Source organism: Delphinapterus leucas, chromosome 13 (assembly GCF_059928025.1).
Source record: "Delphinapterus leucas isolate spDelLeu-1000000601 "Yukka" chromosome 13, BTC_Dleu_Yukka2, whole genome shotgun sequence".
NCBI classification, from domain to species: Eukaryota; Metazoa; Chordata; class Mammalia; order Artiodactyla; family Monodontidae; genus Delphinapterus; species Delphinapterus leucas.
Genome location: NC_143141.1, coordinates 34446185 through 34518273, shown reverse-complemented (window position 1 = coordinate 34518273; position 72089 = coordinate 34446185). Strand labels below are relative to the sequence as shown.

The window sequence follows — 72089 nt, the reverse complement described above, 5'->3', positions numbered from 1 at the left end:
TCCCCACAGAGGACCAGTGCCGACCAACACTCACCAGCCCGAGAGGCTTGTCTGCTCACCCGCTGGGGCAGGTGGGGGCTGGGAGCTGAGGCTCGGGCTTCAGAGGTCAGACCCCAGGGAGAGGACTGAGGTTGGCTGCGTGAACACAGCCTGAAGGGGGCTAGTGCACCACAGCTAGCCGGGAGGGAGTCCGGGAAAAAGTCTGGAACTGCCTAAGAGGCAAGAGACCATTGTTTCGGGGTGCACGAGGAGAGAGGATTCAGAGCACTGCCTAAATGAGCTCTAGAGATGGGCACAAGCTGCAGCTATCAGTGCGGACACCAGAGATGGGCATGAAATGTTAAGACTGCTGCTGCAGCCACCAAGAAGCCTGTGTGCAAGCACAGGTCACTATCCACACCTCCCCTCCCGGGAGCCCGTGCAGTCTGCCACTGCCAGGGTCCCGTGATCCGGGGACAATTTCCTGGGGAGAACTCATGGCGCACCTCAGGCTGTTGCAATGTCACACCAGCCTCTGCCACCACAGGCTCGCCCTGCATTCCGTACCCATCCCTTCCCCCAGACTGAGTGAGCCAGAGCCCCCGAATCAGCTATTACTTTAACCCTGTCCTGTCTGAGCGAAGAACAGACACCTTCAGGCGACCTACACACAGAGGCGGGGCCAAATCCAAAGCTGAACCCTGGGAGCTGTGCGAACAAAGAAGAGAAATGGAAACACCTCCCAGCAGCCTCGGGAGCAGCAGACTAAATCTCCACAATCAGCTTGATGTACCCTGCATCTGTGGAATACCTGAATACACAACGAATCATCCCAAATTGAGGCGGTGGACTTTGGGAGGAACTGTAGACTTGGGGTTTGCCTTCTGCATCTAATTTGTTTCTGGTTTTATGTTTACCTTAGTTTAGTATTTAGAGTTTATTATCATGGGTAAATTTGTTTATTGACTTGGTTGCTCTCTTCCTTTTTTTATATATACATTTTTTTCCGTTTTTCTCTTTTTGTGTGTATGTGTATGCTTCTTTGTATGATTTTGTCTGTATAACTTTGCTTTTACCATTTGACCTAGGGTTCTGTCTGTGCTTTTTTTTTAGTATAGTTTTTAGTGCTTGTTATCATTGGTGGATTTGTTTTTTGGTTTGGTTCCCCTCTTCTTTCTTTTTTTTTAATTACTTTTTAATTTTTTTATTTTTAATAATTTTTTTATTTTAATAACTTTTATTTTATTATTTATTTATTTATTTCTGCCTTTTATTCTGAGCTGTGTGGATGACAGGGTCTTGGTGTTCCGGCCAGGTGTCAGGCCTGTGTCTCTGAGGTGGGAGAGCCGAGTTCAGGACATTGGTCAACCAGAGACCTCCCAGCTCCATGTAATATCAAACTGTGAAGGCTCTCCCAGAGATCTCCATCTCAGCGCTAAGAGCCAGGTCCACTCAACCACCAGCAAGCTACAGTGCTGGACACCCTCTGCCAAACAACAAGCAAGACAGGAACACAACCCCACCCATTAGCAGAGAGGCTGCCTAAAATCATAATAATTTCACAGACACCCCAAAACACACCAGTGAATATGGTCATGTCCACCAGAAAGGCAAGATCCAGCCTCACCCACCAGAACACAGACACCAGTCCCCTCTACCAGCAAGCCTACACAACACACTGAACCAACTTTAGCCACTGGGGACAAACACCAAAAACAATGGGAACTACGAACCTGCAGCCTGTGAAAAGGAGACCCCAAACACAGTAAGTCAAGCAAAATGAGAAGACAGAGAAACACAGCAGGTGAAGGAGTAAGGCAAAAACCCACCAGACCAAACAAATGAAGAGGAAATAGGCAGTCTACCTGAAAAAGAATTCAGAGTAATGATAGTAAAGATGATCCAAAATCTTGGAAATAGAATGGAGAAAATATGAGAATCTTTGACAAGGACCTAGCAGAACTAAAGAGCAAACAAAAATTGATGAACAACACAATAAATGAAATTAAAAATTCTCTAGAAGGAATCAATAGCAGAATAACTGATGCAGAAGAATGGATAAGTGACCTGGAAGATAAAATAGTGGAAATAACTACCACAGAGCAGAATAAAGAAAAAATAATGAAAAGAATCGAGGACAGTCTCAGAGACCTCTGGGACACATTAAACACACCAACATTCGAATTATAGGGGTCCCAGAAGAAAAGAGAAAAAGAAAGGGACTGAGAAAATATTTGAAGAGATTATAGTTGAAAACTTCCCTAATCAGGGAAAGGAAGTATTCAATCAAGTCCAGGAAGCACAGAGAGTCCCATACAGGATAAACCCAAGGAGAAACATGCCAAGACACATAATAATCAAACTATCCAAAATTAAATACAAAGAAAAAATATAAAAGCAGCAAGGGAAAAACAACAAATAACATACAAGGAAACCCCCATAAGGTTAACAGCAGATCTTTCAGCAGAAACTCTGCGAGCCAGAAGGGAGTGGCAGGACATATTTAAAGTGATGAAAGGGAAAAACCTACAACCAAGATGACTCTACCAAGCAAGGATCTCATTCAGATTTGACAGATAAATTAAAACATTTACAGACAAGCAAAAGCTAAGAGAATTCAGCACCAACAAACCAGCTTTACAGCAAATGCTAAAGGAACTTCTCTAGGCAAGAGAAGGAAAAGATCTACAATAACAAACCCAAAACAATTAAGAAAATGGTAATAGGAACATACGTATCAATAAATAAATGTAAATGGATTAAATGCTCCAACCAAAAGACATAGACTGGCTGAATGGATACAAAAACAAGACCCATACATATGCTGCCTACAAGAGACCCACTTCAGACCTAGGGACACATACAGACTGAAAGTGAAGGGATGGAAAAAGATATTCCATGCAAATGGAAATCAAAAGAAAGCTGGAGTAGCAATTCTCATATCAGACAAAATAGACTTTAAAATAAAGACTATTACAAGAGACAAAGAAGGACACTACATAATGATCAAGGAATCAATCCAAGAGAAGCTATAACAATTGTAAATATTTATGCACCCAACATAGGAGCACCTCAATATATAAGACAAATGCTAACAACCATAAAAGGGGAAATCGACAGTAACACAATCATAGTAAGGGACTTTAACCCCCCACTTTCACCAATGGACAGATCATCTAAAATGAAAATAAATAAGGAAACACAAGCTTTAAATTATACATTAACAAGATGGACTTAATTGATATTTATAGGACATTCCATCCAAAAATGACAGAATAAATTTTCTTCTCAAGTGCTCATGGAACATTCTCCAGGATAGATCATATCTTGGGTCACAAATCAAGCCTTGGTAAATTTAAGAAAATTGAGGGCTTCCTTGGTGGCACAGTGGTTGGGAGTCCACCTGCCGATGCAGGGGACACGGGTTCGTGCCCCGGTCTGGGAAGATCCCACGTGCCACGGAGCGGCTGGGCCCGTGAGCCATGGCCGCTAAGCCTGCATGTCCGAAGGCTGTGCTCCACAACGGGAGAGGCCACGGCAGTGAGGGGCCCACATACCACAAAAAGAAAGAAAAAAGAAAAAAGGAAAATTGAAATCGTATCAAGTATCTTTTCCAATCACAACACTATGAGACTAGATATCAATTACAGGAAAAAGACTGTAAAAAATACAAACACGTGGAAGCTAAACAATACACTACTAAATAACCAAGAGATCACTGAAGAAATCAAAGAGGAAATCAAAAAATACGTAGAAACAAATGACAATGAAAACACAATAACTCAAAACCTATGGGATGCAACAAAAGCAGTTCTAAGAGGGAAGTTTCTAGCAATACAATTCTACCTCAAGAAACAAGAAACATCTCAAATAAACAATCTAAACTTACACCTAGAGCAATTAGAGAAAGAAGAACAAAAAAAAAAAGAAGGAAAGAAATCATAAAGATCAGATCAGAAATAAATGAAAAAGAAATGAAGGAAACAATAGCAAAGATCAATAAAACTAAAAGTTCTTTACTTTTTGGTTCTTTGAGAAGATATACAAAATTGATAAACCATTAGCCAGACACATCAAGAAAAAAAGGGAGAAGACTCAAATCAACAGAATTAGAAATGCCAAATGAGAAGTAACAACTGACACTGCAGAAATACAAAGGATCATGAGAGATTACTACAAGGAACTATATGCCAATAAATTGGACAACCTGGAAAAAATGGACAAATTCTTAGAAAAGCACAACATTCTGAGACTGAACCAGAAAGAAATATAAAATATAAACAGACCAATCACAAGCACTGAAATTGAGACTGTGATTAAAAATCTTCCAACAAACAAAAGCCGAGGACCAGATGGCTTCACAGGCGAATTCTATCAAACACTTAGAGAAGAGCTAACACCTATCCTTCTCAAACTCTTCCAAAATATAGCAGAGGAAGGAACACTCCCAAACTCATTCTATGAGGCCACCATCTCCCTCATACCAAAACCAGACAAAGATGTGACAAAGAAAGAAAACTACAGACCAATATCACTGATGAATATAGATGCAAAAATCCTCAACAAAATACTAGCAAACAGAATCCTACAGCACATTAAAAGGACCATACACCATGATCCAGTGGGATTTATCCCAGGAATGCAAGGGTTCTTCAATATACGCAAATCAATCAATGTGATACACCATATTAACAAATTGAAGGAGAAAAACCATATGATCATCACAATAGATGCAGAAAAATCTTTTGAAAAAATTCAACACCCACTTATGATAAAAACCCTCCACAAAGTAGGCATAGAGGGAACTTACTTGAACATAATAAAGGACATATATGACAGACCCACAGCCAACATCAGTCCCAATAGTGAAACACTGAAACCGTTTCCTCTAAGATCAGGAACAAGACAAGGTTGTCCACTCTCACCATTATTATTCAACATGGTTTTGGAAGTTTTAGCCACAGCAATCAGAGAAGAAAAAGAAATAAAAGGAATCCAAATCAGAAAAGAAGTAAAGCTGTCACTGTCTGCAGATGACATGATACTGTACATAGAGAATCCTAAAGATGTTACCAGAGAACTAATAGAGCTAATCAATGAATTTGGTAAAGTAGCAGGATACAAAATTAATGCACACAAATCTTGCCTTCCTATACACTAATGATGAAAATTCTGAAAGAGAAATTAAGGAAACACTCCCGTTTACCATTGCAACAAAAAGAATAAAATACCTAGGAATAAAGCTACCTAAGGGGACAAAAGACCAGCAAAAAACTTATAAGACATTGATGAAAGAAATTAAAGATGATACAAACAGATGGACAGATATACCATGTTCTTGGATTGGAAGAATCAACATTGTGAAAATGACTATACTACCCAAAGCAATCTACAGATTCAGTGCAATCCCTATCAAACTACCAATGGCATTTTTCACAGAACTAGAACAAAAAATTTCATAGTTTGTATGGAAACACAAAACACCCCGAATAGCCAAAGCAATCTTGAGAAAGAAAAATGGAGCTGGAGGAATCAGGCTCCCAGACTTCAGACTATAGTACAAAGCTACAGTAATCAAGACAGTATGGTACTGGCACAAAAACAGAAGTATAGATCAATGGAACAGGATAGAAAGCCCAGAGATAAACCCACACACATATGGTCACCTTATTTTTGATAAAGGAGGCAAGAATATATAATGGAGAAAAGACAGTCTCTTCAATAAGTCGTGCTGGGAAAACTGAACAACTACATTTAAAAGAATGAAATTAGAACACTCCCTAACACCATACACAAAAATAAACTCAAAATGGATTAGAGACCTAAATGTAAGACTGGACACTATAAAACTCCTAGAGGAAAACATAGGAAGAACACTCTTTGACATAAATCACAGCAAGATCTTTTTTGATCCACCTCCTAGAGTAATGGAAATAAAACCAAAAATAATGGGTCCTAATGAAACTTCAAAGCTTTTGCACAGCAAGGGAAACCATAAACAAGACGAAAAGACAACCCTCAGAATGGGAGAAAATATTTGCAAATGAAGCAACTGATAAAGGATTAATCTCCAAAATTTACAAGCAGCTCATGCAGCTCAATATCAAAAAAACAAACAACCCAATCCAAAAATGGGCAGAAGACTTAAATAGACATTTCTCCGAAGAAGATATACAGATTGCCAACAAACATATGAAAGAATGCTCAACATCATTATTCATTAGAGAAATGCAAATCAAAACTACAATGAGGCAACACAGCATACCAGTCAGAATGGCCACCATCAAAAGATCTACAAACAATAAATGCTGGAGAGGGTGTGGAGAAAAGGGAACCCTCTTGCACTGTTGGTGGGAATGTAAACTGATATAGCCACTATGGAGAACAGTATGGAGGTTCCTTTAAAAACTAAAAATAGAACTACCATACGACCCAGCAATCCCACTACTGGGCATATACCCTGAGAAAAACATAATTCAAAAAGAGTCATGTACCACAATGTTCATTGCAGCTCTATTTACAATAGCCAGGACATGGAAGCAACCTAAGTGTCCATCAACAGATGAATGGATAAGGAAGATGTGACACATATGTAAAATGGAATATTATTCAGCCATAAAAAGAAACGAAATTCTTTGTAGTGAGGTGGATGGACCTAGAGTCTGTCTTACAGAGTGAAGTAAGTCAGAAAGAGAAAAACAAATACTGTATGCTAACACATATGTATGGAATCTAAAAACAAGTCTCTTAAGAACCTAGGCACAGGCTAGGAGTAAAGATGCAGACATAGAGAATGGACTTGAGGACACAGGGAAGGGGAATGTTAAGCTGGGATGAAGTGAGAGAGTGGCATGGACATATATACACTACCAAATGTAAAATAGATAGCTAGTGGGAAGCAGCTGCATAGCACAGGGAGATCAGCTCGGTGCTTTGTGACCACCTAGAGGAGTGGGTTAGGGAGGGTGGGCGGGAGATGCAAGAGGGTGGAGATATGGGGATATACATATATGTATAGCTGATTCACTTTGTTACAAAGCAGAAACTAACACCCCACTGTAAAGCAATTATACTCCAATAAAGATAGTTTTAAAAATAAATTAATTAATTAAATTATTCATCAGGATAAAAAAATAATATTGTATCATTATTGTTACATAATCTTGTAAAATATATTAATCATAATTCTTATATATGTTATGTGTTACATATTATGTAGACGTGTATTATATTTTATGTATATAAACACATACATATGTATTATATACTATCTACTAATAAAATAGGACATAGTATATATACTATTATTATGTATTATTTAATAAATAATAACATACTATGTTATTTTATATATGATATTTAACCTTTAATATAAAATATATTATTATATATGATGATAATTAATAAAATTAAGTAGAAACACCGACACCCCTTAGCCCTCACACCACTCCAGCTGTCACTGTTCTTTTTTCTTCCCTTTCTGTTGAAGGTCTTCCCAGTGTTGTCCATCCTCCCATCTTCATTTCCTTATCTTGAACCTTCCTCCTCCTCCCATCCCATCCTGACTTCTGCCCCATCTTCCCTCCAGAGGTCACCAGCAGCCTCTGGGTTACTGAGTTTAGTGGGAGGTCTCGGTCTTCAGCTCACCTGCCTGTCCGCGGCCTCTGCTGCTGCTGAGATGCCCTCTTTCTTGGCCCCCTCCTCGACTGGTCTCCATGGGCCACACTCTTTCTTTCCCCCTACTTCTCTGGCTGCTCCTTCTCAGCCTCCTTTAGCAGACTATCTCCTCTGCTATGGCTTGGAGGTTCCTCAAAATCCCATCCAAGGCTCTTTTCTTGTTCTCTTCCTTCGTCCATTTCCTTGGCCTCATCTGTACCCTAAGCTGGGCATCAGTTATTGGTGGCCTCTCCAGCCAGACATCTCCCTGGAACTCTAGATTCATCCCTCTGATTGCTGTGCTGGGATGTCAGCACCTCCAAACTAAACTCCTGACCTTCTCTAGGCCAACCCTTCTCCAGGGCTCCCTGTCTCAGGATGGGCTAAAGACCCTACTGGGTTTGTCCCGGCTGCCCCCCCGCTCTGGTAAGTGGCCCCGGAATGAGCATGGGCCTCAGCCAGGACAACTGGAGGCTTCCCCTGGGATTTTTCTAAGTGGCTCTAATGGAGAAAACTCCCTGGCCTCTTGCATATGAAAGCCGCAGGCGTGTGAGATGGGGGTCTTAGAGAAAACCTGTCTGCCACCAAGAAAATGGCGAGTCCAGGCAAAATCGAGGGTCCTGGGGCTGCAAGCTCATTCCAGTCCCCCAGGCCCCTGCCTGCCTTCCTGCATTGCTGCCCTTGGTTTGTTGAGCACTTATACATCTACCCAGTAACCCCTCTTTTTTGCTTAAGCTAGTTTCAGTTAGGTTCTGGTCACTGGCCGCTAGAGGGTACTGACCACCACGGCCCCTCCCCCAAAGTATCACAGCCACTGCCCATCAGGCTCCTGCCCAGTCCTCGATCCACCCACTCCTCTCCACCCTGGTGCGCTGTCACCTCTCACCAAGACTCCTGCACCAGTCGCCTTTCTGTCATCCCAGTCGCTCTCTCCCATTCCAATTTGGCCACCACACAGCAGCCCAGCCCAGATAAAGAGAAGCATGGCACCTTCTTCTATGTCTAGAAGTGCAGAAGGCAAGTCACAGCAAGACCGATTTTTGTTATTTGGAGGAAACTCACTTTCCAGTGGTCCCCCCAGCCATATACATGGGGGGCAGAGTGCACCTCTTGCCCTGGGAAGAGAACACAACACAGACCCAGGGACTAGCAGTGTGGCCCATGATATGCAGAACATGTCAGGGGTGCAGAGAACCAGGGGCTGTTGGCATCAAGACCCAGGGCACCTAGAGAGTGAAGAAGCCAAGACACACCAGTTCTCCCTGCCTCTTGAAGTGAGGAAAGCACCTGTAGGGGGATTAAAGTGTGACCTAGGTCTGTTGGCTGGAAAGGACAACCAGACCCCTAATGAGAGTGTGGCTGGTGTTCCAGGCCCCATGAGAGCCCAATGGGCTGGTGGGGGCCGAGGCTGGATGCTCCATGGATCCAGCTCCCCAGCCTGGGGTAGAGCCTTTAGGGACAAGCAGAAAGCCCTTGACCTCTGTGGGGACTGGGCCAGTGTGGGAGCATCACTGCAACTGTAGTAAAGTGACATCAGAGCCAAGTCGAGCCTCTGTGAAAGTCACAACGGCAGAAGTAGATTCATGTCTCTCCAGTTGTCTTCCTCGTGTTTGAGTGCCAGGCTTCAAACCCAGTCTGCCCTGGGCGCTAGGACAATTCTAGATAGAGGTGGCTGGTGGGGGGTTGGGTCCTGAAGAGGGCAATGCTGGCCTTTCTGCCAACACGATTATGTGTAGACTAAATAATCAAGGGAAAGAAAATAAAAGACATGGTCACATCTGTGCCCCAAGCTTAGTTATGGCTCATGGGTGACATTTATAGACAATCCAGTGAGGCTTTAGGCCCAGAGCTAGAGGCCAGGGCAGCAAATGCCGCTGCCAGGAGTGGCACTAACGAGCCTCATCATACGGAAGCTGGGATTAGAGGCCTCCAGTCTCCTCCCAGAAGGAGCCTCGGTGTTAGGAGATGGCTAAAAGATAAGATGAAGGTGCCTCCCTACGCGTCACCGAGGAAGTAGCCACCCAAAAACGCCACCTGTGGAAAATAGGCTGTAATCCTGGGCTGGATTGCCTCTGGCTGATCTGACAAAAGCAGTGTTCTGGCCCTACAAGGGGGAGCACCAGATGGGCAGTGAACCAACCACCAGGCCAGCGCAGTTTCCTGCCTGTATTTATCATGCTTCAGTAACCAAGAACGAGAGGGAGAGAATTGAAATGCTCACCATTAAGATTTTAACGCCATGAGAGGCTTCCAAGTCTCACTGCACTTCAGCATCACCGAAAGAAACGCAGGTGGTATTTAGACCCCAGGGAAAGCAAAGGTCCCCTGGTTCCTCAACAACCCGGCAAATCCACCAGTCCTCTTAGACCAGACCTTGACAAGTGTCTGTCTTCTCTGTTACAACAAAACACTTCCCACCAAGGCCATTGTGGGCTTTTGTTTTGTTAATTAATGGAACTGAGGATACCTTACAGCCTTCTCAGGAACTTTGCAGAGGGCAGTGCTACTTCCCAGCCCCTCCTTAGGGCTTCTGCCCTTAGACCCCAACAAGGGGTCCGCTGCCCTGGGTCCCCCCCCCTACGGAGGAGGGTCCTGCACTGACACTTTCTCTGGCTGCGCCCTCCATGGGGGTGGAGTCAGCAGGGTCAAAGGAACATGCCCCTTGGTGTTACCCCATGCTCTGGAAATCCAGCACGCCAGAATTCCATGCCCCAGCAGCCCCTGACCCACTTCTGGTGTCTGCACAGTTTCTTCCCAGAGCTCATGCTCATATTCCCAAGGACTTACAGCGTGGCCAAAGGGCAGCTGTTTGTACGGAGGGTATGGACAGAGCCTGGACGTGAGGTCTAGGTGTCCACACGTATGCACACAAGGCCACCTGTGGCATGGGATGGACCCCACATTGGGAAGAAAAGGCTCAGGCTAGTAGTTAGAGACAGGGGATCAGCTCTCCCCACACTGTTATTTTTTTTGTGTGGGACTCCAGTGAGTCTGAGAAGCCTAAATCTGACCCTGGCCTTCCATCCTATTATGAACATATATTTACAAAGGCAGGAATTTAGAACCTATTTAACTTAAAATGTTTAGCTATATAGGATGTGAGCTTCTGGAGTATTCTAGCCCTGCACTCCCAAAGGTCCAGAGCTGTTATGTTGGCCAGGTGCGCCCCTTGTTGGCCCTGCCGAGATTGTTGAAGGCAAAGACCACCTCTAGAGAGGAGGGGCTCCTGTTGCATGCTCTGCAGTCAGGATCTTCTGAATGGATAAAACGATGGAAACTGAGATCATCAAGCTTATATTTATTTATACACTACCAAATGTAAAATAGATAGCTAGTGGGAAGCAGCCGCATAGCACAGGGAGATCAGCTCGGTGCTTTGTCCGACTAGAGGGGTGGGATAGGGAAGATGGGAGGGAGACGCAAGAGGGAGGGGATATGGGGATATATGTACAAATATAGCTGATTCACTTTGTTACACAGCAGAAACTAACACATCATTGTAAAGCAATTATACTCCAATAAAGATGTTAAAAAAAAGTTTAAATTTATTTAAAATGATGTTAACGATGCGTATGTGTGTGTGTGTCTGTGGATGTGTGTGGTTGTGCTCATGTTTATGTGTGGGGGGTGCATGGTGGGGGGGTGTCTGCATGTGTGTGTGTATGTCCATGCATTAGTTTTAAGAATAGTAGAAGCTGTCCTTTAGAAGTCTGAAGTAGTGAAAGTTTTATGGTGTCCCTCACTGTATAATTCAAAATTAATCTTCAATTACCAAAAATTAGTCCCCCCAAATTCTGTTCCACCCCCCCCGATATTGATTATTTCTTCATTTTACAGATGAGGAAACTGTAACTTAGGGATGTTGAGTGACTTGCCCAAGGGCACAGAGCTCATGAGCACAGGACCAGGATTCAGTCCAAGCAGGGTGGCTCCAGAGCTCTGGAACACTGCTCACTATTGTGCGTGGCCTCTTGGCTGGGAGAACAGGTTCCAATGAGCTGGGCCATCGTGCAGGCTGCTCAAAAGGTGGGGACTCTGGAAGCCAGGCAGTGAATACTGGATATTAGATAAGTGTTAAGGGCTACTCAGAAATCAGATAGGTTCTTAGGTCTTGGATGAGTAAGAAGGCTCTCTGATCATCCTTGATCCCTTTGCTGGTGACTAAAAGGGACTAAGGGCCATGATAGCACTGCTGGGGGTTGCCTGCCAAAACATGGAACAGTACCGTACTGCTTAGGGCTGTTTCTGCATTGGAAGTGGAGAAAGGAAATGTTGCCACCTGGTGGACATCTTTGGTAGTGTCAGTAGGAGGCCCACCAGCCTTAGCAGGTATGGGGCAAGGAAGCTTTCTTGTGTCCTAGTGGATGATCATTTTCAAGTGTCTTAAAAACCATTGTTTCATATATTTTATCCATTTCTTTTTGTTTTTTTAGGCAGGATAAATGTCTCTGGTACTCCATCTTAGCTGGATTCCTAATGACTCACTTTCTATTGTTTTTCTCTTCAATGATTTGGAAGCTATATTGCCTTTAATGAAGATTTTCTCTAAACTTTTATAAATCATCTCTAAGTTCATAACTTTATATGTAATTGAACCAGTATTCCCTTAATGGTCTTAAAAATGAAAAATCTGGGGAGGAACCAAGATGGCGGAGTAGAAGGACGTGCTCTCACTCCCTCTTGCGAGAACACCAGAATCACAACCAGCTGCTGGACAATCATCGACAGGAAGACACTGGAACTCACCAAAAAAGATACCCCACATCCAAAGACAAAGGAAAAGCCACAACGAGACAGTAGGAGGGGTGTAATCACAGTAAAATCAAATCCCATAACTGGTGGGTGGGTGACTCACAGAATGGAGAACACTCATACCACAGAAGTCCACCCACTGGAGTGAAGGTTCTGAGCCCCACATCAGGCTTCCCAACCTGGGGGTCTGGCAACGGGAGGAGGAATTCCTAGAGAATCAGACTTTGAAGCCTAGCGGGATTTGCTTGCAGGACTTCGACAGGACTGGGGGAAACAGAGACTCCACTCTTGGAGGGCACACACAGAGTGGCGTGTGCATCGGGACCCAGGGGAAGGAAGAGTGACCCCAGGGGAGACTGAACCAGACCTACCTGCTAGTGTTGGAGGGTCTCCTGCAGAGGCGGAGGGTGGCTGTGTGTCACTGTGGGGACAAGGACACTGACAGCAGAAGTTCTGGGAAGTACTCCTTGGCATGAGCCCTCCCAGAGTCTGTCATTAGCCCCACCAAAGAGCCCAGGTAGGCTCCAGTTTGGGTTGCCTCAGGCCAAACAACCAACAGGGAGGGAACTGAGCCCTACCCATCAGCAGTCAAGTGGATTAAAGTTTTACTGAGCTCTGCCCACCAGAGCAACAGCTAGCTCTACCCACCACCAGCCCCTCCCATCAAGCCTCTTAGATAGCCTCATCCACCAGAGGGCAGACAGCAGAAGCAAGAAGAACTACGATCCTGCAGCCTGTGGAACAAAAACCACATTCACAGAAAGATAGACAAGATGAAAAGAGAGAGGGCTATGTACCAGATGAAGGAACAAGATAAAACCCCAGAAAAACAACCAAATGAAGTGGAGATAAGCAACCTTCCAGAAAAAGAATTCAGAATAATGATAGTGAAGATCATCCAGGACCTCAGAAAAAGAATGGAGGCAAAGATCAAAAAGATGCAAGAAATGTTTAACAAAGACCTAGAAGAATTAAAGAACAAACAAGCAGAGATGAACAATACAATAACTGGAATGAAAACTACACCAGAAGGAATCAATAGCAGAATAACTGAGGCAGAAGAACGGATAAGTGAACTGGAAGACAGAATGGTGGAATTCACTGCTGTGGAACAGACTAAAGAAAAAAGAATGAAAAGAAATGAAGACAGCCTAAGAGACTTCTGGGACAACATTAAATGCAACAACATTCGCATTATAGGGGTCCCAGAAGGAGAAGAGAGAGAGAGAAAAGACCAGAGAAAATATTCAAAGAGATTATAGTTGAAAACTTCCCTAACATGGGAAAGGAAATAGCCACCCAAGTCCAGGAAGCGCAGCAAGTGCCATACAGGATAAACCTAAGGAGAAACACACTGAGACACATAGTAATCAAATTGGCAAAAATTAAAGACAAAGAAAAATTATTGCAAGCAGCCAGGGAAAAACGACAAATAACATACAAGGGAACTCCCCTAAGGTTAACAGCTGATCTCTCAGCAGAAACTCTACAAGCCAGAAGGGAGTGGCATGATATACTAAAAGTGATGAAAGGGAAGAACCTACAACCAAGATTACTCTACCTGACAAGGATCTCATTCAGATTCGATGGAGAAATCAAAAGCTTTACAGACAAGCGAAAGCTAAGAGAATTCAGCACCACCAAGCCAACTCTACAAAAAATGCTAAAGGAACTTCTCTAAGTGGGAAACAAAAAAGAAGAAAATGACCTACAAAAACAAACCCAAAACAATTAAGAATATGGTCACAGGACATATCGATAATTACCTTAAACATGAATGGATTAAATGCTCCAACCAAAAGACACAGGCTGAATGGATACAAAAACAAGACCTGTATATATGCTGTCTACAAGAGACCCACTTCAGACATAGGGACACATACAGATTGAAAGTGAGGGGATGGAAAAAGATATTCCATGCAAATGGAAATCAAAAGAAAGCTGGAGTAGCTATACTCATATCAGATAAAATAGACTTTAAAATAAAGAATGTTACAAGAGACAAGGAAGGACACTACATAATGATCAAGGGATCAATCCAAGAAGAAGATTTAACAATTATAAATATATATGCACCCAACAGAGGAGCACCTCTATACAAAAGGCAACTGCTAACAGCTCTAAAAGAGGAAATCGACAGTAACACAGTAATAGTGGGGGACTTTAACAGCTCACTTACACCAATGGACAGATCATCCAAAATGAAAATAAATAAGGAAACAGAAGCTTTAAATGACACAATAGACCAGATACATTTAATTGATATTTATAGGACATTCCATCCCAAAACAGCAGATTACACTTTCTTCTCGAGTGCGCACGGAACATTCTCCAGGATAGATCACATCTTGGGTCACAAATCAAGCCTCAGTAAATTTAAGAAAATTGAAATCATATCAAGCATCTTTTCTGACCACAACACTATGAGATTAGAAATGAATTACAGGGAAAACAACGTAAAAAACACAAACATGAGCTTCCGTGGTGGCGCAGTGGTTGAGAGTCCGCCTGCTGATGCAGGGGACACGGGTTCGTGCCCCGGTCCGGGAAGATCCCACATGCCGCGGAGCGGCTGGGCCCGTGAGCCATGGCCGCTGAGCCTGCGCGTCTGGAGCCTGTGGTCCCCAACGGGAGAGGCCACAACAGTGAGAGGCCCGTGTACTGCAAAAAAAACAAAAAACAAAAAAACCACAAACACATGGAGGCTAAACAATACATTACTAAATAACCAAGAGATCACTGAAGAAATCAAAGAGGAATTCAAAAAATACCTAGAGACAAATGACAATGAATACATGACGATCCAAAACCTATGGGAGGCAGCAAAAGCAGTTCTAAGAGGGAAGTTTATAGCTATACAAGCCTACCTCAAGAAACAAGAAAAATCTCAAGTAAACAATCTAACCTTACACCTGAAGGAACTAGAGAGTGAAGAACAAACAAAACCCAAAGTTAGCAGAAGGAAAGAAATTATAAAGATCAGAGCAGAAATAAAATGAATTAGAAACAAAGAAAACAAGAGCAAAGATCAATGAAACTAAAAGCTGGTTCTTTGAGAAGATAAACAAAATTGATAAGCCATTAGCCAGACTCATCAAGAAAAGGGAGAGGACTCAAATCCATAAAATTAGAAATGAAAAAGGAGAAGTTACAACAGACACGGCAGAAATACAAAGCATCCTAAGAGACTACTACAAGCAACTCTATGCCAATAAAATGGACAACCTGGAAGAAATGGAAAAATTCTTAGAAAGGTATAACCTTCCAAGACTGAACCAGGAAGAAATAGAAAATATGAACAGACCAATCAAAAGTAATGAAATTGAAACTGTGATTAAAAATCTTCCAACAAACAAAACTCCAGGACCAGATGGCTTCCCAGGTGAATTTTATCAAACATTTAGAGAAGAGCTAACACCCATCCTTCTCAAACTCTTCCAAAAAATTGCAGAGGAAGGAATACTCCCAAACTCATTCTATGAGACCACCATCACCGTGATACCAAAACCAGAAAAAGATACTACAAAAAAGAAAATGACAGACCAATATCACTGGTGAATATAGATGCAAAAATCCTCAACAAAATACTAGCAAACAGAATCCAACAACACATTAAAAGGATCGTACACCATGATCAAGTGGGATTTATCCCAGGGATGCAGGGATTCTTCAATATATGCAAATCAATCAATGTGATACACCACATTAACAAACCGAACAATAAAAACCATATGATCATCTCAGTAGATGCAGAAAAAGCTTTTGACAAAATTCAACACCCATTTATGATAAAAACTCTCCAGAAAGTGGGCATAGAAGGAACCTACCTCAACATAATAAAGGCCATATACAACAAACCCACAGCAAACATCATTCTCAATGGTGAAAAACTGAAAGCATTTCCTCTAAGATCAGGAACAAGACAAGGATGTCCACTCTCACCACTATTATTCAACATAGTTTTGGAAGTCCTAGTCATGGCAATCAGAGAAGAAAAAGAAATAAAAGGAATACAAATTGGAAAAGAAGAAGTAAAACTGTCACTGTTTGCAGATGACATGACACTATACATAGAGAATCTTAAAAATGTCACCAGAAAACTACTAGAGCTAATCAATGAATTTGGTAAAGTTGCAGGATACAAAATTAATGCACAGAAATCTCTTGCATTCCTATACACTAATGATGAAAAATCTGAAACAGAAATTAAGGAAACACTCCCATTTACCATTGCAACAAAAAGAATAAAATACCTAGGAATAAACCTACCTAAGGAGAAAAAAGACCTGTATGCAGAAAACTATAAGACACTGATGAAAGAAATTAAAGATGATACCAACAGATGGAGAGATATACCATGTTCTTGGATTGGAAGAATCAATATTGTGAAAATAACTATACTACCCAAAGCAATCTACAGATTCAATGCAATCCCTATTAAATTACCAGTGACATTTTTTATGGAATTAGAACAAATCATCTTAAAATTTGTATGGAGACACAAAAGACCCTGAATAGCCAAAGCAGTCTTGAGGGAAGAAAACAGAGCTGGCGGAATCAGGCTCCCTGACTTCAGACTATACTACAAAGCTACAGTAATCAAGACAATATGATACTGGCACAAAAACAGAAACATAGATCAATGGAACAAGATAGAAAGCCCAGAGATAAACCCACGCACATATGGTCAACTAATCTATGACAAAGGAGGCAAAGATATGCAATGGAGAAAAGACAGTCTCTTCAATAAGCGGTGCTGGGAAAACTGGACAGCTACCTGTAAAAGAATGAAATTAGAACACTCCCTAACACCATACACAAAAATAAACTCAAAATGGATTTGAGACCTAAATGTAAGACCAGACACTATAAAACTCTTAGAAGAAAACATAGGAAGAACACTCTTTGACATAAATCACAGCAAGATCTTTTTTGATCCACCCCCTAGAGTAATGGAAATAAAACCAAAAATAAACAAATGGGACCTAATGAAACTTCAAAGCTTTTGCACAGCAAAGGAAACCATAAACAAGACGAAAAGACAACCCTCAGAATGGGAGAAAATATTTGCAAACGAATCAACGGACAAAGGATGAATCTCCAAAATATATAAACAGCTCATGCAGCTCAATATTAAAGAAACAAACAACCCAATGCAAAAATGGGCAGAAGACCTAAATAGACATTTTTCCAAAGAAGACATACAGATGGCCAAGAAGCACATGAAAAGCTGCTCAACATCACTAATTATCAGAGAAATGCAAATCAAAGCTACAATGAGGTATCACCTCACACCAGTCAGAATAGGCATCATCAGAAAATCTACAAACAACAAATGCTGGAGAGGGTGTGGAGAAAAGGGAACCCTCTTGCACTGTTGGTGGGGATGTAAATTGATAGAGACACTATGGAGAACAGTATGGAGGTTCCTTAAAAAACTAAAAATAGAATTACCATATGACCCAGCAATCCCTCTACTGGGCATATACCCAGAGAAAACCATAATTCAAAAAGACACATACACCCCAATGTTCACTGCAGCACTATTTACAATAGCCAGGACATGGAAGCAACCTAAATGCCCATCGACAGACAAATGGATAAAGAAGCTGTGGCACATATATACAGTGGAATATTAGCCATAAAAAGAAACAAAATTGAGTCATTTGTTGAGATGTGGATGGATCTAGAGACTGTCATACAGAGTGAAGTAAGTCAGAAAGAGAAAAACATATATCGTATATTAACGCATGTATGTGGAACCTAGAAAAATGGCACAGATGAACCGGTTTGCAGGGCAGAAGTTGAGACACAGATGTAGAGAACAAGTGTATGGACACCAAGGGGGGAAAACCGCGGTGGGATGGGGATGATGGTGTGCTGAATTGGGCGATTGGGAATGACATGTATACACTGATGTGTATAAAATTGATGACTAATAAGAACCTGCAGTATAAAACAAACAAAACAACTAATACTAAACTTTCTTTGGGTTATTTGTATGGAAATATGTTCATATAAATGTTTCAGACATGACATGAAATTTCTAAAAATCTTATATGTTCTGGTATAATGTTATAAGTCATAATTCTAGTTATTACTTTAAAATGTGTATCTCAGAAATAACTATATTTCCTTGTCAATTGCATTATGATGAACTGTCATCAAATCTTTAACCGTGGTCATTTTTAAGTCTTTTGTCATTTACAGACAGTTCTGGGTGGACTCTGATGCTTTTGCAAAGATGTTCCTATAAAAGGGTTTCATCTTCAAGGAATTCATGGACAAGACTCTGACAAGTACAGGTTTCTGGTAACTGACTCTACTGCTGAACTGAATGAATAAGCATTTTCAGAACTCTAATGGAAAACGGATGAATTCATAACAGTGCTAACAAAAGATCAAGATAAAAAAATTAATTACATGGGACTGAGTGAACTCATGAGGATGATTATAATTTTTGTGACTTTCTGTTTGAATTAAAAAAAAATCCCACAAGGACTCAGAGGCAAAAAATATACAAATCAATTTTCACTGCAAAGTAAAGGAGCTGTTACAGTGGAGGATCCCTGGACTGACTGTCAATATTATGACAATAGTATGAGTGTGTTTAGTGTTTGGTAATTGCAATCATTGTTGCTTTTGTTGTGGTCATCCATTTACAATGCTTGGTGTCAGTTTATTTATCCTTTGTAAAAATAAAATACAGTGTGTGTGTGTGTGTGTGTGAAAAAAAATGAAAAATCTATTAGATCCCTCTCATCAATAATGATAAATTCAGCATATTTTGCTCCTCTGCTGTTCCAAGTGTGTGTGTGTGTATTCCAATAACTACTTTTTGAACAATTGCTTTAAGTTTGTTAAATTAACAATGAAAAACTAGACTTAGGTATAAACTTGTTTGATTTAATTGCTCACGACCATTTTTTAATCCCATGTCCTTCCCATTCTCACTTACTTAGATTGATTTCCCAATCAACTGAACACATGATTGGCTAATATTTTCCGGTGCTGGGCTTGAGATCTTTACCTGTCTAAACATATCTTTATGCTCTCCTCATTCATCAACAATCTTCAACCTGCTGTTGACTGCCCATGCCTCGTTTTAAAATACAGCATTGTGGGCTCCCCTGGCGGCGCAGTGGTTGAGAGTCCGCTTGCCAATGCAGGGGACACGGGTTCGTGCCCAGGTCTGGGAAAATCCCACATGCCGCAGAGCGGCTGGGCTCATGAGCCATGGCCGCTGAGCCTGCGCGTCCGGAGCCTGTGCTCCGCAACGGGAGAGGCCACAACAGTGAGAGGCCTGCACCGCAAAAAAAAATAAAACAAAATACGGTATTGTTTCTCATCATCAAAAAAAAAAATTTTTTTTCTTAAAGTGCTCCCTTTTCATGACTGGCTGGTCTTTTCTGATAAGTGGATATTAATAAAGATTTTCTTAACCTTCTTCTTGTTTTTTGCAGTAACTCAGCTACATTGAGGAGCATGTCTCCCCATTTCTCAGACTGGCTCCTGCTTTTGAACTACTAAATCATTACCGCACTATTTTTCTCCATGCTTATTCCTGAAAGAGTTCGATCTCTATCAGATTAAAGATGGTTCCCGTCAGAGATGTGTGGCTCCCTGTCCAAAGGTCCAAAGGAAGAGAGAAGGAAAGATTTCCGTTTCTAATGGTTACCTTTTGTCAGATTAGAGGTTATCTGTGTGGCAGCAGTGGAATCTGCAAAACTTGGCTGAAAATTTCCTTTTTCATATTTATGAGAGTGGCCGGCATTCGTGGTGTGTCCTGGCACTCTGACCCTTGTCAGGATCCTGGTGCTGAGGCATCCCCTCTCTCCCCTTGTTACCTAGACCTTGCAAACAGGGTTCCAGCTGTGTGAATCCTGCACCTGGCTCTCTGCCTTGAGGCCAGGCTTGCGCTCCCCCAGCATTTCCCCAGTGTCCCAGGTGTCCCTCACTGCTATCAGCTAGCTGGCTTCCACTGCGGGTCCTTTCACCCTCCTCTCCAGGCAACCTCCCCTTTCTCACGCGATTGGTTGACCCTAAATCTTCCCTCCAGCACTATACACTGTGAAGACATTCCTCAGCTTTTCTGGCCGGTAGAGGGCACTCTGCTCCCATGTTTGGATCCCTTTCGTCCTTGCAGTAGAAATTTAGGAAGAGGGGGAAGTGGCGGATGCGGGGGTGGGGAGTTGTTCAACTTTAGCTGCAGCCAGCCTTATACAGCGATGTCAGCACACTGACTATGGTCCCTTGCCTGATCCGTGCACACAGCTGTGCGAAGACAGAGCTGAGACGTTGTGCTGCTTACAGGCAGTTTCCTTGGTGACTTCAGGGGAGGAGAAACTGATGGCTTTGGGGCAGGGGAGAGCCTCGGCTCCTGTGGGGGAGCCTGTGGGGGCTTTGGGGCACCTGGATGCAGCAGGAGACTGCAATTTTTGGAACAGGTGGGCCTGGGAGTGATGATCAGATCTGCTTCTGTAGAGGTCTCTTTGCTCAGGACACTGGGCAATGGGCAGAACTTGGTTACCTAGAAGACCTCGGTTTGAATTTGGTCTTCACCACATGTTAACCTGTGGCTCATGACAGTTTTCTTTTCTTTTTTTTTTTTTTTTTTGCGGTACGCGGGCCTCTCACTGTCGTGGCCTCTCCCGTTGCGGAGCACAGGCTCCGGACGCGCAGGCTCAGCGGCCATGGCTCACGGGCCCAGCCGCTCTGCAGCATGTGGGATTTTCCCGGACCGGGGCACGAACCCGTGTCCCCTGCATCGGCAGGCGGACTCTCAACCACTGCGCCACCAGGGAAGCCCCAGTTTTCTTATTTCTGAGCCTGTTTCCTCATCTGTAAACTGGGTAATGATAATAGGATCACCCTTCTGGTTGTTTGGGGATTAAATGAGGTGCTATGTATAAGACACTTAAACAGCACCTGCCTGATGTGTGTGGACCCTCCACAAACACTGAGCTCCTTATTTGAGTAAAGAAGAGTTGGAAGGGGGCAAAATGGCTCTTTCCTCCTCTTCTTCCTCTCCTCTAGTGTCTCTGTTCCCCTTTTGCCCTTTGGGGTGACATCTTAGCTCTCCCCAGCCCTCTGATCCTGGCCTGACACCTCTTTCCATTCCAGCCTGTGAACCTCTCCTGTTTGTTTCTGCAAGACCTCCCCATCCCAACCCATCAAAATTGACCTTCCTCCACAGAGCTGTTTGCAAATCCACCTGGCCTTTCCCTTCTCAGAGGACCGTAGCATTTTATTACCTCCCTCCCCAGTCAGAACTCAATGATTCATATGTCCAGGTTTCCATGTGTGAGGTTTCCAGGATAAAAGTTTCCATACATGGAGCCCCTCTCTGGCTTCTGCTCCCCAGGGAGCTGGAAGAACTGGGTGGCTGAGAGAGATGGGTCACACACCGGGAAGCCAAGCACAGTAGATTTACTAGGGTAATATCTGCGGGTGAGAAGACAGCACGTACATACAGAAATCCATGGCCAGAGATACCGCCCAGCACCACAAACACCAAAGCAGAGGGGGGCTCAGGAAGTGGCTCTGGAAAGTTCTCTTGACAATCCGAGGGCAGCTTTGGTGCTCAGAGATTCAAACAGAAAACCGTACAAAACCAACCCATAAATATATATATATTATATATATAATGTGTGTATATATATATATAAAATTGCAAAATAAAAGCCCAAGAAACGAATCAATCTGCACATCAGCGGCTCAAAAAGTGTTAGCGTAAAGGCAAAACCACTTGTGGGAAAGATGCACAATCCGGGGGGCTGGCATTTCAGTGGCAGAAAGAGTATTTGCATGGAACCCCTATTTGAAACTTCACAATACTAGGAAAAGCTAAACACAGACCATGTATGTACAAGGGAAGACGATTGTCAGACACAGACGTTTCACTGAAACCGTCCACAGCTCTAGAGAACACAGCACTCTACCTAGACCCCCGTGTGCTCCACCACCAGGTGAGCCAGGCTCAGGACCATTTCTGCTCCCCCCCCCACCCCCGCCTCTTCCTGAGAAAGGGCGTGGGACTCAGCAGTGTAGCGTAAATTACAGGAATTTAAAGGTGGAGCAGTCGGTGGAGATCAAACAATCACCCACAAAGCAGGACCGATAGGCATGGGGTGCAGTTGAAAGGTGGGGGTGAGGTCCCCAAAATATATTCCCATTTTAGGAAGCCTTTGATGTATTTAAATGTAGCCCCTCTGTCCTTGGTCCAACTGTCTTCCTCCTTCTGGTTCACTTTAACAGAGAAGATCTGGCCTTTGCGCTTCTCAAAATTATGCAAGATAATTTGTTGGAGGGGAGAAGAGTTTAGGGTTTTTCTTGCTAGTCTCCTCCCACCCCCTAAGCCCTCAAAACATTTTCTTCACACGAAAGATAGGGGATTTGCCACATCACAGCGGGCCTCACCCTGCTGCTTGGAAACAGTGGGTGAGAAAAATCAAGCGCCGACTACACAGGGAAAGCTACTGGCTGGTACCTCCCCACAGCGAGACTCTGCTTCCAGGTCCACCTGAGTCCCTCCCTGTGCCCGTAACGGTGACCACTTCTTCTCCATCTTCAGGCCCCAATGTCTCATAGTGACAGCCCAACTTTGGGGGCAAGCTTGAAGGCAGAGGGCACCAAACGTCAATTTGGCAAACCTTCATACCACGTAAGTACAAACCAACGCAAACCATAGCTTCTGTATTTTTAAGAAAACCCCCAACCAGAGGTTTTTCCTAATCTTTCCTAAAAAGAGAAGCCTCTCTACATAAAAATGACGAAAGGCGCTTTCTCCACTCAAGAGAGACACCCTGCCTGAAACCCCACACTGAGGCCTGGGTGAGAGGTGGCTTCTCACCGTGGGAGGCTAACAGGGTTGGGTGTGCACTGGCGACAGAGCTCTACATGGGCACTCTTAGTTCTGGCAAAAAGGAATGCACGTCCAAGTGGACAGGTTGCTTAGATGGGGCGTCTGGAGCTCAACACTCTACTGTGTACTGTGTGTGCTTTTTCATATTGTGGTACCAGTGGAACTGCCCACAGATAAACATCCAATGAGCATATTTCATTAGTCATTTCAGGTCTCTGACTTTTTAAAGTATCCCTCTCAGAATAGATGTGGAAAAGTGAGGATATAATGGCCCATCACGTCTTGAATCGTGGGGAGCCCTGTCCTTTCTGCGGGGGTGGAGAGCATAGATTTGCATAGATTTGTCCCCTCCTTCATTTCTTCTCAGACTCTTTGAATGTTATTGTCTTAGAGAGTTCGCTTGGGCTCATATGGTAGAGAAGATTTTAAAAGACCCGCTTCCTCTGTGCTCGGAGAGGCAAATGCAATGTGGCAGCTACCTCGAGTACCGCTGCCGACCTGCACCAGTACCCAGGGGCAGGGCTGTAGTTTTTCTCATTTGTTCAACAGTCAAAAACTGTGTATTCCTGCCTGGAGCTAGAGCATAAAATTCACACCGGTACAAAAGACGGCACAGAGGCCGAGGGTAGGCTGTGTGTCTATCTGCCCCTCTGACTACCTCCATGGAGAAATCCACACTTCCTTTTCATTTTTTAGGCTTTCAGAAATGAATCGTAAAAAAAAAAAAAAAAAAGAAATGAATCGTGATGTTGGGTGAATGGTTCTTTCAAATCCACGGCAACCAGAGAAGTGACCACATAGCTCTTCTTCCCGTGTTGACAAGGGTAGTAGCCCTCTGTGATGTCAGTGCCAAATGACATCTGCATGACTGTCTTGCCACATTCAGGAGTGCGTGACACTACTGGACGGGGAGCAGAATGTAAGGCTCAGAGTACACAATCAGTGGTATAAGGGTGATGCTTTCCAGTGGGGTTCTTACTGGACCAGACTTCTCATCCAAATCCACTCAAGTTCTTTCAAAAGAATTTATCTGTCTGCAGAGGAAGAGCCCCATTTTCCTTACAGGAGGGTTGAGGGAGGTTCTTTTTGTCTGTATAACCTGGCTGAAGTCGGACAGTGACTTGGGTCGCCTGCAGGCCAGGAGGCTCTTGTGGAGCCCAGATCTGGGCTGGTCTCTTGGCAGTGCTTTTTGCAAAGTTTGAGGAAAGGTCACGTGGTATGGATGGTCCTCACACATGACTGCTGGGCACCGGCCACCAGTACAGGGGGAGTCACTGGCGCCAAGCTTGCATGTCTGTAACACCTCTGCCTCCTTACTCCCACCCCTGCCCATCTTCCCAAGGAGACAGGCTCAGAAACCTCTCCACTCCCCAGCTCAGCATCTATAACGTAGCATCTCAGTCCACACTTTCTCATCCTTTTCCACAGCATATCCAAGCTTTACTAGAAGCCATCCTATCACCTAACACTGCTGAGCTCCTCACATGCTGAGTATTTTTCTCCAGACAGATACTGGCCAAAGTATTCAGCCAACTTTTTTCAGAGCCAAAGAATAAGTCCCTTCCTCTCACCCTGCGAGCCTGTGGTCTTGTCTGAATGGCACATCTGCTTCAGGAGCACTCAGCACCTGGTCTCGAGCCTGGAGCCATGCCAGCTGCATCCTATACGTTCAAGAGGAGGCGAAATGGGCAGGGTGACTCGACAGCTCTCCCAGCAACTCTACACCAAGACAAAACAGAGCTGGAAGCTGCGCTGAGCATTAGCTCTCTGAATAGTTCCCTCTCCTTGTTGAAAAGCTCTCTTAAGATGCCTCATTCAAAGAATGTCATGGGAATGAATTCTGTGCTCCCAGCTCACTATTTGCTATAAGGGAAAAGGCAGTGTAAGGCAGGCCACCACATCCGTTCCAGTTTCCGAAAGGCCTCCTTGTGGAGACCTCCCATGCCTCCAGCGCTGCCCCCTCCAGTCATTTCTCCGCTCAGTCACCAAAGGAATTTTTCTAAGATGCAACCTGCTCACGATCTACCCTGACCACAAGCCCTCAGCAGCTCCAAACCCCGTTCGTGATAAAGTCCCACTCCCCGACACCTTCTACGAGTTTCTTTATGACCCACCCCTGCCCACCTGTGAAGTGAACCCCATCACCTGACTCACACTTTCTGTCCCAGCCGCACTGAATTACGCCACGGACGCGTCATGGCGTTTCATGCTTCCGTGCCTTTGCACGGGCTCTTCCCTCATCACCAGTGCCCTACTAATCCTCTTGTCCTCCTGGAAAATTCCTCTTTGTTTTGAAACCCTAACTCAACCGTCACTCCTTTCAGGAAGGTTTCTCTGGCCTGGAAGACAGCCAATCAAAGCTTCCTTACACCTCCTCTGCACCCTTGCCCGTTCTGTAACTTGTTTACATGCCTACTAGACTTAGGAACCTCCTTCAGGCGGGGACCATGTCCTGCCCTCAAGCTTGGTCCATGACCTAAGCTCATGCGTGGTTTTTGAATGCATAGGGAAAGGACAGATGGTTGGATATGAGGTGGCCCCATGGCATAAACTCCTGCAAGGCCCTGGCATGTTCACCTAAATGAGGCCTCCCTGTTTTAACGGGAATAAAGAGAATGTGATGAAAGCAAAGAGTCTGTTGACATCATCTCTGAGCGACAACCACTCAAACATAAAAACCTGCATCAGTGGTTGTGTCCCCTCTACCTTTCTCTTAACACTGCCTGCCGCTGACTGTTCTAGTCACAGCGATTGTTTTCTTTTAATGTCAGCATAATGCCTGCTGCTTTGTGGATGCTTAACAAATATTGGGATGAATGAATGAATGTGAAATCTTTTTTTTGAAAGAAGGCATCAAAGGAGTGGCTTTGAAAGGCATTTGCCATATCACAGGCTTTTCTGCTTTGGGTCGTCCATCACAAGACTTGACTCAGTCAGAAGCAGAACAGAGAGATGGGTCTGGGTAGCAGTTAGGAATCTGCTCTAGGGACACGCAGTATTTGTGTTTTCCTTAGTCCTGTGTCAGTTTCCTTCCTTCCCAAGAAATAGCCCAACGGTGATGGTATTTCCTGCCCCAACCAGAAGGCTCTGGCCTCTCCTTTGTCAGAGGTCCACAGTGGCCCTGTCACAGCCCACATTCACCAGGAACTTACTGTGCACTGATCGGGGGGAACACAGGTGGTTTCCTACCTTCGCTTCAAGTGCTAACATTATGCAGTGGAGGCCAGTCACAGAAACGAAACGGTCCAGGACTAAAACAACCACCCTCGGAGATTAAAGTTTTCTGATCATCATAGCTGTTAAGTGCAAAGGCTCTGGACTCAGACGGACCTGGGTTCAAATCCAGCCTCTGAATCTTTCTAGCCAAGTCACTGGAACAAGTCAATTATCCTTTGGGGGGCTCAGTTCTCTTACCCATAAAATGGGAATAATCTGACCCACATCACAGGGAGGGTTAAAGGATATAGTGTATGTGAAGCCTGCACAGTGTGTGTGTGTGTGTGTGTGTATGTGTGTGTGTGTGTGTAGTAAGTGCTCAAAAATGGAAAACTATGATTAAGAACTTTCAAAAATACTTTGACAATATTCAGGACAGAAAGGGAAAATATTCTTTGAAGACACTGTGCTTTAAAGAGAATGGATTGTCTGTTTTTTAGGAGTCAATGTTGCTTATAAATCAAAGCCCCAGGGAAGAGTATGAAACGATAGTGACGGCATCTAAAAAAATAGCTGTGGCTCTTACAGGCCCCAGGATTGATGGGCAGACAGTGACGGGGCCAGGGACACGCAAGCCTTTCTCTGAGAGCTGGTCCGAGAGGATTAATCCTGAAGGGCTCACCTCATTCTCCTCTGCTGGACCTAGAGTGACTGAGTCAGAAACCAGAGGAGCCACGGTCAGGGGGCCAAGGATGCCAGTTCCAGGCTGTGAGCCAGGGCTTCTAGGTTTAAGGGAAGGTCAGGGGATCCCAGATGCCGGACCGGCGGGGGACAGGGTGAGCCGCGCTGCCCTGAGAGTCAGGCAAATGCTTGAAAGGCATCACGTATCCGCGCTGTCCTGATCCTCCTTGTACAACCCAAAGCCAACAGAGGATCGAAATTTCCCCAAATTTCGGCCCTGCTTATGACAGAAGTTTTTCCTAAGCTAAATTTGGTTTTAGTTTTGAAGTGCCTGAGATGCACTGTTCAAATGGGTCAAGTTCCTGGCTTCTTATATTGATCGAACCATCCTCCACGCTGTGGCTGAGCTGGCTGCCCTCACGTCTGCCCACTCTTACAACAATTCCGGCCGTCATTCCAGAGGTTCCATGAAGAAAGCTTGGGGTTAGTGGTTGGGGGAGCACAAGCTAAGCCATCAGCCCTTGGGAACAAGGATTAACTTCTGGTGGAGGGGGCGGGTCCACTTGTGTGGTTCCTGTGAGCAGCAGGGCAGTTACCCTACGGGAAAGAGAAGAGAGATTTCTAAACATAGTGACAGCTCCATCAGCAGGAGGTTGGGTTCACGCAAGGACAAGGACCCTGCTCAGGGGAGCCTCGACCTGTCTGATTTGGGTCTGATTTGTGAGAGCTTGCGGCTGACTTTGGCCCCTTGCCCTGGGCTCAGATCAGGGGCAGCATCCTCACAAGGGCAGCCCACAGCTAGGCAGTGTCGTGTAGTGGAAAGAGCATTGGACTGGGAGCCAGAAGACCTGACTTCCAGTGCAGGCTCCGCCACGAACCAGCTGTATGACCTTGGGAAAGTCACCTGATTTCTGTGGGGCAACTGTAAAATGAGGGGTTGGTGGGGTAATCTCTAAGTTTCCCATCAGAGTGTGATCCAGGGCCTATTCGACCCCTCCCTGGCCCCGTGCTTCCAGGGACAGAGATGGGAGACGGCGAGGGAGGGGAGGGAGGACGCAGATGGGAGCCCCACGGGGCTGCGAATCAGGACTCCACTTTCTCCTTCTTTTTGCTTTTCTTCAGGAAGGACGGGGTGCGGAATTTCTTCTTCTTCTTTGAGGGAGACTTGGAAGGCGAGCCCTCTGGGGACATGGGACCGCTGGTGACTGACTCTGTTTTGTCCTTCGAGGTATCGACATCCGTGTCGGCGCTGGTGGTCATCTGGCTGAGGCCTTTGCTGAGGATGTCCTCTGCCGTCTGCTCATCCTCCCTGCCGTTGACTACCACTCCTTCTGGCTGCGTCTTTTCCGGCTCTGTGGTGGCTTTGCTTGTTTCCGTCTTCTTAGCATCTTCTAGAAAAAGATCCAAAGACGTGACCCATAAGATTTCATTCAGGCGAGAGCTTCAACCTGGGGCTAATAGAACCATTTCTAGGCAATTATATAAAGGAAGTCTAGAGCAAAGAGAGGGGCGGGCTGACACGGTAAGGGGAAAGGGGTAGGCCGGGTTCTCTCCCAAACAGGAGAGAACAGGCCCTTGGCAGGCCAGGGACCCTGGGCTCTTGCTTAAAAATGTAAACAGGTAATGATCTCTAGACATGGCAGCAGCCCAGCAGGGGCCCGGTTGGGAGCTTTCCTAGGAACAGACAGAACAAGGGAACAGACGCAGACTACAGAGAGGCTGTAGGAAGGGGAGGGCACTGCCGTGGACAACTCAGGGGATGCATCTAAGAATTGTTGTAACTGGTTCAGTTTCACTAGTAAAAATACGGAAATGACATGTTTTCATACCCATTTCATTTCCTACACCTCTGAGGAACTTTTCAAAAATGGAGAGTATCTTCCCAGTAGGCAGAGAGGGGCAGGCAGAGGGAGGGTGGGATTCCCTGAGTGGCATGGACCCTACAGACTGCCACCCTATTCAAGGCCAGGAGTGAAAGCCTCCTGCTGCCCTTTCTCCTCCTTCCCACTCTCTTCCCACCCTGCTTCCACTCAAGCTTTGAAATGCCTGTATGGGGAAGGAGGAAGGAAAATTCTGAAACTGTAGACTTTGAAAAGTAGAAAGGAAGGTAAAGTTAATCTAGCTCCTCCCCATTTTACAGATAGGAAAACTGAGTAAAGCAGGAAAAGCGGGCAGATCTCAGTTTCCTGCCATCCCAGCTTAGTGTTCTTTTCACTACGTGAAACTGAGAGGGGTGTGTGTGAGTGTGCATGTGTGTGAGTGTGCATGTGTGTGAGTGTGCATGTGTGTGAGTGTGAGGATATCACACCACAAGAAGGTGGGAGTGTGGGAGCTGGGGAAGGTGGGAGACTGGTGTCCCTTACAGACAGAGTGGGGCAAGATAGATGTCTTGGGAAATGGCTAGCGTTCTTGATGGGGTAAAGACTGGAGAAATGTCTGGTTACCTGGAAGATGGGACAGAGGGGGTTAAATTTGGGGACAGTTAACATGGGCTAGTTTAACTATCTCGGTAAGCAAACGTCTTCTCCAATAACTCCTGAGGACTGTCCCCTCTTAGTACTGAAGACCTTGGCCCTGGCTCCCATTCTTCCTACTGTCTGGCCCGCATCCTGCCATCATCCAGCTACCAAGTCCTCTAATGCGCTTGACTCCTATGGCCCTTACTGCCCTCCCGCCCACCATGCATTCCCACGGTCATCACTGGCCATTCTCTTGAACGCAGAAAATCAGTCCAGACACAGCCTTCCCCCTGAACGCTCCCCTCTCCTCTCTTCATCTGCTTTTGGCCTCATCAACCCTCTGATCCCTGGACCCCTCCCTGCCATTGCAGTCTGTTTCCCTCTGTCTGGACCACCCTTCTCTCTCTTCTCTGTGTCCCCAACCTTCACCCACACAATCAATCAGCTTGAGTGTTACCCTCCCCTTAAAGTCTTTCCTGGTCCCATCCCTGCTTCCAGGTAGAATCTGTCACTCCTTCCTTTCGGCCCCTACTAGATAAATTTCCATCACAGTGACTGTAAAACAATCACTTCTTTTTTATGCCTATCTCTCCCCTCAAAACTGAAATAAATCAGACAAGACTGTGTTTAATTATCTACGTGACTAGCTTATAGGAGGTACTCAAAAAATGGTTGTGGAATCCATGAACGGTTGAATGCGTAAGCAAACAAATGAACGTGTGAATGGTTTTATTCTAACCAAGCCAACACCATACCTCATCTTCTTTCTTGTCTGTCCCAGCCTGAGCCTTCTACGCTGAACTGGACCCAACCTTGTAAACAAACAGCAGCCCAATACTTATTGGGCCCCAGTAAGGAAAGTATCAAGGACCAGCTCTGAGAGTCCAGATCCCTCCTTTGTTAACAGCCCACGACAGTTAAGGTCAGAACTACCTGGGTCTTCAGCTATTTGAAGGGCTCCAGGAGCTACGGCAGATGCGAACTCACCTTCTAGCATCTCCTAAGACGAACCACTGGCTTTCTCTCCTAGATGGGGCAATTTGAGCTCTGGGAGTAGGAGACAGGTGTAGGGTGGGTGGAATGGGGTAGAGGCTGGGAAATCGGGGGATCTATCCAAGGATGGTGGCCAGGAAGCAGAGGGGAATAGGGAGAGTGGATTTGGAACAAGACTGGACTTGGCAGCCTAGGTCCATAGCCACACCATTGTGGCTTGGGAAGAGCCGAAAGGCTTGAAGAGGCTGGAGGAGGAAGGGAGGTGCTTTGGTAGGGAGATGCCGAGCTTGTTTGGGTACCTACCTCTCAGACTGGATTTCTCACTATCCCTCAGCATCCAAACACTTGTCTCTCAGTCCTCCGATGTCCCCTTCCAGAAATGCCCACTCCCTGGACAGCCCACTCTACTCCTATCTGCCAGTCCAAGCATATATCTCCCCAAGGTCTGGTTCCAGCCTCCCTTGACATTTGACAACGATCTTGCCCTTCTCTAAACCTACCACCAATATATGAATTTTACACTTGAGTGTGGTCCCTTCCCACACTGAATCTGGGCTGGCCCTGTGGCTTGGAGAAACCAACAGAATGCAGAAGAAGTGCCACTGAGCCAGCCTCAGGCCGAAGAATTAAGAAGACCCAGCAGCTTCTGCTTCTATAGTTTGGGGAGCCTTGAGGCACCATGTGTAAAGTCCAACTACCTTGATGGAAACACAGATGGAGAGGCCACATGGAGAGGACCTACAGTTATATGGAGAGACAGACAGACAGACAGAGAGACAGAGAAAGAGGCCCAGCCATTCCACTGTCCCAGCTGAGCCCAGCCTTCCAGCTGCCCCTGACAAGGCACCTGACATGTGAGTGCACCATGTTGGAAGTTCTAGCTTAGTCAGGCGACCAGGTGACTGCAGCCCCAGCTGACATCAGTGGAGCGGAAGAACCACCCGCTGAGCCTTGTCAACCCACAAGAGAGCTAATTTCCATAAGCCAGTCCTCATTAGGCATAACAAACCACACCAGAACTTAGTGGCTTAAAGCAGCGAGCAGCGTAGTATCTCTCACAATCCTGAGAACACAGTACCTAGGGAGAACTCATTTATGAAAGCGCATTACAAGGTCCGTTTATATTTATGAGCTCGTCTTATCCTGATAACAATGCTGTAAGTTGGGAAAGGCAAGGATTCATGTTAGTCCCCCATCCTGCAGTGTTTTTATGCAACTTATTTGAGATGGCTAAATTAGTAAGTGACACAGCTGACCTTCTGATGTTGAATGCAGGGCTATTTCTTTGCAGGCATAGCCAATGCTCCTGAGGGGCCCATGGGGGAATTGACTCAGCAGGGGCAGGGACAGTCAGGAGCCAGTCAACAGAGAAGGTGATGACAGAGATGGCCAGATGCGAAGGAACAGGACTGGAAGGACTCCTTCGGAGAGGCTGAGGGGGTAGGAGTCAGGGAGACAGATGAGGAGTGACATTGAGGTGAATTAGCACAAGAGGATTTGAGAGCATGGGGACCAATGGTGTAAAAGTCATTCCGGATCTGATGGGTGAGCTATATGTCAAAGTGCAGATGCTACTCGGGGGGGTCAGCCCTGTTGTTCTGAGGAGCTGGGCAAGCCAATGGGCAGCCTGGCCAAGGCCACCCAGCCCCACTTCACACCGTCACCCCAGACAGATCCAACTGGTGCCTCTTCATGCGGGGAAGGCACCAAGGAGGTCCACGCTCCCCAGCTCTGCCTGTGTTACAGTAAGATTCTTTTCTAACAACTCAACTAGAGTGTGCCTCTCCATGGAGCATAGATTTGGGCCAGAGAGAAGCAGGAATCCTGCTGCAGTGGGAACGACGTCAGGCAGTGGGAAAGCAGTGATCCCACCCCTCACACCCCTCTCCTCCCCCCCCCGTCCCACTGAGTAGCAGAGGTCACTCCAAGGGGCTCCCAAGAGCCGAAATGGAATTGCCACCCCTTGTCCCACTCCTGCCACCAGCCTCCTCTCCAGTGGGCTCGCCTTCCTGCAGTTGGTGCAGGGATGCTGCAGACTGCAGTCAGGCCGGGTGCTCTCTGCATGCAGATAAGGCAGTTGGTCCCCAAGGCCATTCAGGCTCTGCCTAAAAGAGGTCATGGGCTCCTTAGAGGGGCCCATGCACTAGGAAGGGGGGGTGCAGATGTGCTCCCGAGGGCCGCAAGCCCTCCGCCTAAGGGGGCGTCCAGCAGCTGGCCCAAGGCCCATTCACTGTGGGTGGCATGTCCCATGCAAGTACAGGAGTGTGTTAGTGCATGGGTATGACCTATGTGTGTCTATCCTAGAGGGATGCCTAAACCATGCACAGCACATGTGGAATTGGTGATGACTTTTATGGTCAGGAAACCTCCCGAAGGCAGGGTTGTGAGCAGCAAAAGAAAAAACTGAGGAGCAACATATTTCCTTTGTAAACGTCCTCCCTCCCCCATTGCACGTATTGGAGTGAGTTAGTAAACAGCCTCTCTACACTTACTACAGAGACAAGTATTCAGAATCGGAGGAAACTCCTTTGATGAAGGCACCAACGGGAAGAGAAAGGAAGACGTTGTGGAGGCAGGTTGACAACACCACGATGAGACACGATGAACACAGTCATGGGACATCCACTTGGGGCTCCGGCCTCAAGCAGATGGGTTTCCCCTGCCAATGCTGGGCCTGCGCTCAAGGCAGCAGTTCACTTACGGAGGGAGCTCAGGGTTGGGGATTCGAGCTGCATTCACACGTGTGGCCATTCTACCCAGGAGGGGGAAGGTTCTATCAGGACACCCAGCTGCTACTGTCTGCCTGGGGTTCAGCCCTCCCTGGTGAGGGCTCACAGTTGGGGTGGCGTGCCCCAGGGCAGGAGCGTTCATGCCCCGGAGCGATTCTAGGAGCTCACTAAAGACACTTGCATGATCTAGGAGGTTTGGACTCTCATATTATTATCCATCCTATGTATGTTATTAATCATAACCATAATTAGATCTTATATTTACATCAGGCTTTCACTCTTTCCAAGTATGTCTTCACCTACGCCTTCCCTTATATATATAAGAACCTTAAAAGGGGAAAATATTAGTAGCCCCATCTCATAGACAAGGAAACTGAGGCACAGAGATTATCTGATTTTCTAAAATCAACAGTTGAGTTGGGCCTAGAATTCAGTTCTCTAAACTAGTATCTAGTAAAGTGGTTTTCAACCTGGGCTACACATTAGATTCACCTGGAGAGATCTTACAACTCCAGGCTGCACTCCCCCATGCCCACTCCTAGACCACTGAACTCAGAAACCGCTGGGGTGGGACCCTGGCAGGCGTCAGGGATTGTAAAGCTCCCCAGGTGATCCCGATGTGCAGCCAAGGTTGAGAATGACGCCATCAGCCTCACCTGGGGGCTTGCCAGAAATGCACGGTCTCAGGTCCCACCCCAGACCTACTGTGTCTTCATTTTAACATTTTAATCTTCATTTTAACCAGATCCCTAGGCGATCCCTGTGCACATTAAAGTCTGAGCACTGGGCTGGTGCGTCTAGAAAGGCCCATCAGCCAACCTGGTCTGAGTAAGAGATGAGAAGGCTGTGGGTCAATCATTAACTTACTCAGTATTGCTTAGACTCGGCTTAACCCGTAAGGTGCATTGTCACAGCTTGTGAATGGAACAAGCTTAAAGTTGGTAACCCCTGTTTCAGGTTCCCTAGAGACAGCAGAGGGGAGAGTCTCCCGTAGGAGGGCAGCACCTGTTGAAAGTCAGGTGCCCTGCAGTGAATACCTGCCCACCCTCTATGCAGACCCCCTTCTCGGCCTGTGGAGGCGCCTCCTCTCTCCCAGATGCTCAGCTCCACTCACCGTCCACAGACTTGGAGGGAGAGCCCACGGGGCTCTTCGTCTCTGACTTGGCTGGGCTCTGAGCTGGAGAAGCAGGTGCAGACTTTACAGGTGAGCCAGGCTCCTCAGGGGCAGGTTCTTTCTCTCCTGAAAATACAGAAAGCCAGCTCAGGATAGAGGTCAAGGAGAGGAGAGGTGGGCAGACCGAGAGTGCTTTAAAACAACTGCTTTCTTCGGCTTGGTCCTCATTTCTCCTGGCTGGAGTTAGCTGCTTCCTCTAACTTTAAAAAAAAATTTCTGCTACATCCTAGGGGAGGTAAGTGGGAGGAGTCGGGAGGAGTCGGAGTCCGTTTCCTCCATCACAGGACATCTTTGGATGGACTTTGTTACCCCCGATGTGGACGGCAAGACTGCAGGGGAACTCCCGCCCACGATTTGTTTGCATGTAGCTTATTGATTATTTGTCTAATTTACATGTCCGGTCCAAACAATCTCTAGAGACAAAGAGCACCATATTTTTCTATCTACTTTTTAGATTGGCACCGAGAACTCCAAGCAAGCTAACTCCAAGAAAGCCAGCAAGGATTCTTCTAGTGCCTTTGTTCCTAGGAAGATGGCTGACTCTGGGTGGGGATGGGGGCTGTGGAAGGGGGCCCTGCCCTGAGGGAATGAAAGCCTTGCCTGGTGGATAAAACCAAGAGCTGAATTCTGTGTCTCAGACCCCAAGTGCACTTGAAGCAAAGAGAAGGGACAGCTCCATGTGGGGCACAGAGAGGGCTTCCTGGCTGGAGGGGGTTTGCCACAGAGGCCGAAGTGTAGATAATACTGAATCAGGTTAGCCAAGAAGAGAAATTCTGTCAGGAAGGGACAAAGGCATGAACAAGCTATCAAGAGTATGACTACTTAGGAGTCAGCATGGAGAGATGGGCTCGACTGAGATTCTGACATAAAGGACTCAGCTCTGATTGCCCGGCTAAGCGGTTTATACCACATCTGATAGATCATCAGTAATTATGATCACTATTATAATGAACATATTATTACAGCTAACATCTGTCTGGTGTCTACTGACCTAGGCCATATTCATAGGTACTCCTCACGGATTAACTCCTTATTCCCAGGTGAGAGGGTCAGTGGGGTCATGGCGGCAGCACCGTGTAACTGTCAGGCACGAGCCATGAGGGGCATTGTTGTGATTAACAAAATCATGCTGATAAGAATAGTATTTGCTGGGCTTCCCTGGTGGCGCAGTGGTTGAGAGTCCACCTGCCGATGCAGGGGACACGGGTTCGTGCCCCGTTCCGGGAAGATCCCACATGCCGCGGAGCGGCTGGGCCTGTGAGCCATGGCCGCTGAGCCTGCGCGTCCGGAGCCTGTGCTCCGCAACGGGAGAGGCCACAACAGTGAGAGGCCCACGTACCGCAAAAAAAAAAAAAAAAAAAAAAAAAAAGAGGATATTATTTGCTGATGGAGCAGGAAGGTCAAAGTGAGGACATGACAGAGAAGAGACAGAGAGAAGCAAATGAAGATTGAAAAGGAAAGCGAGACAAGGCTGGATTGAGCCCTGGGGGCCCTGACAGGCAGCAAGGAAGGGGGTCCAGGGCTGCTGGCGGGGAGTGAGGGCCATGGTTTGCTCTGCTGCCTCTCTGGGTGCCTCGAGCTCTCCCCTCCGCCTGGGAGGTCCTGAAGCACCAGCTTCCGGGGGTTATTTACCATCAAGTTCTAGCTTCTTCCTCTCCACCTCTTTCTTGTACTCTTCCAGCTCCTGATCCGTGAGTTGGCTAAAGGGGTTGGGCGCTATCTCCTCGGCCTCGTCTTTGGTATCCGCCTGGCCCCGGGACATCAGCTGGCTCTCTGTGGACTGAAAGTTAACCACAGAGTGTGTCGCTCTCTGAACGCCGCAGTCGGGGCCCAGGCCCGAGCTTCCTTTCAGACTCATGGGGCTGCCAGTGGTCTTGCTAGCGACAGCGTGGCATGCAGCTCCATGGCAACAGCTCGGGGCCTTGGGGTAGGGGTTGTTCACTCCGTCCCACAGCTACACCTCACCCCCCAGACCCGACTTCTTTGTAACTGCCTGGATGAACGCAGGGGGTCCTCCCTCTGCCCCAGAAATAAAATCAAAGAATGCTCCCAAGCAGAAGGAAGACACACCTTTATTGCGATCTCTACTGTGGACGCTTGCAAGCCGTCACTGTGCAAATACAGCTGGCGGCCCACAGTCAGTCAGCCAAAACCCAGCATGCAAAGCGTTGGCTCAACCAGTGTCACGCCAGCCGCTCCCCGCCATGCACCCCACCATCCCGCACCAGCAGCACAAGCCACAGCACCCAGCAGTAAGTCATATGCAAAACACACAGTGGCTTTGGCGTTCTCAGTCCAAACTGTTAGTCCTGTTTTGCACACAGTCATAAATAACAAGGGGGCCAAGGTCCTGAACCTTGGATATTCAACCCGCCTGTACTGCAGGTCCCTGAAGGGACATTGGCAAAATCACTGTGTTTCACCCCCTCTGGGGAGCCCTTGGCTCTGGGGAGCTCACCAGCTGGGCCTTGTGTAAGCTTCGGGAATCCTTTGATCCCTCTAGCTCGGGACAGCTCAGACTCCATAGTCCTTTATCCTAACTCAGCAACCTCATCTCAGCCTTTGGGAATTCAATGGTCTGGAGCCAAGGAGTCAAAGAAAGTGAGGGGGGTGGGGATGTGAGCCTGGGCAGCTGGCCCACACCACACACTCCAGGCCATCTGTCTCTGGCTCATCAAGTCTTCTGGTGATGGGCCCATGGGCTCCTTCCAAAAGAAGGCAGCACTGGGCCTATCTTAAGGAATCATGGCGTTCAAAAAAGTCCAAGACCAGGATCCCAAGAAGAGGGACTCCAAGGAGAGCACTCGGTACAAATGGCAGAGTTTTTAACAATGTTGATCCCAGTATTGAACTGCCACCTCCCCCCATTATCGTGGGGTATTTCTATCCTTGACCCTGTAGCACATTTGATGTTCCTCCTCTTGGCTCAGCTGAGGTGGGGTGGAGGTGATGACATAACCTTCACACTTCCCCTGCCAAGGGGCACCCACCTGGTGGGTTGCAGCCTGATCTGCAGTCATGACATCACCTCAGTTTGCTCTACAGAGAGGAATGGTCCCTGTATCCCCTGCCCCTGCCCTTACTGCTAAGGAAGATGCCACTGCTACTTTGCAATGATTTCCAACACAAGCCAGAAGTCTGACGTTCACCCTTTTGCTAAGCACTAAACAAAAACTGTTCTATCTCAAGCAGGGGAACAACTTTATATTTTCTAACTCTACGTGTATTTGTGTGGGCAACTCACTGCCCCTTCCCATCCTGTAGGAGTACCGGTCCTTATATACATGTCTGCCCTCTGAGAGCCTGTGAGCATCTTCCCAGAGCTACGGCCTGATGGTGCTGTTTCCACGCACAGAGGCCAGAGCCGCTTAGGGCAGCCAGGCCTAGAGCCGCTGGGAGAGGCCAGCCGCGCTCCTGAGAGGTCACTCTGTGGGACACTGACAGAGGGCAGAGGGGAGTTCCAGGGGGAGGCATAGAAGCCGCATCACTCCCGTGGGTAGGCTGGGCTACTCCTCCCCTGCCTGGCGCCCACGGGAGGCGATGAGATACTGTCCCCAGTCCTCACAGCATCCATTTTGCAGCAAGAGCACCAGTGCCCAAGATCACAGGGGAAGGTGGGCCTATAAGGACTCAGGGGTCCTGCTGCCCGGCCCCAGGCACTGCAGACCCAGAAGGCAAACACGTTTCCCCTCCAGACAAGGGCAGCGTCTGCTGTACCGGGCTTCGGCTCTTCTCAGCGATGACACTCGCCAGCAGCTGGGACTGAGGCCCCGCCGACTTCACATCCTGTCGGTTTTGTTCTCGAATCTGTGTAGAAAGGGATGGGGAGGGTGAGGTAGCTGTCCAGCATCAGGGTGTGGAGTTGGCAGGGAGCATCCCCAGGGCACACTAGAAAGGCCGCCCAGGGGTGCAGATGTAACGCATCACATCCACTCTGAGACAGTCTGTCTCCACGTCTGCTCCAGAATGAATGAGAAGTTTGTAGAACACCAGATTCTCATTAACCATGAGCAGGTCATTGAGATGAAGAGGGAAATGAGGCATAGCAGATCCTTGAGGGAGATTCTCAATTTTTAATATTCCTATGAAGTCCCTGAGGAATTGGTTTAAACTACAGATTCCTGGGGGGCCACCCCGTGCATATTGAATCTCAGTCCCATGGGAAGAGGGGTGGGAGTGACCCAGGAATCTGCCCTTCAGAGGACCACACGCTGAAACACTGTTCTGGGAACATACCCGACCTATTGAAGGTGGTCTGTTACAAGTTAAGTTTTTAAAGTAACATTAGAAATATAAGTGAGTGAACTGTAAAGCAGAGGTAGAGAAATAAACACAAAGGATTTTGCAATCTTGAAAATGAGCCAAAGGGAAATAGTATAAAATTTGTAAAAATTCGATTTGCGGGTTGGTCTCTTAGACACATCTAATGTCTAAAGCTAGCACCTCTCTATTTGAGGGTTACACAGGACTACAAAAGCACAGCGCTTAGCACTGTGCCTGGAATATGGCCAATAAATGGTAGTTTCTTTTCCATAAGAGGTATCTGGGATGTCGGTAAGTCAGGCGCATCCTGGGGATCCCCCCCACGCCCTTGAGGGAGAAAAGATGGGAGGTAATTAGCTATCCCCTTACCTTGTTGCGCATGTCCAGCACTTCTTGGGGGTCAGTATACAGAGGCACGAATTGGTTTGGGTTTTCGATCCGTATGGGCATGCCACTGCTGGATTTCTCCACCTCGTCAGCCTTCATCCACTGAACACACACAAGGCCCGGTGGGTAAGGCAAAGGCATATGGCTCACCGTCCACCCTAGGGGTCCACCCCATGAGATCTGGGCCGACCAGCCTACGTGCAAGTCAGCAAGCCTAGACAAACACTTTCCCTCGTCTTGGGCCTCTTTGATGTGTGTCTCCCAGAGCAGAGATGGGCAGCAAATGACCCAGCAACCAAAGGAAGGCCCCAGATCAATGGCCATAAAGAACACTTAAGAGGAGGGACAGAGCCGTGGTGCCAGCTTTGACAGACAGGCAGCCACTGGTGTTGTAGTATTAGATGACTCATGGATGTTAATTTGCAGGGCTTTTTTTTTTTTTTAAACGAAGAGCTATTCTATTTGGCTGCCAGCTACTTTGTTAGTGAAAATCAAATTAAGAGCCAGGGTGTGTGATGAGGGAGAGAGAGGAAAAGAGCATACAATTTGTAACAACTCAATCTGTGGGCAGGTCTCACGCATCTAATGTCTAAAGCAAGCACCTCTCTACAGAAGAGGGTTATAAAGGGAGTGGACAATGTAATAGAAGCAAGTACCCCATGCACCTTCTGGTTTTGCATCAGATGGTCAGTTCAAATGTTGGGTACCCCTCCCTTGAATTTCCCAGAAGCCCCTTCCAGATATGGGAGCAAAAAGCTTTCATGCTGCTGGGAGTGACCTGGTCCAGCCACCCTCTGGACCCAAAACTCAGCATAGGGGTGCAAGAAACAGGTGATCTGCTCCGTAGGCAGGAGAAGCTGCTCCCAGATGCCCAATAGGAAGCCTTAGGGGGAGACAGGACTAGTGCAGGCCCAGGGGAGGTTTGCTGTTTCCCTTTTAAAGCTGCTTAGCCCGTACAGGTAGCTGGGCACTCTCCTTCCACCCCAATCTCCCCAGCGGAGCCCCCTCTGCCCTCCTTACCGTGGTCTTCGGCCGGGGGCTACCCATGCTCCTCTGGACCTCGTCGGCCACGTTGACCCGCAGGTAGGTGTTGGGCGTGTTGAGCCAGCGAGTCTTCTCCTTCTGTTGCTTCTGGGCGTGTTGCCTCAGGGCGGGCACCGGGGTGCCGTCCTCCTCAAACACGAAGGCTGTGACCGTGGCTGGAATCTCCACCTCACTTTTGTGTTTGGTTTTCTCTTGAACAAAGGGGTAGCGGTAGGTGTAGCCTGTTCTGTAACCCTAAAAAGGACAAAAATAGAACCACATGTGGTGGGGAAAATGGTCAGGTACATGCCTGCTCGTCCGCTCACACGCTTTACCCCCTTCCATCTAAAGGATTCAGTTTAACCCAAAGTCTCTGTAATACAACCCAGGCCTTGCCGCACCTCTGGTGTATTTCAGAATTGTTCCCTGTCTTGGTCCCCCAACCCCTCCCCTCCTCCACCCCAACAAGCCCTCTGATCAGGGATGAGAAAGTTCCCAGAATCTTGTGGACCAGACAGAGCTCCAGCTTTTGGTCTGGTCCAGTAGCTCTCAACAAAACAGAATCATGCGGAAGCTTTAAAAATGTGTATGCCTGGGCTCAACTCAGAGTTCCCCATTTCACTGGACAGTGGTGCAATCTGGGCTACAGGATTTTTAAAAGTTTCACAGCTGATTCTAACAGTAGCCCTCCCTTCCTCGACTCTGAGGCTTCTTAACTATTTTTCTCTTGGGAGCCCTAACTCTGACTCAAGAACATCCCTGTCTCCTAAGCAAGACCATGTCCCCCAAAGGCGGACTGTTACTCAGAATGAACACTCGGGAATCTTAACAGCTGCTGGAGCAATTCTCGGCTCTACCTGTCATCTTTTTTAAAATTAAAGTGGCATTAAAAAGAAAGTGTATTGGGGCTTCCCTGGTGGCGCAGTGGTTGAGAGTCCGCCTGCCGATGCAGGGGACGCGGGTTCGTGCCCCGGTCCGGGAAGGTCCCACATGCTGCGGAGCGGCTGGGCCCGTGAGCCATGGCCGCTGAGGCTACGCGTCCGGAGCCTGTGCTCCACAACGGGAGAGGCCGCGACAGTGAGAGGCCCGTGTACCGCAAAAAAAAAAAAGAAAGTGGATTACAAAAAAAGTACAGAGCCATGTAGAAAAATTAAGCAATATAAAAAACATAAGGAAAAAGTGGGTTTTATGCAAAATCTCATCCCCAGAGACAACCACTAAAAGTCCTTTCAGTCATCTCTCTAAGCACACATATACAAATGCATGTATGTAAATATACAGACTATATAATTAATGCATCATATAATATATATAAAACAGTATATAAATGGACTGTACCACATAAGCAGCTTTTAAAAAAATTGAGATATTATTGACATGTAACTTTACATTAGTTTCAGTTGTACGACATAGTGATACAATATCTGTATGTATTATATGTGTAACTGAATCACTTTGCTGTACACCTGAAATTAACACGTTGTAAATCAACTATACCTCAATGAAAAAAACATTGTATGTATTGTGAAATGATTACCACGAGTCTAATTAACATCCAGCACCTCTCATAGTTACCATTCTTTTTCTTGTGATGAGAACTTTTAAGATCTACTCTTTCAGCAACTTTCAAATATATAATACAGTATTAATAACTATTGTCACCATGCTGTACATTACATCCCCAGGATTACTTATTTTATACATGGAAGTTTGCACCTTTTGACCCCTGTACCCATTTCTCTCTGCCTCCCACCTGGCAGCTACCAATCTGTTCTCTGTATCTATGAGTATGAATTTTTTGATTTTTGGTTTTTGAGGGTGTTTTTTCAATTCCACATATAAATGAGATCATACGGTATTTGTCTTTCTCTGTCTGACTTATTTCACTTAGCATAATCCCCTCAAGGTCCATCCATATTGTTGCAAATGGTAAGACTTCCATCTTTTTTATGGCTGAATAATATCCTATCATATATAAGTACCACATTTTCTTTATCCATTCTTCCATCAGTGGACACTTAGGTTGCTTCCATACCTTGGCTATTGTAAATAATAATGCTACATAATCAGCTTTATAAGATGCTTTTAGCTCATCAATGTGTCTTGGAGTTTTTTTCATGTTATTGAACCTACAAATACACAGCAACCTTTAAACAACTACATAATATGCCAGTGAATGGACATATCATAATTTATCTAACCAATACCAGTGGACACTGTTATTTTCAAAATATTATAAACAACCCTGAAATGAGTATCTTTACACATTTTTCTTTAGGCAATTAACATAAGTGCCTAGTAATGAAAATGACTGAGTCAAAGGGAGTACAGTATAAGTTTTTATATATTTATCATGTCCGTCTTCCCAAAACACTGAGCCAATTTACACTTCTGCCAATTGTGCTGGAGTTCCCAGTTCTCGTCTCCTTTCCCCCGCACTGAATATTGCCCCACTCTTCTTTTTATAGGATTTTCTGAGCCATTCTGAATTTCAACTGAAATTTAAAGGATTTTTTAAAAATTAAAAAAAAAATCCTTGGCAATCAGATGGGTTAAAAGTAATATCCTCTTCTTTTGTTTTGTTCTTTTTGGATTACTAGTAAGACTGGATATTTTTAATTACACTTAATGGCTTCTTGAATATCTTCCTTTGTAAACTGGGTTCTCAGTTCATTTTTCTATTGTGATGGTCATCTTTTTCATATTGATTTGTAATACCTCCTTTTACAGTAAAGATATGAATCTGTTTTTGTTTTTGTTTTTTTGCGGTACGCGGGCCTCTCACTGTTGTGGTCTCTCCCGTTGCGGAGCACAGGCTCCAGACGCGCAGGCTCAGCGGCCATGGCTCACGGGCCCAGCCGCTCTGCGGCATGTGGCACAAACCCGTGTCCCCTGCATCGGCAGGCGGACTCTCAACCACTGCACCACCAGGGAAGCCCGATATGAATCTTTTGACTGACACAGATGTAGCAAATATTTTCCCCATACTTTGTCTTTTAGCTTTGTTTATATGGTGGGTGGGGTGGTTTATAAAAATACAAATTTTGAATTTTAATGTAATCATATCTGTTAATATTTGGCATCACGATTTCAGACTTTCCTGCCATGCTTGACAAGGTCTTTCCCAACACAAGAGCATTAAAACTATTAATCTATGTTTTTAAATACCTATATCAATTTCCTTTCCATGTTTAAATTTTTGACAAATCAGGGATTTATCTTGTTGAAAGGACAAGGTAGTAATCCACCTTAGTTTTATTTCCCAGATGGCTAACAGTCTATCTTTTTCCCCCAAATTTATAAGATGGCTGTTTATCCTGTGTTAAATTTTCATGCCTTTGGGATCTATTTCTGGATTCTCTAAGCTGTAGCATTGATTGGCCTGTGCATTCTGGACTAGTGTTCCACCCTTTAGTGACTCAAGCCTTATCACACTGTACCATGTGGTGGTAATCACTCTTTTTTTTTTTCTTTTTTTTTGCGGTACGCGGGCCTCTCACTGTTGTGGCCTCTCCCGTTGCGGAGCACAGGCTCCGGACGCGCAGGCTCAGCGGCCATGGTTCACGGGCCCAGCCGCTCCGCGGCATGTGGGATCTTCCCGGACCGGGGCACGAACCCGTGTCCCCTGCATCGGCAGGCGGACTCTCAACCACTGTGCCACCAGGGAAACCCCACTCTTCTTTTTATAGGATTTTCCGAGCCATTCTGAATTTCACCTGAAAGAACATTTTGCTCAGTCCTTATACATTCCCCCACTTTTGAGGAAATTACATTGAGTTTATTGATTAATTTGGAAAAGTTACCCTACTGAAGCTTTTAACCAAGAATAAATTATAGCTCTTCACTGATTTCAGGTTTTCTCTGATGTCTATTGGTAAAATTTTACAGTTGTCTTTAAAGGGGTTCTGCTTAAAGTTTGATTTTGCTGCATTTGCAAATAGGATTATTTTCTCATTATATTTTCATTGTTTTGTTTCAAAATTTAATGGAAATTCTTCTAGTGTTTCACCATGATACTGGTGTGTGTTTTGAGAAAAAAATCATTTTAATCATGTTAAGTAAATGGCTTCCTATCCTACTTAACAGCTATTATTTTTATAAATCAATATTAAATTTTTATCAAATAACTTTTGATCTCAAAGTGATCAGAAGGTTTATATTTTTGACTCACTGATATCATGAAATATATTTAAAAGATTTATAATATTAAACCATCCTTCAATACTAGGAATGAGCCCTCACTTGGTTATTGTGTATTATTATTCTAATGTTATGCTGGATACTATTTGCTAGTTTTCATGCAGCCTTTTTCATCAACTCAAAGTGAGATTGGTCTGAATGTGTTATAATTGTTATGGTTTGGTTTCCTTCTTTCACTCTTATCTGTAACAGTTTAAATAGCATAAGAATAGCCTGTCTCTTAAAGGTCTGAAAGAATTTCTGCATGAAACCACTTGGTCCTGGTGCTTTATTTAGGCACAGTTACACAAATGTTAACAGGAGTTGTATTTTCATTGTGGAGTGTACCTTTCACCATTATAAAGTGACCCTCATGCTCAGCCTGGTAATAAAGTGGAAGTGATTTGGAGGAACTGGGGGCAGAAGGAAAGGATTGATTATTGCAATGACCCAGACACAACAAAGAGAGGGTCCAAAGTAGTAGCAGTGAGGGGGAGGGGAGGTAAATGATACAGAAATGTGACAGAGGTAGGTTTCATCTTCGCTTTTTCGAGCAATCTAAGAAGTCAGAGTCTCTTCCTGCAATTAGCTCCCCACCGTATATGCTTTCTTCTTATTCTTGAATTGTCTCATATTTACGTCATATATCATCAATTAAATTGTTAGCTCCAGAAGGAAGGATGTCTTATAATTCTTTGGATCCTTTAAAGCCCACTCCTGGACATATACCAGTTAACGCCCTACCTGATTGATTGATTCATTCGTTACAATAGGATATTGTTATAATGCTGCTCGCCAGGAACAGGGAAATTAATGGCATTATGTGTTTTCCGCGTTAAAGTCATGAGACTAGAAAGAAAGGCAGAACTAACTGCAAAAGAGGAGTGAACAAAGCTACAATATGAGAGAGGCTCTGTGGTGCTGATTTTTGCTGGATTACCACCTCTCATACCAACCAAGGGCTTCCTACCCCTTCTCTAAAGAGCACCGTGCAGGTATGATAACAACCACAGCCCTTGGAAAAGGGGTGGCAAAGGCCACCACTTGAGAAAACTCAACTACTATTAGAATGACCACAAACTCTAAGTCAAGTGGCCGATCAAGGGGCTTTAACAAATTAACTGTGATGTTGGCAGTTCTCACGCCCACCGAATGCTTCATATGGACTGGTTTTGGGGGAGCTAAGCCACAAAGGACTGGCCTGGAAGGACAACGGCAGGAGACTCACCAGATTGTCCAGCATCCTCATGAGGGCCTCGAACTCATGCTCCCCCAGCCGGCTCTTCTGCATGGGCCCGAAGGTGCTCCCCGCCCACTGCACGGAGCCCACCTCGTGAGGCCGGTGCTTCTCCTGCTCCAGGAGGATGAGGTTCTCCACGCCCCCCGCGCTGGACAGAGCAGACACCTGCGCAAAGGGCAGAGAACGCTCAGCTCACACACACGGGTGTGCGCGTGTACACACACATCCCTGCGCGTGTACCTGTGCTCCTCTGTGTAACAGAGAATGGAGATCGGGGAAGATTAGAAACAGAAATGTCTGGAAAACTGAGCTGTAGTTGGTTTTTTCCTCCCAGAGGAAAGCCCCTCCAAACTTGTAGGGCATGTGCCCATTTCCAGGGAAAGAGGTATTAGTATTTCTTTCCTAATGTCAGTTCTTAGGGGGACATAGCAAGTGTTAAACCTTAAGAATAAAGCAATGCAGAGTACTGAAAAATTACCTGGGACACAGACCAACCTCAAATTGTGATTATTTCTGGGGAAGGAGGGAAGATGAGAAAAGGGGACTTCAATTCTTGTCTGTAACATTTTACTTCTTCCAGAGGAAAATGCCATTGATATTTGTTAAATCTGGTTGGTAGCAGGTGTCGATTATATGACTCTCTGCACTTTTCTGTATGTCTGAAATATTTCCCCTTAGAAAAAAAAAAAGTCACTTGAAAGAAATAAGCTGCCTTCTAGGCCAGTGAAATATGAGTGTAGCTGCATGTTGGGCTGAATTAACAGGTCTAAAGGCAGAAGACCCTCCATGATGGCGTTATCCAGTCAAGGAAGCCCAGAGAGAGGAGACACATGAAATGCTGAGTCACAGCCGGGCACTGTGTAGGCCTTAGGAAGCTTTTACCAGAAGACTTAGAGCGTTTGTCCCACTGTCAAGGCTCCATGGGGAGGGGACAATCCAGGTGGCTACAGGCAACGGACTCTGACTTTTAGGGCAAGTGCAGTTTTAGAACGATCCTAAAAACATTCATGAATCCAACTAATCTTATTTTCTAATTCCATGCTCATCTAAAAGCACATTCTATTTACTCCCTGTATCTGCCACTCAGATATAATTGGTCATGGTTTGGCTTCCTGGGTAAGTCCAGAGAGAGATGGTGCTTTCCAAGTATTGTAGGTAGTGAAGCTGGAGTTTTACACTGCACATCAAGACCCCAGCATTCTGATTAATATTTGATATCCCATGTAAACCTGCTTGTTATGGGGGAACGGCTCTGATTATATAAACTTTCAGTGTTCCAGTTTTTGTGCCAGTTATTGTTTCACTGAAAATGAAAAGAATGCAGTGTAGCTTGCTGACAAACACAGGTCTATGAACACACGAGGATCCTGGACACACTCCAGAGTGTGTTAAATTCACCAGTGTAACACGTGGCCCCTGTGAGACTTCCTAGAGGTCAGCCAGGCAGCGTTTCCAAGGTGACCCCCGTCACTCTGTGAAGAGGAAGAAGCAACAACAAGCATTTCCATGCTCTCTTCATCCGAGGCAGGTGTCCTATGGAAGCCTCCATTTTTATCTTAAAAAGATGACTCCACACCCTACAAATATAGAGACTTCGAGGCCTTTTATTCCATTCTCTCACCCAAAATGAGTCCTTGTCTAGCATCCCTAGAAGTGGTCAGCTCCGTGCCTGGGAAGGCAGCCTATTATACTGTTGTCCAAATGTTAGAAGGGTTACAGTGAGTTGATATAGATTACCCTGAGTTGAAATCTACCTTTTTATTATGTTCATTCACTGGTCCCAGTTCTGCCCTCTGCTGACCCGTGTTTTCTAATTCTGAAGTCCCTCACACCTGGCACCTGGAAGGCTGAGCACCTGGAAACGCACTCTCAAAGCTAGTGAATCCCAGCTGGTTGATCAATTACCAAGTTCATCCTGGACCCCTACCTGGCCAAGGCAGGGCTCGAGCTCTGGGACCCTGAAACCCTGACTTGAAGTGCCAACTCCCTGAAGAGAGGTCCCAACCTGACAGCTGACCTTTCCCACCGACGCTTGCCTTCCTGAGAGGCAGTGCAATGTAGTGTTTAGGACATAGGACCTGGGTACCAGGCTGTCTGGGTTTGGATCCTGGCTCTGCCACCTACTTGCTGTGTGACTTTCAGCAGCTATTTACCCTCCCTGTGCCTCAGCTTTCTCATCTGTAAAATGAAAATAGTATCTACCTCGTGAGGATTATTTAAGGTAATATTTGTAAAGCACTTAGAATAGCACCTGGTGCGTACAGAGTGCCATAGAAACATTTATGGTAAATAAATTCTGAGGTTTTACCATGAAAGGCTGAGAAGCAATACCCCCTGGAGACTGGTCATTCATAGAGGAGGAGAAAACTGCCCACACCCTTGCAAGAGCTGCCTCCTCTCACCTCCCCCTTCCCCCATCCGTTTCCATGGCGATGGGTAGCAGATGGAGAATCGCCTGAGCTTCTCATCTGCCTGTGAACAGAGCAGGGAGCTGCCTCTCTCAGCAGAGGATGACCCAGTTTCCTGGAACCCCAAACTGATGGGGAGCAAAGAGAACGCTGTCCCCAGGAGAATGGAATAGGCTCTTAGCCTTGAACCGCTGAAATGACCACAGATGCATTTGCTTGTTTGCCAAGGCCACTGAGGGAGGACACTAGTCATGATGGAAACAGAATTTCGGTGCTGGTCATTTGACCAGAAATGACCCTTCCAGGGACTGCAGTCCGAACAGCATCTGCAGGCTGCCGTACCTGGGCTCTTCCGAGCCTTAATGCACCCACACTCTTGGTCCAATCTCTCCCGTTTTTTTCCCACAACTTCCAGTTTCATTTCACCCTCTAGAAGCCTTCCTGCTCCACCTGCTGAAAAAAATCCACTGGCGCTTTCCTGGGGTTATCTGTCCCCATCGCCTGATGCGCTTTTAAAAGGTTACATCAAACCAGTCCTGACTGAAAAGAAAGTGACAGCAGACAGGGCCAAGAGAAGCAGCTGGGGCCATCCGGGAAAGTGGCTGGCAGCTCTGCCCTTCATCTCCCCAGCTGCTAGATGGCCATCCTCCCTTTGCTTAAATTGCACAGTGGCCATTTCTGGGGATCTGGAGCCTGGGGAAGGCATCCTTCACCGTGTGGTGGTGGGGGACACCCGGGAACCTCTCTCCATTCATTCTTTTTCATGAGATATTTTCTCATGGAAGCCTCTTCTTCAGAAGAAAGATGGGCAACTCTTCAGATGTGGAGAAGGGAAAGTAGGCATATCAGAGGCTCTGCCAGGTTCTAACAACACTCAGGGGTCAGAGCTCAGGGCCAGCATTATTGGATGGGGAGTCAGGAGGGTCTCACACCACCTCCTCTAACATTTCTTCATCACTGTCCTCTCAACATATCCTTCAAAAACCATTGAGAAAGATCCCACTTGTAGAGCCTCCACTAGTGATGCTTCTGGGATTATGCCATTCTTCCCCCATAACGCCCAAGAGAGCGGCAGGCCGTCTTCCTCGGGGCACTGCTCTGCCCAGACCAGCCAGGAGAGGGCAGATGGGACACCAGAAGGGCCCTGCAAAGAGCCGACTCACCCTGGAGCAGCTAGCCTCTCCCTCTGTCAACCGAGTCCTAGAAATACCATCGGCAACACCTCTCCTTGTCTGAAAGGCCATCCTCACAAGGTCTCTCTAGACCCAGGTCTGAGGTTGAGGAAATGGAGGCTTGCAGAGGGCGAGTCCCTGACCCAAGAGCACAGAGTGCAGGCTGGGAAGGATGGAGCCCAGTCAGTTGTGAAAGACCCTCCTACTCACCTGACGGCTTGCCACACTGGAAGGAGCATATGCTTGGCTTATCCAACACTACCTGGTAATTTGATAAAACTACAGGATGTGTGTTTTCCTATTGCTTCTCCATCAAGTCTTCTAGGGGTCCCACGGCTACTGACACTCCCCACCCACCCTCTATCTCATCCTTTACCAGTTAGGAGAACTTCACCATGGGCTCCCTGGACATCACCCTGGGGCTTCCCTGGGGTCAGGCCTGCCATGTCAACACTCTACTTTGGCCTTTCCACTTCTCTTTCTGGACTTGACCACATTCATGGTCTTTGCAAACTACCCTTCTCCAAACAAAGAAAGGAAAGAAGACTTACCTGTGTGGTGTCTGTGGGGCACAGCTAGAGGTAACAGGTACACACGCCAGGTTATACAGGAGCATGGGAAGTACAGTTCCTCCCACTGTCCTATGATGAGCCCAGGCCGCTCCCCCTCCTGAGCACTGATCCCCAAGAGTTGGGTGCTGGTTGTTAGACAATGGCGGTAGAAAATTTTAAAGCTACAAAACTGATTCCAAATGTGAAACTTTAGAAGAATCAGGTGGTGCCAAGGCAGAGAAATAGGGTGAGGCTTTCAGAGGGCCCCACTCAAAGGTCTCCCTAAATCACGGCCCATGGGGCTGCCACCTTTGTCCCCAGGCCCCTGTCAGGGTCCCTCCTGGGCCCACACCCCAGAGGAACTTGCTCACCTGTATCTCACATGCAGCCTGCAGGTGGAAGATCTTATAAAACGCCTCCTCTACGGTGTCACCCAGAGCAACCACTCCATGGTTTCTTAGCACCAGGATCTGCACAGGAGCAGACAGCCAATTAAAACTTTAAGCCTTCCAAACTTGAGTTAAGAGGGAGAGATTTTTCATTTTATTCAGATCAATTTCATATCCAATCCTAGAGCACACGCCCCTCCCCAATTGCTTACTCATTCTCCCTGTACAAACACCGAATGCTACCCACCCACCCCATGAGTTTTAATATCCACCCAAACGAACGTTTAAAGCATCCACCCTAAAAAATTGAAGATGCTTTTGAAAACCGAGACTGAATAGCTTGGTGGATTTCTTTGGGCAAGGCCTGGGTTTTTAGGCCCTGAAGAGCTTAAAGTCTGAAAAACGAATCTTTGTGTTAAAGTGAATGAAATTACTTGCTGTTGAATACAAGGGTCCAACCTCAAAAGCACTTGCCCACCTGTAACTCAGTGGACTTGTGAGTCAAACCCAAGCGGGTGGTCCTCTGAGAGGTGTCTCTGCAGACACAGGTGAGTTGGGTCCCCTGTTTTCTGGCCCTCAGGCTTCCTCTCCATGAATTCCGTGAGGCTCTGGCAGCTCTAAGATCCTACAGTTCCATGAAAGAGGCCACAGCGACCTTCTAATCTAACTCACTAGTTTTACTAATGAGGAAAGAGAAGCCTAAAGAAATTGAAAGTCTCCCAGTTAATTAGGGGCAGAGTCGGACCCAGAACCCAGGCTGTCCCTGATGGAGCGATGTTTGTAGCTCAGCCAGGGGCAGGCAGATCTAAAAGGGGGAAAAAAACAGAAATGAATTTATACCAAGGTCCAGGTGCACCCTCCCTGTTGGAAACTCTTCTTGGTTGGTTTTATCCTTGAGAACTCTCTGAAAGATACCTAGGTGACACCCACCTGGGAGTCGGGCCACAGACCCACGTATCAGATCTGTCCTTGCGGCACCTGGGCTGAGGCCCAGTGGCTTATTCTTCACATCCACTCTTGCTGAAAACAGCTGGAGTTTTTTCGTCTCAAGAGCCCAGAGAGATGGAAAGAGACCGTGACTTTTGCTCACAAGATTTTGCAGATCTTTTGTGAACGCCCCATCTCTTAAATTTTTGTACCATTTCACAACTGTGAACATCACCCCTCTCCTGGCACTGCTAATGAGGCTTCAGAGAATGGCAGGAGAGGGTGGCAGGGATTTCTGCTCTATGTGAGAGATGGGAAGACAAGGACTCTCAGATGGAAAATGACTCCGGGAGTGAGTGCCTTTCAAGGAAGGGGGCAAGCGCGCATCCACCCAGGCTTGGCTATGAAAATTCCCATCCTAAGCTCAACAGCCCTAATTACATGCTGTTATAAAAGAGGCCTTCAGACTTAAATCAAGCAATAATAATGAGATTCTGTTTATCTCTATCAAGTTAGCAAAAGCAAAAAAAGTGGTAACAGTCAAGTTTGGGGAGACTGTAGGGAAATGGCATTCTCACGTACTAGTCATGGCCGAAGGAGAGGACAATTTGGTACTATGAAGTAAGAGTTTTAAAATGTGCATCCTTAGGAGTTTATCCTAAGGAAATCATCCCAAGCAAATACAAAGATGTAGCTGAAAGAATTTTCATCACAGAGTTGTTTATATTAAGAGAATATTTGGGGGAAAACTTTTCAATGTCCAACCATAGAGGACTGTGTAGGTAAATAGTGGCACAGCCATTCATACAATGAAGTATAATTTAAACTAGTGATTAGAAAGTATTTAGTAACATACAAGGGTGTTTACTGTATATCGCTAAGGGGAAAAGGGAGAATATATTTTATAATCCTAGTTTTGTAAATCTATATGAATAGTTATGGGGGTGTACACCCAAATCGCAGGGTAGGGTGAAAGAGTTTTATGTCATTTGTTGTTATTGCTGTTTATCTGCAACTTATAAACATTTTCCAATGAACATTTGTCGCTCTTGTGATGTCGGGTTTTGACAATCCCACCCAGAGCATCTTCCCAGAACAGCTGAGCCGAACCTTGCAGGTGGGTCCAAGGCACTTCTGCAGGTTGATCCGATCGGCTTCCTGCTCCATCTCGCCATTGAAGTCATAATAGGCCATGTCCCCCACCAGCAGGGCGTTGTGGGACACAGGCAGGAGGCCCCACTTCATGGCTGACACCTGTAGTGAGACGACGGAATGAATGTTTGGTGCAGCAGCTCCACCCCGCTCCTCGCCCCTCTGTCACAGTCGCCCTGGCCTCAGAGCAGCAGTCAAGTTCTGTCTGGGGACGTGGCAGGGGAGGGAGCGAGCGCACGAGAAAGGCACCCCCCCACACCCCCACCCCCGCCTTGGCGAGGCTCTTGCTTTCTCACTGCTTCCTCTAAAGACTTTTCGTCACACTTTTCCCAGCTGCCATGTCAAGACATCACCTTTTAAAACTGCTGCAAAGCATACACTCAAGGGATGGCGTGCTGCTGTCCATCCCTGCTTGGCTCTTGTCCTAGGACCCGGGAAGAGGCAAGGCTGGTGGAGTTGGCACCAGGCTGGGCTGAAGCAGGGTCCAGGGTCCCTGGGGTGGGTTGCGCGAGACCCTCAGCCTTGGGTCAGTGCATCAACAGCCACGACTCTTCACTAACAGGGAGGCCCATTGAGAAGCCTGCATTTTACCGGCAACGGAGCGATGCAAGTGCCAGAGAACAGGGTTAAAACACAGGCTGAAACGGCCATGCCCCAAACCCCGCCTTTTATTAAAAGCAAGGAGCGTGGAGAGGTTAGGAGAGCCGCTCACCCCCCTTCACTCATCTTGCCCCTCGTGTAAGCCCCGGCTCTGCAGAAATGGATACTTGGCACGAATACAACATGCAGTCTTAGTCCGAATTCTGGAAGGTCTGAGTGCTTATAACTGGAGTGATTTGCGGAGAAAAACACAGGCCAGTGACAGGTCTTTTTTGCCCCTGTAGGCATGTGGCCTGGGGGTGAGGGTTGAGGGAACACCCAGACTGGTTGTCTGCTGTCTTTCCAGGTGCACCGCAGCATCTCAGGTAGACATGGAGAAATGCCCAGAGACCCTTGGGGGACACTTGCTCCTTGAGGGTCTTCCCTCTGCTCTCTCCCAGTTCCCAGACACTCGGAAGGTGCCGTCACCCGGGCCTGTGGCACCGGTTTGCGTATGTAGCAGGTGCGGGGTGCAGCAGGGAAGACTTTACACATCTTCACCTTGTCTCCCCTCACCTAGACTTCCATAGTTAGAAAATGCAGAGGAGGAGGTTCCCATGTTGGGTGTCCCCTCCTCACCTTGCTCTGAGTTCCAGGGAATTTTTCCAGAACTGTTTTATATGGTGAGTTTGCTCCTAGCTTGGGGGCTAGGGAGACCCTCAGAGAGACAGGTGCCATGGGTCTGCCGCCAGCCTCGGGGACTGAAATGCTGACTGAAGAGCTGACACTCACCGCCGCTGTGGCCGGAGTATGCAGGTGGATGACACAGCGCACGTCGGGTCTGGCAGCGTAGATGGCCGAGTGCAGGCAGAAGCCCGTGGTGTCCACTGGGAAGCAGCTGCTGCCCTTCTCCACCACCTCTCCCAGGATGTTCACCTTGATCTGGGCCGGGGGGAAGAGAGACTTCCGGCCACCAGCAGGCAGAGGCCCCTCATTCCCCTCCCCGCAGGTGGGCCAGGCACACACCCACCCACCTGTGTCCACTCTCCACCATACCACGGGCAATGGATGTGCTTTATGTGGGGGGCAAGAGACCCCATTCCTGCCTGCAGGGTGAGCACACAGGCTACTGGGAAACAAAGGCGATTATAATTCAGCATTGAAAAATGCTAGAGCAGAGTTTCTCAAACTTTAATCACCTGGATGCAACTAGAGATTATCATACTAAGTGAAGTAAGTCAGAAAGAGAAAGACAAATACCATGTGATATCACTTATCTGTGGAATCTAAAATATGACACAAATGAACCTATCTATGAAACAGAAACAGAATCAGGGACATAGAGAAGAGGCTGGCGGTCGCCAAGGGGGGGAGGGGTTGGGGGAGGGATGGAGTGGGAGGCTGGGGTTAGCAGATGTAAGCTTTTATATATAGAATGGATAAACAACAAGGTCCTACTGTATAGCACAGAGAACTATATTCAATATCCTATGATAAACCATAATGGAAAAAATATATAAAAAAAGAATGCATATACATGTATCACTGAATCATTTTGCTGTACAGCAGAAATTAATGCAACATTGTAAATTGACTGTACTCCAATTTAAAAACATTTGATTTAAAAAAAAGAATCACCTGGAGATCCTGTCAAAATGCAGAATCGGATTCCGTAGGCCAAGAACTCGGCCTGAGAGTCTGCATTTCTAACAAGATCCCAGTGATAGCCCTGCTGCTGGTCCACGGACCACACTTTGAGTAGCAAGGTGCAAGAGGAGAACCATTCACAGAATTCTCTAGAAGCAGATAGGAGGAGTCTTAATTCCTCCTATTAAAGGGAAGAACATCTAAACTGAGCCTTTTTCCTTTTTTTCCCACTTTTTAATTTGAAAAATTTTTAATCACACACAGAGGTAAAGAGGATCATATAATGAACACCCATTTGCCAGTCACCCGAAAGCTAGGTCTTAAAGGACACATGGAGAGCAGTCACTGGTCTTACAATCTGCTTTTGACTCCAAGGGGTTGTGGGTGTCATGGTGAAAACACACGCGCACGCGCACGGGCGGGCGCGCGCGCGCGCACACACACACACACACACACACACACAACTGCTGGTCGCTGTGGCTGACCTGGCACATACCTAAGCCATGGCACTGCCTAACATTAACAATCTCATAGAACATCATCCCCAGAGACTTTTGCCACTTTTGACTGTGACACAGAAGACAAAAGCCACTCCTTAATCGCGTCTAAGCACAGACAAAAACAACTTTGTGTCAATGTAAAAATGCACCTGAACTCGACTTCTTCTGCTTCTAAGCCAGTCCCTAGACTGCTCTCCTCTCCCCCCACCCCCGCACCCAGAAATCTTTCCTGATCGAAACCGATTCTGGAAGTTTCTTCCTACCATGCCTAAAAGGGGCAGGAGAACAGAAAGGGGGTCCAGAAGCTCTCTCTCAGGGCACCGGCACTGGCTGTTGTTCTAATGTATCCCCTCAGCTGGAAGGCTTCCCGACTCCCAGCCTTTGTCCAATCCCAGGCTCAGGGCCCTCCAGGCTCATCTCTTCTCCCCTCGCCCTCCCACTGCGCTTGCAGCCTGCACCTCCCATTTCGTCTCTTGATCACATCATGCTCTGCGCTCTCAGTTTGTTTTGGTGTCCATGTGACTTCTCTGTCCCACTAGATTGCAAACTGCAAGAAGGACAGGATGGCAGGGGCTACCTTGGAGATGACTTCTCACTGTAGGAGCAGAGAGAGTACTGTCATTTCAGCAAGAAATGGGTGGTGACAGGCCGGACTGTACTCACCAGGCTGGATGCTGTGACTTCGCTGCAAGAAACTCCCTTAGGGCTGATCAGGAAGTGGTCCTGCTCCTTGCTGACCCTCAACTGGAGGAAAGACACGTGTTCTCAGAGGCAAGGAGGGAGAGGGGTCGTTTTCAATGCCATACTGCTTGAATCCCCTCTTTCCCTAAATCCACTGCACCCAAATCTTCCCCCCAAGAACCTTTACTTCTCCCTGACCCATAAGAGATGAAGAGGACTCAGCTTTATTTGGAGCTGGGGAAATGGAACTACAGGAGGAATCTCCCAATGGTCAAGGGTAGCCCTAGAAATAGGATCCAGAAATTCCTGGCTCCTCATCCAGAGATGTGCCCACTGGGCAGGTTATCTGTCTCAGGAAACCACAGTGGTTAGAAACCTTGGAAGGGCTCATTGAATTTTGGCCAAAGGCCACCAGCAGTGCCATGGCCATGCCAAAGATCAGGAGTTCTCCCTTTGGATTTGGTGGGGGTCACACACATTGCCCCGCCTCACCCCCAAATGCTCTCCTTACCGTGACGTAGGTGTCGCTCAGCTGGGCCCAGCCGTACAGGTCCAGGAGGCGGTAGACACTGCTGATCTTACACCGCATGAGCCGCTCCCCCTTGGCCAGGTTCAAGGAATCGGCTGTGTGGAGGTCATTGATGGGTGTCATCATGGAGAAGTCTGCAGGGGCACAGGGCATCTTTTGGGTCAGGGGCTCCCGTCTGCCCTCCCCTGCCCTGCCCCTGTCCTCTCAAATTCTCACTGGCACTACAAGCACACACGAGACTTCAGGGAATTCAACATTCTTTGACCCTGACTCCAGAGGAGAAAATCCACAGAATGGACAGCTGTGCCCAATAAGGTCCTCTGCTCCTTCGGGGAAGAATGGCATTGCTTTCGGTCAAAAATCATGGCCAGACTCAAGGCCACAGAACGAAAGTTTCTCGGAAGGCCAAGCTGACCACAAACCCTAGAGATGGACATTGAATAAAAGCATAAATAAATTTCTGAGTGGAAATATGAGTATATTTTATCAGTTTTAATGAAGACATTACTAACCATTATATTGTTTCAACTATACCATGTAATATAACTTTTTGTCTAATTTGGAAACAGGGCAGGCAGAAAGTCAAGTCAACCAGGAAGTAAATTCGTCACGTTTTTCTGACAAGTCATGAACTTCCAGAAGTCAGTGTAGCTGTGCTGGCTGAGGGGCTGGAGGCCTCGGGCGGCCACATCTGCTCCCCTCTGGATATGCAGTCCCTTGGTTAGTTATGGCTCTTTTGGGGAACTCAGAGGGATGTGGAAGTAATAGGGAAATGAGCCTAGTCAGGACATGCATAGTCAGGGCACCCAGAGGGTCTAGGAGCTGACGCTCAGTCCGTCCCATTAACCACAATGAGCGCTGCCTGCGTGCCTCAGGAAGGCAGAAGAGGGCATCTGAGCCCCAGAACTCCAATTAATCAGTGTCTAGGAGACGCTAAAAGAATCAACAGGAAAGGGTTCTGGCTTAAGATGATGTCTGGCTGGGAGCCTCCTGATGCTGTCTCTCCCAGCTTCCCACTAAAACCGTTAATGGATTACAATGCTCTTTGGAAGCTTCCACCAGCTCTATAAACCTCACTGTCACACCACGTGATGCATGTCCTCTATCAGGTTTGCCATTAGTTGAAATGACGAGACGGGCTGCAAATATGAGGGTGGACTGGGGGCATAAAGCAAGCAGAGCAAGCCTTGAACACCCCATGTCAGGAAGATGCCCCCAAAGGGCCTGTGCCCACCAACGGTGATATGCCTCCAGTGCGTGTGTCCAGTACACGAAGTTGACAGGGACAGAAGTGGTCCAAAGGCCCAGCTAAACTGGCAAGAAGAGCAACAACGAAACCCAAGAATCAAGGGTTTCTAATTCAAACTGACCAACCTGGGATGCCTGCCTCCTCTCTAGTTCCCCAGATAAGTATTTACCTCTTTGCTTCACCCCCTGCAGCAAGCTGGGAGGCATATCCAAAGCATAAGGCCCCCAGACAAAGCTGGAAGGGAGGGAGGCTGTTGTTGGGAGAGCCTTCAGACCCAGAGTCCTTTGAATCCTTCTCTTAGAAATAACTATGGAGCCCCAGAGATGGCAGGAGGCCAGAATAGGACTGAAAATACTCACTCTGTCATGTCCTCTGTGTCCTGTATCAAAGAGTCCCCTCCCCAGCCCTGTGGAGCTTCCCCATGAGGACTACCCACCCACAGGCCCAGAATAGACCAGAGGGATCCACAGGAGTCCCCAGTCCTCTGTGCTCAGGGTCTTCATAGAAAGAACGCTTATTGTGACCATCCTCACGAAAGTGAAAATCTAACTGGGCCATTATTTCAAAGTACCTAAGAAAACACAGAAAAAGATGAAAATCCACCAAACCCCCTGAAAGCTAAGCCTGAAGGACACACTATTTAGAAAAAAACAACAAAAACAAAACAACCAAAAAAACCCAAAACCAACCAGGCAAAGAAAATTCTAAGGCAAATGGACAAAGAACAACCTCTCCGGGCTTGAACTCCGGACACGTGAAAGGTTCCCTCTCCACATTCCCTGACTCAGATACCCTGGCGTGCACCAACAAGATTTTCAGGCATCCAACTGTTTTCCTGGCAGCTGCTGGTCAGTGAGGTGATGGGAATGCTGGTCAGCCCTATTTCTCTCTCAAAAGGAAGAGTATAAGGTCAGAGATATGAAAGTGATGAGAAAGAATATGATAGATATGGGAGACAAAGACCAGAGGACCTGGCGTATAAGCTATAAGTACTGGTATAATAGAAGAAAAAAATTCAGAATTGAAAAAAAGACATATATATAAAAACTGAAAGAACTTACTGCATTTCAGGGGAGAAAAGTCCATTCAAAGAAAAGCCTACAATTATATGATATGCTTCCTGACACAGTCTTGAAATACAAGGGTAAGGGGGAAAATCCACAAGCACCTAGAAAAAAAATTGGTTACCTACAAAGGAACCAATAATAGACTGTTTCAGACTTCTCTGCTACAGCAACAGATGCCAAAGACAGTACTATAGGAGATTTACAAAAACTAACAAATACTACAATAAAGTGACACAAAACAGGTAAAAATAAAGGGACCATCAAAAGTATGCCAAGGCAAAAATAAACAAAAAGATAAATAGAGCCATAACATGATCAAAGTAGAAGCCAAGGAAAAGGATATTCTTTTGGACAAAAAGGATCATTTTGTAGGTCATTTTACATGGATTAAAGGCATAATCCATAATGAAGATATAGCTATAGAAACATGTATACTTTGAAAAGCGTTTCAAGATATTCAAAGCAAAAGCTATCAGAAACAGAGAGAAATGAACAGAAATCAAATACAGTGGGAGACATTAATTCTTTATAAAATCAAAAACAATAAATGAGGATGAAGATTAAATACTACGTCCCAGAGATAGAGCCTACACCCATATATCATTTAAGTATGATATTACTAGGGCACAAAGAAAATCTCAATAAATCCCCAACACAGACATTAAGTAGGCTACATTGTCTAAACATAATGCAATAAAACTAGACATTATCAACAAGTCTTTAAAAGAATACAAATTCCAACACTTAGAAATGAGAAAACACACTCTCGGAGTGTGTTTATTTTATTTTAGAATAAAAATAAAACCAAAACAGCAACTGCAAACTACCTAGAAATTAACAATAAAGGAAATACTACATGTCAAAATGTATGGGATAAGACCAAATTTATACTCAGAGAAAAAAATTCATAGTCTTAAATGCCTTTATTATTGAATTAAATATGAAAATAATCAAATCCATTTTATTCTATTGTAGAAAAACATAAAGAACAAAATAAACCAAAGAAGAGTTATGGAAAAGAATTAATGAGTATAAAAACAAAATCAGTAAATCAGAAAACAAGAAAGTTAGTAGAACCAATATGTAAATCCAAGAACTGGCTTATGTGAGAAGATCTATGAGGAAACCAACATCTGGATTGGCCAATAAAGAGGAAGTGGGAATACACAGCACCAGGAATGAGAATGGGATGTCATATCCACAGTAGAAGGTTTAAGCAATAAAAATAATATTGTAAATCAGGCTAATAATTTTTTAAAGGCACACGAAATGGATTATTTTATATAAACTATGACCAAAATTTACTCAAGAAGCAGCAAAATAAAATTTTAAAGAACTTTAAATGAAACAGAAAAATAATGTTATCCAAATATTCCATATCTGGATAGCTTTACAAGTGAATAATAAATCTTAAAAGAGCAGAGGCTTCCTATCTAATTTAAATTCCATTAGGGCAAAGAAATGGGTGGGGATCACCCTGATTCATCTTAGGAAATTATAGTCTTAATACCAATACTAAACAAAGGCTGCCCAAAAAGTGAACTGCTTTTTATCATGTGTGACTATGGATGCAAAAATTAATAAAATTCCAGCAAATCAAACCCAGAAGAGTATTTTTAAAAGAATGCATCAAAACCATGAATGATTTATTTCAGGAATGAAAAAAAGAGTTCAATATTCAGAAATCTATTAATATAATTCACCACATCAGGGAAAGAAAAATCAATAAATGCCCAAAATGCATTTTATAAAATTCAATATCCATTTCTGAGAAAAACCCATACTGAACTAGAATACAAAGATATTTTCTTAACATGATAAAGAATAACTATCTCAAACTCTTGTGGTAAAAAAAAAAAAAGTCAGAAACAAGATAAGGATGATTACTCTCTAATCTATTATTAAACATTGTTCTGAGAGTTCTAACGGATGCAATGAGAAAACTGGAAAAGCAAACCAAAGGGTAAATGTTGGATTGAAGGTTGCAAAATGACCATTATTTGCAGATTATGTGATTTTTCTATATACAAAGCCCCAAAGAATTGAGAACATACTAGAATTTAAGAGTCCAGTAAGTGGCTAGTTTAAATAATATATAAATACATATATCTCCAACGATTTCCCTAGATGACAGCTATAACCAGAAAAAAAGTTGATTGGAGAATCACTTAAAATGACAAAGTTACATAAAATTTCCAGGATAAACTTAACAAGAAATTAGTAAGGACTATAAGAAAATAACTACTAGCTTTTCTGATGGACATTTTAAAAGATTTAAATAAATAGAAGACACACATCATTTCTGAAAAGATTTAAAATTCATTTATGCACATATTTTTTTAAGCACCTGTTATATGCCAGGTGCTACTTTTCTAAGTCCAGGACACTACTCTAACGGTGAACAAAACATACATATATCCTCCCCGCCATGGAGTTTACATTCTAATACAAAGTTGTACATTTATAAATTCTGCACCAAATTAATCTATTCATTTAATGTAATCCCAATCAAAATCCCAAAAGGAATTTTTTGAGGTGGATGGAGAGACGTGACAAAATACTTCTAAAGTAATTTTAAAGAATCAACTTAAACAATGGTGGAGAAAAATTGGCAAATGAATAATTAAGGGTATTTTATTGGATGATAAAACATAGGGAAGGTGTTTCTAAGTATGCAGTCAAAAGCAGAAAACACAAAGGAAAATAATAATGGATTCAACTACATGGAAATTAAAGAATTCTGCAACACAAAAATATCATGAACAAAATTAAAAGGCAAAGGAGACACTGGAAAAAAATCTGCAATGTATTTGACAGATAGTAGGGAACTAGCCTTACTTTATGATTTTTAAATCTGTAAGAAAAGAATATGCAAGTAGCAAAATTGGCAAAGGATGTGACAGGCAATTTAGTACAAAAAGAAAATCATGCCCAATATGTATATGAAAATATATTCAATCTCTATAGTAATCAAATGCAGATCAAAACACAAAGTACTATTCATCACCCATCATATCATGAGGATGAAACAAATGGTAACACAGACTACAGATCAGGGTGGAGGATACGGGCACTCTTGCATTTCTGGTAGGAATGTAAATTCATTCCATCTTTCTCCAGGGTAATTTGGCATTATGCATTGCTGCCTTTAAAACATGCGTATAATTCAGTCTAGCAATTCTACTTCTAGTAATTTATCTTAAGAAAATAGTCATGGATATACTCGCAGATTTATTTACAAGGATGTTTATTGCATTGTCATTCATAATAGCAAAAAGTTGGAAACCACCTAAAAGTCCAAAAATGGGAAACTGATTAAATAAACTGTGGCATATTCAGCCATGTACAGAAGAGTATACATCCACCAAAAATTATGCTATAGAACCATATTTTATTATGTGAAAAATTAGTCAAGATATGCTAAGGCTATTAAATTTGTATGTATAATGCGATTCCACTTTTTTTGGCATAGTCTGTATATGTTAAGAGAAAAAGGCTGGAAGGATATACGCCAAAATATTGATAATAGTAATTTCTTGGTTGTAAGAACACAGTACAGTAATTTTTATTACCCTTTCTCAACTATTTTCCTAATTTTCAACTATAATCCTATATTCATCTTGCTGAGGGGAAGTATTTTTCGATGTCTGTTTCTTAAAGGTTGTGGGCAGAGCTTCAGAGCCAAGGAAGATGTGTTCGTGCCTAGCCCTGGTTGCTCTTGGCCCTTGTCTACGGAGTCAGTTGGCCTGTCCAGTGGGGTGAGGAGACAATGGCTCCAATGGCCTCCCATCTGCCCTCCCCCCCCCCCCCCCCCCCCCGCCAACTCCATCTCCAAGGGAGTGACGCCAGGGGATTGAGGGAAGATCAGCCTTAGGGCTGGATGCTGTGAGGACACAAGGATTTTCTTAGGTTCTGTGCCCATAGCTCGAGTAACAGAGAGCAGAATCCTAACTCTCCACTGTCCACTCCTGGGCCTCAAGCAGCGGCCGTGCAAGGGACCTTGAGTTGCAAAGCTCTTCCCTCCATGCTAATCCGCTTACGAGGGATCATACATAGGCCGCCCTGCCTCTCATTGCAGTGACATGATGTCATCCTCCGCCCGCCCCCAGCAGAACCCGAACTAGGTTCTCCCTTAAGTCTCCACCACCCCCTGCCCTCCGATTTCTGGGCATCAGGGGTAATCCTCCTGGGGCCTTTAAATCGCAGCAGCATCAGAAGCAGAGGCAGGTATCTCTCTGGCTGCGGCCCAGCTCCCCCAGGCCTGTTAATGCAGCTGCAGCGCTCACTGCGTAGGCCGGCAGCAACCAAGCCGCTTCTGACTGCGCCTTTCCCTCCCCCACTTCCTCTACCTCTGCTCCTGGCAGCTCCCCAGCTCCCCACGTACTCATGGAAGATGTTGGGAAGACTGCGTGGGAGGTGCTGGCCATGAAGTCCGCGATCTGCCGCAGGGCCCAGATGTTGGAGGAGTTGTTCCCCTTCTTCATCTGCTCCTGGATGAGGCCTTCCAGCTCCTCCCTGAAAGACTGAAGCAGGCCCCCGAGTCGCTGGTCCTCCCAGTGTGCCTCATGTGGGAGACAGAGGGCCCCTCTCCCAAGTGCCCACCCCTAGCCCTTGGGTCAGCTAGGCCAGGACCACATGTGGGATATCTAGGTCCCAGGGGGCACCGGGCAATCCCACTGGGACCTCAGGAGCCTCCCCAGACTGCTGTGTGGGGAGCAGTAAGGAGATTCTGGGAATGAATCCTGTCCCTTTGCCTCATGGGCAATACTCCAGACTCCTGGTCCTTCCTGTATCTCAGGGATAGCCTAGACCCCCTCCCCTGCCCACCCATCAGACATGGCAGGACTTCACTTTAGTAATTAAAAGACTTTTTAGAAAGCAGAATTGAATGAAAAAGTATGCCATCTTTCCTGTCCGCTAGCCAGGCCGATGGCTCTTCTGGGCCTCAGTTTCTTCATATTCAGGATTTGATGACCTCAGAGGTCACTTCCACTTCTGATGTCCTGCTACTCTAAGCCTGGCTTTTCAGACCATCAGGCCACAAATGGGGCATGCCTGTCCACCAGGTGGCAGCAGGGAGCACTCAGGAGGAAATGGGGAGCCACTTAGGTGTTGGGGAATCTACAAAAGGACAGAAGAAGCATGACCTCCTCCTGTCCCCATCTCCTGCCTGAGAATAGAGTCCCATCCTTCAGGCCCCCAGACTTGGGTTGGTACTAACTCTGCCACTTCTCCTACCACACCCGCCATCCCTTCTAGTCTCCCTCAGAGTTTCTGTCATCCCAACGTTTTTAGCAGCTGCCATTTTCCTCCAGACTCCCCAACATGGTGTCATCTGTCACCAAGACCTCGGGCCCATCCCCCTTAGCACTCCTCTGTGAGGCCCGAGCATTCACAGTGTGCTCTCAACCAGGGTCTCAGAAAAGCCGGGTAGTGGCTGAGGCAGATCTCATCCTGGCAGGTACCTGGAGATGCCAGCTCCGCCCCTGAGCTTCCCAACACTTAGGATCATGCACTGTTGCCTGCGGAGCCCCCAGCTTTACTGCCCTGAGACTCCCCCTTGCCTCTGTCCACACTGCTCTTCCTCCCCCTCTGAGGGCCTGCACCACCCTCCTGCTTCACTGGTCCAGTAGGCCCACCCTCCACCCTCCATCCTCAACGCACCACCTGTCTCAAGGAAGAGCTCTGTGTCCACGACAGGCAGGTGCCAGCTGACCTCCAGACTCCAGCCACGGCTGGGTGATCCGGTCTCGCCCGCTGTGCCCTCCACTCCCCCACCTCCTGGGGTCTTCAAAGCCTTATTTACCAGGACGGAGCTCTTTGTGGCGTTCAGAAAAGGGAGCCCCAACCCTCCCACGTGGCGCCCCCCGGTGGCCGCTGGTTTACTCGAATTGTTACAGCTTTCGGTGAAGAGGGAAAGGAAGACTGGAAAGTGAGGCTCAAGAAGGGGCACAAGAAACTGAGGTGGGGCTCCTGCCTCTCAGACCCACCTCCTCCCGGCACCGAGCCAAACCACTGCATATAAACCAGGTTTTGCCCTCCGCCAGTGACTAGGGAGAGACACACACCCATGTTGCCAGAGCATCTTGCTCAGAGAGCTGAAAATTGCTCCGACCCTGAGCCAGCGGAAGCGGAGTTATTTATCTTTCAGGTTCACCGGCTGAATCAGCGTCCCCCTCATCTCCCCTCGCCACACCCCCTGCGGCCTCCTTTCTCCTCCCCCGCCCCGCCGGGGCAGACCCCGCTCACCGGGCTCTGCAGGATCATGGTGACACGCTTCTTCTTCTCCATCAGGTTGAAGTCCTGCCGCAGGTCCGCTGCACGGTTGCGAAGGCGCAGGTACTCGGGGTCGTCCTCGGAGAAACGATCGAAGTACTGCTGCCCCTGCGCGGACGGCGGGGAGGCGGCCTCGGGGACAGGCTCTTCACTCATTGTCCTGGTGGGTTTACAATCCACTCCTGGAATCCTGCAGAGAAAAAAGGAGGGTACTCCCAGTCGGGGTACGCGCCTCCTAAGGCAGAGGGCTTGGATTCGGGGAGATTCGCGGTGGGAGGCGGCTCTTCCATGGAGGGTGTGAGCGGGGCCGCGAGTTGGAGGGCTGGGCACCGCGGCTGCCGGCCTGTAGGGCGTCCAACGAAGTGAAAATGTGTCACCGGCTCGGGGTCCCCCGCCCTTCCCTGCCTGACCCTCCCGGCTTCGGCGGCCACACTCGGGTTCAAGTAGACGGGTCCTCCAGTGCGAGCGCGACCTGCAAACCTCTGGGGGCATCTTGTGATGCTTATCTACACAGTGTAAAGCTATTCACTGGGAATTCGTACTTGATCTAAAATGTAAACCCTCTAAGAAGCCTCCTAAAAACATTCGGTGGGAAATCCACAAAACTGAATAAAAGAGGTGTGCAATTTTTATTAATGGAAAATAAGCTTCTCCTAAACCCCAGTAAATAAATATTGAGAAACAGTAAAAGAATAAACACCGGGCTTCCCTGGTGGCGCAGTGGTTGAGAGTCCGCCTGCCGATGCAGGGGACACGGGTTCGTGCCCCGGTCCGGGAAGATCCCACATGCTGCAGAGCGGCTGGGCCCGTGAGCCATGGCCGCTGAGCCTGCGCGTCCGGAGCCTGTGCTCCGCAACGGGGGAGGCCACAACAGTGAGAGGCCCACGTACCGCAAAAAAAAAAAAAAAGAATAAACACCGTTTGAAGGGCACCACATTGCCGGGCTGCCCAGAGGCCCGTATATCTTGACCTGGTCCCTGGAGGGAGGGCTAGGGCAGTGTTTGGAAAGTTGGTCTGGGGAAAAGCCACATATTTTTTCTACTCAAGCAGCCTTTTTTAAATGCCTGAACGAGGAATGAAGGAATGGCTTCTATGGGCATATTGGAGCCCTTCTGAAGAAGGAGGCTGCCATTCAGCCTCTGCTTCCCAGCTGTGAGACTCTGGCCATGACAGTCTCCCTCTGTATCAGCACGGCTAGGCCCTCAGATCTGGGTTGTGCCCCTTCAACATCCAGAGGGGGTGGAGGCTTACAGAGCTTCAGCCTTCTCCCAGTTGGCTGAGCCCCTTCTCAGCAAAAGAAGGCAAGTGCCTGGGCTTCCCTGGTGGCGCAGTGGTTGAGAGTCCGCCTGCCGATGCAGGGGACACGGGTTTGTGTCCCAGTCTGGGAGGATCCCATGTGCCGCGGAGCGGCTGGACCCGTGAGCCATGGCCGCTGGGCCTGCGCATCCGGAGCCTGTGCTCCGCAACGGGAGAGGCCGCAGCAGTGCATACTGCATACTGCAAAAGAGAAAAAAAGAAGGCAAGTGCCTTGACTGAACAATAATTAGTTTTTGAACACAAGTGAATTTTGAATTAGTTTTTGAACACAAGTACGGAGATACCAACGGAAGAGCTTTACCTGGGGTCAGGGCACCTGGCTTTCATCCTTAACCTGACCCTCCCTCACTTTGCCTCTGGGGTCTCCCATTCCAGGAGATGGAGCCTCTCTTGTTCTCTCAGAGCAGCTGCTGGCCTCCCCAGATCTGATCTGCTCCGACCCCTCAGCTGATCCTGCTAGCCCAAGCCTTAGCCTTCATTCCAGCCAACAGCTCATTACGAAAGAGGCCTTGCTGACAACCAGGAAAGCAAATTCTTGTTGTCCATGAGCTGTCTGTGATCTCTTCTTCCTGCTTCTGTCAGCACTTTACCCTCCACCTTATAGCTCCTCTGAGTGGGGTGGGCATGAGAAGTGGGAGTCCATCCCATCAGCCCGGAACACTCAGGTGATTGATTGATTGATTGATTTTATTATTATTATTTGCATTCTCCTTTGGAGAAGGCAAGTAACAAGTTCAAGGGAAGACACATGGACAAGGTCCTTCGAGGGTCAGCTGAAGCTCTGAACCCTCGGCCTGGAGCAGGGATCTCAATCTTGGGTGCACGTTGGAATCACCTGGAGAACTTTGAAAAATACTGATATCAGAGATTCTAATATAATTAGTCCAGGGTGTGACCTGATCATCAGGATTTTTTTAAAGTTCTCTGGGTGATTCTAATGGGCAGCCGGGTTGAAATACCACTGGCTAGATGTCAGTTGCTGTATCATGCAACAGAAGGCATCCATTCCAGGTGCTGGTCATTTCTAGCAAGACTGCCAAGGTGGCACCGCCTCTCATGGCTGTCCAGGCCTCCTCCTCCCACTCTATTCACCAGCTGCCACCACACACCTGACCTGGGGCAGCAAGAGGGCTCCAAGTGCCACCACCACCTGCTTTTACAAGTTTACAAAACCATGACGTCTGATCTTAATTCCGTCACTAATTAGTCAGCTCCTTGTGAAAGCCCTCACCAGATCTCCCCCAGTTAGCACCACCCTTACCAGCCATGTCGAGGGGATGGAGGATGGAGAAGGGAAGAAGGAGTCGCCTTGCAGTGGCAGCCAAAAACAAACAAACCAACCAACGGTCTCTAAGGAAGTATTTTGAGACGTATTTGGCAGGTTGCTAAGATGTTTGAGGTTGTACTTAGTGACACGTAGAGGCAGATTCTTCGTCTAAGTGAAGAGTGATTGAGTCCATCAGGGATGCTTCTGGTTGAACGAGCTCTGGACTGAAGTTAGCATCTGCAGTGTTGCCCCAGTTCCGACGTTCTCTAGTTCACGGACTTGGGCGAGTAATTTCCCTCTTCGGGTGTCACTTTGTCCATTCCTAAATTGGGCAGTGGACAGAATGGACCTCTGAGGCCCCTTCCAGTTCTGACACTATATGGAGAGAGACAGACTCATGTAGAAAAGGCAGAAGGATGGAGGATCTAGGTTTCCTGGAGCAAGAGACCTTCTTCCTGCATCTCCCCAGTTCCTCTTCCTCAAGCCAAATGCTGAAAGAGAAACACCTGCAAAGAGCACATATGACCTACTGACTGTTACCTTGTGGTTTCAAGTCAATCCCATGCACATGGGATGAGTTAAGAATACTTCACCCCCATCATGCTCCCAAACAGCTTCATCTCTGGAACTTGGGAAGAGAGAAGAGACCGCAAGGTCAAACATAATGGGAATGCAACGGAGCCGTGCAGACATGGGGTCACCACCCGGGTTCTTCTGGGAAGACACCGCTGCAGACCAAAATTCTTCCAGAGGCATCGCCCCCCTGTATCTGTCCCCTTTAATTCTCTTGGGCACCTTCACACCCCCGAATCTTTGATGTTATTTTTAAAATAGCAACAAGCCATCCCCCAATGGATACACTGGATGTGGGCGTGGAGATCCCTGTGCCCCTCACAACGCCAAATCCCACTAGCTCCAGAACCACCTGAGCTGTCAGCTTCTCTGGGACCAGCACAGCCTGGTACTGAACCCTCCTGGACTAAATCCTTTTCATCCAGGCAGGAAAAAGCTGGTCCTCTCTCTTCCCTTTGGAGTGGCTGCACTTCCCAGGAATCAGGCTGTGAAGTCTCTGAAGTAGCTCTGGCCCACGAAGCATGAGGAACGAAGACCTTCCAGGCCCGATGGACAGGAACCTCCAGGCCTGCCTTCACTCGTTAGAGCCCAGCCCCACAGGGCTGCTCCAGAGGTGCTCCGATGGGGGAGGGGGTAGAAAATGGAAACCCTGACTCCCTCACCACGACAGCTGGGGCCTGGGCAAACTCTTCGGTTTTGTGAACCAAAGGCATTCTTCTGTGCTCCTTCTTTCCCTTCCCGAGATGTTGGGAGGTGGTCAAAGTTGTGTGCAGCACAGCTTAGTGGTTAAAACCAAGGACTCTGGAACCAGACCATGAGTTCAAATCTTAGCTATGCCCCTTATTAGCTGTGTGATCTTGGGCAAGTTACCTAACCTCTCTGTGCCTCAGTTTCCCCATATATTAAACAGGGATTGCAACTATTTAACTTCTCTTTAGGTTGTTGTGAGGATTGGGTGAGTTAATGTATGTGAAGTAGTTCGAAAAGCTCCTGGTGCATAGCAAGTGCTATTAGCATTTGCTCTTATTATGTGTCATTTAGGGGCTAGAATCATCGTAGCATGAGGAACTCGAGTAATGAGAGGCTTACGATTCAATTGTAAACAGGTACACACCAAATAACTGTAATTATATGTTTTAGTCCCCAAACTAATTCAATCTTGAACTATATTAACAAAAAGAAAATCCAGAAAGAGACTGACGAGAATGCCTCGTTCTCTGACCAGATAGCGGGAACGTGTCAACTGGGAGATCACAAAGGAAAAGGGGTAAGCAGGGTGCTAAAGATCACAGGATACCGGCGCTTGTGAGGCCAGGTGTGGCGTCATAAAGAATAGAAGGGGCCTCTGGCCCCAGTTCCTGGCACAGAGCTTCAAAAACACATGGGATTTCTAAAACGTCCAAAAGACATTAGGAGTGTCTTTTCTTAGTCATCGTGAGCCCCTTTCACCAAGTCTGAGTTTTTATGCAAATGTGGTGACTTATGGTGGGCACTTAGATATTTCAAGGGAGGGACTGGCCACTGAGAAAGACCAAGTACATGATTAGAGGGTTGGAACTTCACCCTCATCCCAACCACAGAGGGAGGAGGGGAGAGGGGCTGGGGACTGCATTCAATCAAGTGGCAAATGATTGAATCAGTTGTGCCTGGTAATAACGCACACCGCCTTTAAAGAACCCTGGAGAGTAAGGCCAGGCGGAGCTTCCTGGTTGGTGAGCACATTGCTGGGCTGGATGGGGGCGTGGAAGCTCTGCACCACGCCCTCAACCCCCAGACCCTACCCTGCTTTTGTCTGGCTATTCCTGAGTTGGATCTTTTATAATAAAACTGCAATTGCAGTTATAGCGCTTTCGGTGAGTTCGGCGAGTTATTCTAGGGAATTATAGAAACTGAAAGGGAGGTTGTGGGAACCCCCAAATTTACAGTCAAGTTGGTCGGAAGTGCAGATGGCCTGGGGTTCACACCTGTAGCTGGCCTCTGAAGAGGGCAGAGCCTTGTTCATGACTTTGCCTTTTCTTACGTGCCCTTTTAACTCAGGGTAGTGTCAGAACTGGGTTGAATTGTAGGACGTTCAGAGAATTGGTGACGGAATACCACCAAGCAACTTGTATTTGTGATTTATTTTCATTCCCAGGACCGCTCTGTGAGGCAGACATTGGTGTCCCAGCTTTACAGATTAAAAAAAACTGAATCAGAGAGGTTAACTAACTTGCTGAAGATCACACAGATTAGCAGTGGAGTCAGGATTTCAACCAGGCCTGCCTCTGGCCCCAGGTCCTGCATTCCTCCACTCCAATTGTCCCTAAATATATGCTGGACTGCCACGTGGAAGAGGGATTAGGCTGATTCCTTAGAGCCTCGGGGGCCAGAACCAGGAAGCAAGTGGTTACTGCAGGCCGGCAGGCAGATTCTAGCCAAGGGTGCGAGGGTGAGCCTTCCACCAGCAGGAGCTGCTCAGTAACGAGAGGATGGGACAGGCTGCCTCGTTAGGTGGTGAGCTCTCTCCTTGGAGTCAGGGTGACTACAGGATGCTATAGTGGGGCTTCTGCCCTGCTCGGGGTTGGACCAGTGACCTCTAAGGTCCTTCTGATTCCATGGTAGCTCTTTTTCTTATTGAAGTGTAGTTGATTTGCAATGTTATGCCAATCTCTGCTGTACAGCAAAATGACTCTGTTTTAGACATATATACATTCTTTTTTAATATTCTTTTCCATTATGATTTATCCCAGGAGATTGGATATAGTTCCCTGTGCTATACATTTATCCGTTCTAAATGTAATAGTTTGCATCTGCTCACCCCAAACTCCCAGTCCACTCCTCTCCCTCTCTCCTCCCCCTTGGTAACCACAAGTCTGATCTCTACATGTCTGTGAGTCTGTTTCTGTTTTGTAGATGGGTTCATTTGTACCATATTTTAGATTCCATATATAAGTGATAGCATATGGTATTTGTCTTTCTCTTTCTGACTTACTTCACTTAGCATGATAATCTCTAGTTGCACATGGTAGCTCTTGAGTCAGCAGGATCGGGGCAGTTCATGGCGATGACCTGAGTGTCTGGAAGCTCATCCTGGTGAGATGGACCCAATCAAAAAGTGTGTCTCACCCCCCCCCCATCACCACTGAAAACTACCGACTAATTACCAGGAGGCTGGAGGAGACTTGCCCCAGGCTGCCTCTTCTCAGCGCTCAGCCTGTACACTCCAGTTCCACTCCCGGGGTCGCCGATTGCATCTACAGGATCTCAAACATCCGGGTAGAAACTGGAAGACACAAAACACGACAGATATCAGGGTGTTGTCTGCACCACCATGACTCTTCACCCTGTTTCTGCAGCACCATTAGCTGCCGATTTATTTTAAGGACTGCTGGGAAATTCTTGAAAATGAACTGAAGCTGAATTTTTTATTTTAAAAGCAAACTGTGTCTACAAAAAGGTAAAGAAAGCTTCATTATCTTTACAATCAGCATCAAAATTCCTTTCAGAGAGGAATTGGGAAATCCCTTTGCTGAGCGTTGGCCAAGGGAGCCCAGAGGAGGGCGGCTGCTCTGTCCGGTGCAGGGAGCAGTATGTGGAACTCCGCGCAAGCCCAGAAAGCACACGCTGCTGGGCTAGAAGGGATTGGCACCTTCCTGACACCCCCCAGAATACTTCACTAACAGCTACCAAACTCACAGATGCTGGTGTGACTGATTTTTGGATGCAGCCCAAAGAGGCAGAAGAAGCCCAAAGAATCTCAAACCCCAGGAAAGTGGGAGGGTTTCGAAGTTACACAGACCATGAATTGGTGGATTCAAGACAATGTCACCTACTGTTCAAGGGGAAGAAAGGCCCCAGCTAATACCTGGGTAACAGGACATAAAGTACTACTGAAGGAGGAATGTAAAGTTGTTAATGTCTTATTAACAAGGGCGAGTTACTAGTCCAAAACTCCTGGGGACCAAGGTCATCAAAGAGTTAATCATCAAAATGCTTTAGAATAAAAGACAAGTGATAGGTTTTTGTTTTGTTTTTTTTTCCACTTGGGTGCCTGTTGTTTAGACCCAGGGATGCTTGTCTCACCCAGAGCCAGTGTTCCATCCCCACTCCCACACCCACCCGCTCCGTGGCTCTGAGGGCCTGGCCCTGCCTGTCCTGCCTCACCAGCAGCTCAGCTCCACCCCAGACCCCATACCGCCCAGAGAGCAGCACTTGGGAAGACTAGTCTCACCCAGGAGGGGCAAGGAGAATTCGTCTCAGCAGGTCCAGTGTGTGTGAGGGAAACCAAGAT

At 46.5% G+C, this 72089-nt stretch overlaps 1 protein-coding gene across 1 annotated transcript; it reads right to left on the bottom strand.

Moving 5' to 3' along the window:
- Positions 1 to 26811: 26811 nt before the first annotated feature.
- On the bottom strand, positions 26812 to 64825 carry ADD2 (adducin 2). Its single transcript, XM_022561215.3, has 14 exons — positions 64636 to 64825; positions 62771 to 62909; positions 56053 to 56204; positions 55524 to 55604; positions 53506 to 53655; positions 52093 to 52236; positions 50038 to 50136; positions 45524 to 45700; positions 40114 to 40371; positions 39076 to 39195; positions 38161 to 38250; positions 36076 to 36223; positions 34384 to 34509; positions 26812 to 28479 (listed from the first exon to the last, which is right to left on the bottom strand). Exons 1-14 carry the CDS (start codon positions 64816 to 64818, stop codon positions 28172 to 28174), a joined length of 2175 nt encoding a protein of 724 aa, XP_022416923.2. The 5' UTR covers positions 64819 to 64825; the 3' UTR covers positions 26812 to 28171.
- Positions 64826 to 72089: the final 7264 nt, after the last annotated feature.

What these genes read in the sequence shown, in the direction of transcription:
- ADD2 (XM_022561215.3), bottom strand. Translation starts at nt 64,818, where the DNA reads ATGAGTGAAGAGCCTGTCCCCGAGGCCGCCTCCCCGCCGTCCGCGCAG. An exon ending in GCCTTGGACCCACCTGCAAG is followed by an intron (nt 50,137 to 52,092) that starts GTTCGGCTCAGC and finishes GCTCCTGTGCAG; the next exon opens with ATCCTGGTGCTAAGAAACCA. An exon ending in GCCCCCGGCCGAAGACCACG is followed by an intron (nt 39,196 to 40,113) that starts GTAAGGAGGGCA and finishes GTGTGTGTTCAG; the next exon opens with TGGATGAAGGCTGACGAGGT.